We start from the raw sequence: 72089 nt of genomic DNA, 5'->3' as shown, positions 1-72089 counted from the left end.
TTAAACATGTGGTCACTACATGGCCAGAGGATTATTAACGACCGAGATAGATAGCATTGGATTTAAATATCCCCTACGCAGCAAGAATATGAACTTGCTTACGTCCTCCACGAGGCAAACTCTGGGCCTCAAGGTCAACGGGCAAAGCCCTGCCACCCCTTAAATACGGAGGTGGTTTCAGAGTGAGTGAGTGAGTTGGGTTTAACGCCGCATTTAACACTATTCCAGTTATATCGCGGCGTGTCAGCTTAATGTGGGAGGAAAGCCCGAAGTGATGCAGGTCTCAGACGTTTACCACTTCGGTGAAACCCACGAGCACGGGTATGGTGCTGACAAACCTAGAAGCATAATTGGGGCGAACCGGGATTCGAACCCACAGTCATAGGTTTCTGGCAAGCTCAAGGGACGCAACTCTGCACAGTGAATCGCGGCGCCTTAGACCACTGGGCCACCCGTGCCCCCTCCCTGTCCAAGAGCACGTGGTGTAAACATGTGGTCACTACATGGCCAGAGGATTATTAACGGCCGAGATAGATAGCATTGGATTTAAATATCCCCTACGCAGCAAGAATATGAACTTTGTAAACCTTTATTCCAGAACTATGAAACGTGTGATGTTACATCCCTCGCTTCATTGAACACACTGATAAGTTGGATTCCACGGCGAATCCTTGTGTTTCTGCAGATTACCTGAGTGTGTCAATCCTTTCTCACAAACAATGCACTCGTAAAGGTTTCATTCCATTGTGAATCATCACTTGTGTATGCAGAGTACCTGAGTGTCAAAATATTTTCCCACATCGAACACACTGCTAAGGCTTGCTTCCACTATGAATGGTCAGGTGTCGCTTCAGGCTATTTGAGTATGTAAACGCTTTACCACACACATCACACTGATACGGCTTGCTAGCACTGTGAATGGTCATGTGTTTCTGCAGGCTACTTGAGTGTGTGAACCACTTATCACACACAACACACTGATAAGGCTTGATTCCACTGTGAATCATCATGTGTGTCTTCAGGTTACCTGATTGTGCAAATGCTTTCCCGCATTCAACACACTGATGAGGTCTCATTCCAGTGTGAATCGCCATGTGATTCTTCAGAGTACCTGATACTGTAAATGTTTTCTGACATATATTACACTGATAAGGTCTGACTCCACTGTGAATCCTCATGTGTTTCTTCATGTTACTTGATACTGTAAATTCTTTTCCACATTCAACACACTGATAAGGTTTGATTCCAGTGTGAATCCTGATGTGATTCTTCAGAGTACTTAATCGTGTCAATGTTTTCTCACATATATTACACTGATTAGGCTTGACTCCACTGTGAATCCTCAAGTGTATCTGCAGGTAATTTGATCGTGTAAATTCCTTCCCACATTCAACACACTGATAAGGTTTGATTCCAGTGTGAATCCTCATGTGTGACTGCAGCTGACCCGATTGTGTAAATGTTTTCTCACACACAATGCACGGATAAGGCTTAATTCCACTGTGAATCCTCATGTGTGCCTGCAGATGTCCTGAACCTCTAAACCTTTTACCACATTCAACACATTGATAAGGGTTGCTTCTACTGTGTACGTTCATGTGTTTCTGCAGGCTGCCTGACTGTGTGAACCCTTTCCCACATTCTACACACTGATAAGGTTTGATTCCAGTGTGAATCAGCATATGTTTCTGCAGATGAAATGATAATGTAAATGTTTTCTCACACACGATGCACTGATGAGCCTTGATTCCACTATGAATCATCATGTGTTTCTGCAGGCTACCTGACTGTGTGAACCCTTTCCCACATTCTACACACTGATAAGGTTTGACTCCAGTGTGAATCAGCATATGTTTCTGCAGATGACCTGATAATGTTTTCTTACAAACAGTGTACTGGTGAGGCTTGATTCCACAGTGAATCGCCATGTGCCTTTTCATGTCTTCTGATTTAATAAATGTTTTCCCGCATGCACTACACGTTGACTGATCTTCTGGACCACCACAATCTTTGTGTTCCTTGAGATCACCTATTTCCTGAGTGTCAGTAATTTCCAGCAATTCTCTCTCACAATCACTGACTACACATGTTTCAGAAACAGAGCCAGAATTCTGTGGTTGGCTTTGTACTTCCATTGTTAACGTGTGGATGTTATGGTGTTCACTGAAAACAAAAGAGTTGTCTTTTATCATGATAATGCATTTTCAAAAGATGTTTCCACAAGAACACCAACAATAACGAGGGCTGAGACCCGTGAAGATCCGGGGTATAATAGGTCTTCAGCAACCCATGTTTGCCGTAAAAGGCGACTAACGGGTTCGGGTGGTCAGGTTCGCTGACTTGGTTGATGCATGTCATGGATCCCAATTGCGTGGATCGATCGATGCCCATGATATTAATCACTGGATTGTCTGGTCCATACTCGATTATTTACAGACCGCCGTCATATAGCTGGAATATTGCTGAGTGCGGCGTTAAACAACAAACAAACTATACACAAGTTGGTGATGTGTTATGGATCATGATGTAAGACCTGATTTTGTTCATGTTTTTCCCACATTTAACACACTGATAATAGCTGTTTGTGGTAATTTTGTGATAAGGTTTGATTCCAGTGTGAATCCTGATGTGATTCTTCAGAGTACTTAATCGTGTCAATGTTTTCTCACATATATTACACTGATTAGGCTTGACTCCACTGTGAATCCTCAAATATATCTGCAGGTAATTTGATCGTGTAAATTCCTTCCCACATTCAACACACTGATAAGGTTTGATTCCAGTGTGAATCCTCATGTGTGACTGCAGCTGACCCGATTGTGTAAATGTTTTCTCACACACAATGCACGGATAAGGCTTAATTCCACTGTGAATCCTCATGTGTGCCTGCAGATGTCCTGAACCTCTAAACCTTTTACCACATTCAACACATTGATAAGGGTTGCTTCTACTGTGTACGTTCATGTGTTTCTGCAGGCTGCCTGACTGTGTGAACCCTTTCCCACATTCTACACACTGATAAGGTTTGATTCCAGTGTGAATCAGCATATGTTTCTGCAGATGACATGATAATGTAAATGTTTTCTCACACACGAAGCACTGATGAGACTTGATTCCACTATGAATCATCATGTGTTTCTGCAGGCTACCTGACTGTGTGAACCCTTTCCCACATTCTACACACTGATAAGGTTTGACTCCAGTGTGAATCAGCATATGTTTCTGCAGATGACCTGATAATGTTTTCTTACAAACAGTGCACTGGTGAGGCTTGATTCCACAGTGAATCGCCATGTGCCTTTTCATGTCTTCTGATTTAATAAATGTTTTCCCGCATGCACTACACGTTGACTGATCTTCTGGACCACCACAATCTTTGTGTTCCTTGAGATCACCTATTTCCTGAGTGTCAGTAATTTCCAGCAATTCTCTCTCACAATCACTGACTACACATGTTTCAGAAACAGAGCCAGGATTCTGTGGTTGGCTTTGTACTTCCATTGTTAACGTGTGGATGTTATGGTGTTCACTGAAAACAAAAGAGTTGTCTTTTATCATGATAATGCATTTTCAAAAGATGTTTCCACAAGAACACCAACAATAACGAGGGCTGAGACCCGTGAAGATCCGGGGTATAATAGGTCTTCAGCAACCCATGTTTGCCGTAAAAGGCGACTAACGGGTTCGGGTGGTCAGGTTCGCTGACTTGGTTGATGCATGTCATGGATCCCAATTGCGTGGATCGATCGATGCCCATGATATTAATCACTGGATTGTCTGGTCCATACTCGATTATTTACAGACCGCCGTCATATAGCTGGAATATTGCTGAGTGCGGCGTTAAACAACAAACAAACTATACACAAGTTGGTGATGTGTTATGGATCATGATGTAAGACCTGATTTTGTTCATGTTTTTCCCACATTTAACACACTGATAATAGCTGTTTGTGGTAATTTCATACCCCAAACGAATTAGTACTGAGGGAAAACACCAGACATTTCGTACCAGTGGAATATTCGTACCCAGAAGAATGACAAATTTCGTACACTATTTAGTATTTCTAAGTACACCATTAAAAGGTTATATTAGCGCCCTCAAATGGCTATATTCAACGCGATTTTTCGCGAATTGTGTGACGTCACAGTCCAGTCCATTAATAAGCACTATGAATCATCATGTGTTTCTGCAGGCTACCTGACTGTGTGAACCCTTTCCTACATTCTACACACTGATAAGGGTTGCTTCTACTGTGTACATTCATGTCTTTCTGCAGGCTACCTGACTGTGTGAACCCTTTCCTACATTCTACACACTGATAAGGGTTGCTTCTACTGTGCACATTCATGTGTTTCTGCAGGCTCCCTGATTGTGTGAACCCTTTCCCACATTCTACACACTGATAAGGGTTGCTTCTACTGTGTACATTCATGTGTTTCTGCAGGCTACCTGACTGTGTGAACCCTTTCCCACATTCTACACACTGATAAGGGTTGCTTCTACTGTGTACATTCATGTGTTTCTGCAGGCTACCTGACTGTGTGAACCATTTCCTACATTCTACACACTGATAAGGGTTGCTTCTACTGTGTACATTCACGTGTTTCTGCAGGCTACCTGACTGTGTGAACCCTTTCCTACATTCTACACACTGATAAGGGTTGCTTCTACTGTGTACATTCATGTGTTTCTGCAGGCTACCTGACTGTGTGAACCCTTTCCTACATTCTACACACTGATAAGGGTTGCTTCTACTGTGTACATTCGTGTGTTTCTGCAGGCTACCTGACTGTGTGAACCCTTTCCTACATTCTACACACTGATAAGGGTTGCTTCTACTGTGCACATTCATGTGTTTCTGCAGGCTACCTGACTGTGTGAACCCTTTCCTACATTCTACACACTGATAAGGGTTGCTTCTACTGTGTACATTCATGTGTTTCTGCAGGCTACCTGACTGTGTGAACCCTTTCCTACATTCTACACACTGATAAGGGTTGCTTCTACTGTGTACATTCATGTGTTTCTGCAGGCTACCTGACTGTGTGAACCCTTTCCCACATTCTACACACTGATAAGGGTTGCTTCTACTGTGTACATTCATGTGTTTCTGCAGGCTGCGTGACTGTGTGAACCCTTTCCCACATTCTACACACTGATAAGGTTTGCCTCCTGTGTGAATCAGGATAAAAAAAAAGAAATTATGTTTCTGCAGATGACCTGATAATGTTTTCTTACAAACAGTGCACTTGTGAGGCTTGATTCCACAGTGAATCGCCATGTGCCTTTTCATGTCTTCTGATTTCTAAGTACACCATTATAAGGTTAGATTAGCGCCCTCAAACGACGTCACAGTCCAGTCCATTTATAAACAGTGAGTCAGTATGGTTTTACGCCGCTTTTTTTAATATTCCAGCAACATCACGGCGGGGGACACAAGAAATGGGCTTTACACATTGTACCCATGTCGGGAATCGAACCCAGGTCTTCGGCGTGACGAGCGAACGCTTTAACCATTAGGCTATTAGGCTAGGCCATTTTTCTTTGTCTCATGGAGGCCGCCGTTATGGAATTGCCTGTATCAGTGCGGCGCAAGCGCAGTTAAAGGCTGGTCCCCAGGAGAGAAAAGTAGGGATTGGGTCAGTGCAGTTAAATGGATAAATGGATCACTGTCAAACGAGACACCACTCCATAAGCAGCCGTTATGAAATGACTACCATGGATATCATTCGCGACGATATGATCATTTCAGAGACTAGATGATGGTCTATAACATCCCATACATATCAAGCTGTACAAAGAAACTTGTTCGATGTCACGGGTCTTTGTGACAATCTAATATTTTGATACATATCGATATATAGAGCCTTTTGGGGTATCTCAATTCGTGTTCGTTTCTCAAATGACCACGTAAGTTTGTTTCAGGTGTTTCACATAGGTGTCAAGTCTCATTGGTCAGCTGAGATAGCACACGTGACAACTATGTTCATGATGTCCATGGTTCTTTAAAAAATCCAAATGATCAATCAATCAACGTACTATCGGTTAATCCTTTGACCAAAGTATGTTGTTTTGACATAAGCACTTCACGCCCAGATATGGATGTATTTCGTCTGCTTTAGTAAACCTACGTACATGAACACTAACTTTTGACAAATCTACTCCGCAAGATAACATTGATTTATCAATCAAATTATCGGTTAATCCTTTGATCGATGTTTTTTTAGCAACTCAACTGATCATTCTTCTCTTACTGTGTTGCCATGGTTATTACTTAACATGTAGTCCATTCACCGCATCAGACTGGATTTATAACCCAGTCTTCTATTGAATAAATACCCCAGACACAAGAAATGCCAAAAGGGAACCGCTGATTGCTATATATCCTCTGGGGCGGTCGGGTAGCCTCGTGGTTAAAGCGTTCGCTCGTCACGCTGAAGACCCGGGTTCAATTCTCGACATGGGTACAATGTGTGAAGCCCATTCCTGGTGTCCCCCCGCCGTGATATTGCTGGAATATTGCTAAAACCGGCGTAAAACCATACTCACTCACTGTATATCCTCTACACCCCTAGAGGCAGGGATGAACGTTATTGAGTAATTTGGCAGTCTTTGTCAGACAATCTGAGTGGCTCTACCACTAATTCTATCTGATTATATTGATGACTTCATCTTCTTGTTCCTTCAACATCCGACAGTCGATAGTATACAAAACCCATGGAATTGGAAAATGGGCTTTTAATTACAGCTTCAAATAAATCAAATTGTTCTTTTTAATAGTATGGGTCTGTTGACATGATATTATAACGTGATATTATTAAAGATCAACCTATAAAATACAGCAATGGTATCCAAATCAATATGTCACCTTGCCCGTGAAGATCCGGGGTAGAATAGTTCTTCAGCAACCCGTGCTTGCTGTTAAATGCGACTAAGCTTGTCGTAAGAGCCGACTAACGGAATCGGGTGGTCAGCCTTGCTGACTTGGTTGATACATGTCATCGTATTCCAGTTGCGTGGATCGATGCTCATGATGTCAATCACTGGATTATCTGGCCCAGCCTCGATTATTTACAGACCGCCGTCATATAGCTGGAATTTTGCTGCGTGCGGCGGTAAACAAAAAAAACAAACAATCTGTCATCTTATAATCCACGCATTCAGAAATCCGAACATGTTTTCACTGCGGGGAGACATTTTTTTATCAAACTATAACCATCAGGGGAATTTCCAAATAACGGCATCCGATGAGGTTGTCGCGCTCTGTTGCGTTAGCCAGCTGATCGACTCACGACAGCTACTGCGTAAAAATATGAGTCATTGCTGGTGGTGTGAGGCAGTCGGATAGAAGCCAGAGTGTAGTTTCCCTTTATTTATAATATAAGTAAAAATGGACGTTATTCTCCTGACATACACGTTGCAACAGTATTCATGATGCCACGGACATTTTCTAAGCTCCCGTTCTAGCGTCTTTCCGTAGTAAATACATAAACAGCTGATAAAGCGTGCGCCACGTGTCCATATCGAATGGAAGCCGCCATTGTTGAGTCGTGGCTGTATCACTGAAGCGCACGCGCTGCCTACCTAGACAACCAGGTCTCCAGGAGAGAAACACAGGGGATAGTGAGTTAAAATGGATAAATAGCCACGATCACAAAGAAAGGAGACGCATTTCTCTAAGCAGACGCTGTCAAATGATCTAACTTCGAAGCCATGTAATATTGTAATCTTGTAATTACTTACATTCGGTTGTTGCCTGTGCACGACCTCCCGGCTGTGCTTGCTGCACATTATGACGAGCGCTGGTGGGGTTGTGTTACTATTTTAAGAATACATCCTGTCCTTCGCTTCAACCAGAGACAATATACATATGTACCTAATATGGGCCCTGCCACAACAGCAAGTGAGTGAGTATAGTTTTACGCCGCTTTTAGCACTATTCCTGCAATATCACGTCGGAGGACACCAGAAATGAACTTCACACATTGTATCCATGTGGGGAATAGAACCTTGGTATTGGGCGTGACGACCGAACCCCTTCACCACCAGGCTACCCCACCGACCACCTCGGTAGAGGCAGGGGACCGGTCTGTTTTTCTATAACTTGGTTCATCGAACACCTTTTTCTATGCGGATTTGTGTTTTTATGACAAATACTGAAAAAAAAAGTAGAAATGGTAATGGTATTGATATTCCTATTTTTTATTTTTTTTGTGGTAACATTCATTGTACTCGCATCTCTTGCTTTAATGAAGTTTGTAAAGAACTTATTTAGTTTTCATTAAGGTGCATTGATGTTTCAAATTGATAAACCCATCAATATATGATTCATATTTTCTTAGCTAGGCTACGCAGATAAACTCAGGGGTCGAACGATCGCATCAAAAAGTGGAAGAGATATGACAATCGGTATTAGACAACTGACGTTAGGAATGTGAGAATATGCGGGAAATACCAAACTTATCCCACCTGTTCGCAAAATGGACTTGTCCGACATTGCCGAGGTCGGATTCCATTCAGGGAGTCATCATTATGTTAATACGGGTAAATATATTTAAAGTTTGTACGGCTTAGTAACATCCTTAAAGAGGCTGAACATAATATTGATATCCCATGTAAGAAATAATCGACTGGCGGTTTATTTTCCCTGCAGTGTTTTATTGTAAAACTGCTAATCGTCGTTTATTTTTAGATTAACTTTATTTCATTTGCTTGAGTTTTAGTTGAGATACCTATTGCCACCAATATCATAAAGGGGCGGTAGGGTACCCTGGTGGTGAAAGGGTTCGCTCGTCAAGCCGAAGACCCAGGTTCGATTCCGCTCATGTGTACAATGTATAAAGCCCTTTTCTTGTGCCCCCCCCCCCCCCCCCCCCCGCGGTGATATTGCTGGGATATTGCTAAAAGCGGCGTAAAACCACACTCACGCTCTTCAACATCATAAATATCTTCTGTATGAATTTATTTATTTTCAGTTAGCTTTATTTGATGTGCTTTATGTTTGTTTTAGTTCCGATAACTCTTGCCTCTAAAAAATCATAAATGCTTCATATATCGTAGTGATAAATATTGTAATTGTTTTTTTTAAATATTAAGTTTCGTTTGTTTGTTTATTTGTTTGTTGTTTAACGCCGCACTCAATATTCCAGCTATATGACGGCGGTCTGTAAAAAATTGAGTCTTGACCAGACAATCCAGTGATTGATATCATGAGCATCGATCTACGCAATTGGGACACGATGACATGCATCTACCAAATCAGCGCGCCTTACCATCCGATCCCGTTTGTCTCCTCTTACGACAAGCATCGTATTGTATACAGAAGTGAGTGATAAGTATTATATATAAATTAATTACGTGTTTTATATTGAAATAACTGTTTTGTATAAATGCCATTGTATTGTGAAACGACGTAGGGGACGTAGAGTCAAGAACGTGTAGTGCATGTTGATAGACACAATATATTAATGTATGTATGTATGTAGGTCGCTGGAGTCCCTGGGTGACCTGTAGGTGACCGCCCGGTGACCGGATGAGGTTAGCGGTCGGGGATATCTATCTGCATCCGGCCACTAGACCACAGCATAAAGTGGCATCCCCGTGTTGTCGTACTTTGCAGCCGTACGATACACTTTTGAAGTGTAACATTAATCCATACAAAGAATTTATGGTTCCATGAAAACTTATTCACACTCTATGGAAAATGTCTCACTGAAAATTTGGTTATTTTTTGTTTATTTGTTTGTTGTTTAACGCCTCACTCAGCAATAGTCAAGCTATATGACGGCGGTCTGTAAATAATCGAGGCTGGAACAGACAATCCAGAGATTGACATCATGAGCATCGATCCACGCAATTGGGACACAATGACATGCGTCAACCAAATCCTGACCACCCGATCCCGTTTGTCGCCTCTTACGACAAGCATAGTCGCCTTTTACGGCAAGCACGGGTTGCTGGAGACCTATTCTACCCCGGATCTTCACGGGTTAATGTTACGTGAACTTGTCACAATGGTTCAGTAATAATTTAAGTGGGCACGGGTTGCAGGTCACAGCAAATATGTTAATTGCCTTGTTTTGACCAAGAGTCTTGTGGTGTATAAGAACAATCAGCACACTAATTAAACAGGCTAACTACCTTGTTTGTCAAAGCAGTGTTGTAGACGATGACAGTTAGTTTATTGTCTTGTTCTGGACAGGCTAATTACTGGTCAACTCTGCAACATACAGAGTTGCTGTATGACTACATGTAATGAAGATAAGATAGCCTTTGATTTATCCCTGTCCAAGAGCACGTGGTTTTAAACATGTGGTCACTACATGGCCAGAGGATTATTAACGACCGAGATAGATAGCATTGGATTTAAATATCCCCTACGCAGCAAGAATATGAACTTGCTTACGTCCTCCACGAGGAAAACTCTGGGCCTCAAGGTCAACGGGCAAAGCCCTGCCACCCCTTAAATACGGAGGTGGTTTCAGAGTGAGTGAGTGAGTTGGGTTTAACGCCGCATTTAACAATATTCCAGTTATATCGCGGCGTGTCAGCTTAATGTGGGAGGAAAGCCCGAAGTGATGCAGGTCTCAGACGTTTACCACTTCGGTGAAACCCACGAGCACGGGTATGGTGCTGACAAACCTAGAAACATAATTGGGGCGAACCGGGATTCGAACCCACAGTCATAGGTTTCTGGCAAGCTCAAGGGACGCAACTCTGCACAGTGAATCGCGGCGCCTTAGACCACTGGGCCACCCGTGCCCCCTCCCTGTCCAAGAGCACGTGGTGTAAACATGTGGTCACTACATGGCCAGAGGATTATTAACGGCCGAGATAGATAGCATTGGATTTAAATATCCCCTACGCAGCAAGAATATGAACTTTGTAAACCTTTATTCCAGAACTATGAAACGTGTGATGTTACATCCCTCGCTTCATTGAACACACTGATAAGTTGGATTCCACGGCGAATCCTTGTGTTTCTGCAGATTACCTGAGTGTGTCAATCCTTTCTCACAAACAATGCACTCGTAAAGGTTTCATTCCATTGTGAATCATCACTTGTGTATGCAGAGTACCTGAGTGTCAAAATATTTTCCCACATCGAACACACTGCTAAGGCTTGCTTCCACTATGAATGGTCAGGTGTCGCTTCAGGCTATTTGAGTATGTAAACGCTTTACCACACACATCACACTGATACGGCTTGCTAGCACTGTGAATGGTCATGTGTTTCTGCAGGCTACTTGAGTGTGTGAACCACTTATCACACACAACACACTGATAAGGCTTGACTCCACTGTGAATCATCATGTGTGTCTTCAGGTTACCTGATTGTGCAAATGCTTTCCCGCATTCAACACACTGATGAGGTCTCATTCCAGTGTGAATCGCCATGTGCCTCTCCAAGGTACCTGATCGTGTAAATGATTTCTGACATATATTACACGGATAAGGCTTGACTTCACTGTGAATTCTGATGTGTTTCTGCAGATTACTTGATTGTGCAAATGTTTTCCCGCATTCAACACACTGATGATGCTTGATTCCACTGTGAATCATCATGTGTGTCTTCAGGTGATATGAATGTCTAAATGCTTTCCCACATTCAACACACTGATACGGTCTGAGTCCACTGTGAATCGCCATGTGCCTCTCCAGAGTACCTGATCGTGTAAATGATTTCTGACATATATTACACGGATAGGGCTTGACTCCACTGTGAATCCTCATGTGTTTCTTCATGTTACTTGATACTGTAAATTCTTTTCCACATTCAACACACTGATAAGGTCTGATTCCAGTGTGAATCGCCATGTGATTCTTCAGAGTACCTGATCGTGTAAATGTTTTCTCACATACATTACACTGATAAGGTCTGAGTCCACTGTGAATCATCATGTGTTCCTGCAGAGTACGTGATCGTGCAAATGTTTTCTCACATACATTACACTGATAAGGCTTGTCTCCACTGTGAATCCTCATGTGTTTCTGCAGGGTATTTGATCGTGTAAATCCCTTCCCACATTCAACACACTGATAAGGTTTGATTCCAGTGTGAATCCTGATGTGATTCTTCAGAGTACTTAATCGTGTCAATGTTTTCTCACATATATTACACTGATTAGGCTTGACTCCACTGTGAATCCTCAAGTGTATCTGCAGGTAATTTGATCGTGTAAATTCCTTCCCACATTCAACACACTGATAAGGTTTGATTCCAGTGTGAATCCTCATGTGTGACTGCAGCTGACCCGATTGTGTAAATGTCTTCTCACACACAATGCACGGATAAGGCTTAATTCCACTGTGAATCCTCATGTGTGCCTGCAGATGTCCTGAACCTCTAAACCTTTTACCACATTCAACACACTGATAACGTGTGACTCCAGTGTGAATCAGCATATGTTTCTGCAGATGACCTGATAATGTTTTCTTACAAACAGTGCACTGGTGAGGCTTGATTCCACAGTGAATCGCCATGTGCCTTTTCATGTCTTCTGATTTAATAAATGTTTTCCCGCATGCACTACACGTTGATTGATCTTCTGGACCACCACAATCTTTGTGTTCCTTGAGATCACCTATTTCCTGAGTGTCAGTAATTTCCAGAAATTCTCTCTCACAGTCACTGACTACACATGTTTCAGAAACAGAGCCAGGATTCTGTGGTTGGCTTTGTACTTCCATTGTTAACTTGTGGATGTTATGGTGTTCACTGAAAACAAAAGAGTTGTCTTTTATCATGATAATGCATTTTCAAAAGATGTTTCCACAAGAACACCAACAATAACGAGGGCTGAGACCCGTGAAGATCCGGGGTATAATAGGTCTTCAGCAACCCATGTTTACCCTTAAAAGGCGACTAACGGGTTCGGGTGGTCAGGTTCGCTGACTTGGTTGATGCATGTCATGGATCCCAATTGCGTGGATCGATCGATGCCCATGATATTAATCACTGGATTGTCTGGTCCATACTCGATTATTTACAGACCGCCGTCATATAGCTGGAATATTGCTGAGTGCGGCGTTAAACAACAAACAAACTATACACAAGTTGGTGATGTGTTATGGATCATGATGTAAGACCTGATTTTGTTCATGTTTTTCCCACATTTAACACACTGATAATAGCTGTTTGTGGTAATTTCATACCCCAAACGAATTAGTACTGCGGGAAAACACCAGACATTGCGTACCAGTGGAATATTCGTACCCAGAAAAATGACACATTTCGTACACTATTTAGTATTTCTAAGTATACCATTATAAGGTTATATTAGCGCCCTCAAACGGCCATATTCAACGCGATTTTTCGCGAATTGTGTGACGTCACAGTCCAGTCAATTTATAAACACTATAAATCATCATGTGTTTCTGCAGGCCACCTGACTGTGTGAACTCTTTCCCACATTCTACACATTGATAAGGGTAGCTTCTGCTGTGTACATTCATGTCTTTCTGCAGGCTGCGTGACTGTGTGAACCCTTTCCCACATTCTACACACTGATAAGGTTTGACTCCAGTGTGAATCAGCAGAAAAAAAAAAAAAATTATGTTTCTGCAGATGACCTGATAATGTTTTCTTACAAACAGTGCACTAGTGAGGCTTGATTCCACAGTGAATCGCCATGTGCCTTTTCATGTCTTCTGATTTCTAAGTACACCATTATAAGGTTATATTAGCGCCCTCAAATGACGTCACATTCCAGTCCATTTATAAACAGTGAGTCAGTATGGTTTTACGCCGCTTTTTGGAATATTCCAGCAACATCACGGCGGGGGACACAAGAAATGGGCTTCACACATTGTACCCATGTCGGGAATCGAACCCAGGTCTTCGGCGTGACGAGCGAACGCTTTAACCATTAGGCTATTAGGCTAGGCCATTTTTCTTTGTCTCATGGAGGCCGCCGTTATGGAATTGCCTGTATCAGTGCTTCGCAAGCGCAGCCAAAGGCTGGTCTCCAGGAGAGAAAACTAGGGATTGGGTCAGTGCGGTTAAATGGATAAATGGATCACTGTCAAACGAGACACCATAAGTAGCCGTTATGAAATGATCTACCATGGATATCATTCGCGACGTCATTTTGTAATCTTTGCCGTACTGTCACTTAAATTTGAGTGTTGCCTTTGTGTATGACTTCCCGGCTTTGCGCGCTACATACAGGTTCAAACATACCAAATCACAAGCAGTTTTCGCAGCTTTCAGTGCAGAATGAATCACATGGCAGCTGTAATTTTGTATGTTTTGTTTTAAATGTACATCAACCCATTAATTAAAACTGACCATGTATTTTTATATATTTAGAGCTGTCTTTTTTACATGATAACTTACAATGTTAGCTGAATTCGACCGCGGATAGGGGGCACGGGTGGCCGAGTCGTCTAAGGCGCCGCGATTCGCTGTGCAGAGTTGCGTCCCTTGGGCACGCCAGGAACCTATGATTGTTGGTTCGAATCCCGGTTCGCCCTGATTATGTTTCTGGGTTTGTCTGCACCATACCCGTGCTCGTGGGTTTCACCAAAGTGGTAAACGTCTGAGACCTGCATCACTTCTGGCTTTCCTCCCACATTAAGCTGACACGCCGTGATATGACTGGAATAATGTTAAAAGTGGCGTTGAACCCAACTCACTCACTCTAAGCATTTGGAATAAAAACGTTGAATGGGTTAAAATGAAGGCGCATTGGTAGCTCCTGAATTGGAATCGAATGCATTAATTATGCGAATGAAAAAGAACACTATCGGATTTGACAGCGGTCATTAGCGAAATATGTGCACAGCTTCTATGGGAAACTAGGTCAAATGCAGCGGAATAACTTCGGCTGTATCCGTCAGAAGCCGATCTCACTTACATAAGAACACTTTCTTCCGGAAACAGACAGCGTGAGGGACATTGCGGAGATACACCAATAAGCGATAAGCTAAGTAGTTTCTTTTGGTTTGTCTGACTCGAATTCTTGACTTTAACATTTTTAAGCATAAAATTCATGGCATTGAGCATCAAAATTTGTTATCTAAAAGTAGAAGACGTGTTTTCTTAAATCAGTTATAGCAAATATATGGGTAGACTAACATCTAGTCAAACAGTTGTTAAGTTCTGTTCATAGAAAATATAATAAAAAGGAGCAAAGATACTCTCGTCATTTCCTGAAACTGCAGTAATCTAGACTTGCCTACTAATATAGACTTCCTTGGGCTTTTTGGATATATTTGTTTCAGGGTCAGTATCACAGACTATTAAATGGGCAGTAGTCAGGCATGGTCTCCGACCACGCTGAAGATGCCTGACACCTCGCCCATCCCCAAACAGATCCCAGCAACTTGGCAACTGTTTTGGTAGCCAAAACAAACGCATCGGGATCTCGTAATGGTATGTTAATAAAATACATATAAATTAATATTATTGCTTAAGTGCCAATCAGCCACAGAAGAATTCCTTACTGTTGGCGTCGACTGACATAATTTTGTTATAAGCTGTATAGTATCACCAATTATTGGGCAAATACAACATATTGAGTTCTTAGACGTTAACAATGAATGAAATTATGGGCGAAGTAATTTATCTAGCTCTATGACTGATACGTTTTCCAATCGACTCCCATCAAAATACATCGATAATGCATACAAAATACATTACTGAACTATATTATTGCTGATCATGGATAATCTGTATCGAAAGGGCATTATTCATTCATATTCATAGGAGGGCCTGATATACGACTTCTAAGAGAAACATCATCTTATGCACAGTGAAAAAACTACATCAAGTCCCTTCAGCGAATTCAGCGTAAACAGGTGATAAAAATTTTTTGGTCAAGGAAACTTGAGATAAATTACTTCCAGACTTGACGATTTACCATTTAAATTGTCTTTTCTCTTCTGCTGGACATTTTTTTATTCGCAGAAATTAGGTTTGCCGTGTGTTTTTCCCATTAACTAAACCGGAAATAACACCCAGCTGTACATTTTCTACCAATCTACCCGTGATTCGGTTAATAATACCCCCCAAAACGTATAACTTGAAAGGATTTTGATGCAATGATCGGAATACTTGTACTCTGAAATTTTTATTTTATCAGAAATGATATTTTCCAAAATAGCGTATTTTTAGTTGCAAGTTTTTCTTATTAAGATAATAATAACCATAATCACTTTTGTACAGCTGGACGTTATTGGCGGGTAAGTTTTACGCATGAAAAAAAAAAAAAACAGTCACCGTTGAGGCCTCCTCGGTTTCTGCTGCAGTTAATGGATAAAAACAAAATGCAAAAATCGTAATTACAACCGACAAAAGTTATATGTATAATATCAGGCAGTTATACATATCCTATATCCACAAAGTTGGTTGGTTTGTTGTTTAACGCCGCACTCGGCAATATTCCAGCTACATGACGGCGGCCTATAAATAATCGAGTCTGGACCAGACAATCCAGTGATTAATATCATGAGCATCGATCCACGCAATTGGGATCCATGACATGCATCAACTAAATCAGCGGTTGCTGAAGACCTTTTCTACCCCGGAATCTTCACGGGTCTATATCCAGAGAGAGGAATAATATCCCTAGTCTGTCTTTCAGACGCTGTTACAAATATATATCAAACATAGCCCATGCAAGTCTATAATGTTTGGCAAGTCTAGATTACTGCAGTATCAAATGAAGAGAGTCTCTGGGCTCCCTTTTATTATCTTTTTATTAAGATAATTGAACAACTATTTTTTTCCCTGTACGATATGATCATTTTAGAGACTAGATGATGGTCTATAACATCCCATACATATCAAGCCGTACAAAGAAACTTGTTCGATGTCACGTGTCTTTGTGACAATCTAATATTTTTATATATAGAGGTTATCACGCGAGTGTGTTTGGGGATGGTTAATATCCTGCATTAGGAATAAACATTGTATTTAGTGAGCCTTGGCGAGCTAAATACATAGTGTTTATACCTAATACAGGATATTTACCATCCCCAAACACACTCGCGTAATAACCTCTTTATTCTTCCCCGCCCTGAAGGCGGTGAAGTATACGGGAAACGTTAATTTTGTAGCATGTTTGTCGACATATTGGTTTATTTGAAATTTCAAGCCACGCATTTACGGAAACAAAACATACAAATCATGTGCGTGGAATGTTGATGCTAGTCTATGAGACGTCACGGCCACGGTCATACGTTGTTGACAGTTGGTCTGTCCCGTCATAACGTTAAGAAGTGTAGTCAGATGTACACACAGCGACAAAACGAAACAAGGTAACAATTCAAACATATTTCGCCCAAATCTCACACAATTTTAATTTGTGGAGAAGGTTTCAAGGCGCAGAGGTCTAGAAGCACAGATATGGCTACTTATCCCGCTTGGCTAGGCCTCGTGCCCTCGCAAAATTGTTTCGAAATTTATATCTCCAAAGTTGTTTAAACTTATAAAATGCCTTAGCTACGTCACAGTTAGACACTGGTTTTCAGTATATTAGACTATTCTTTTCATAGTGATAGCAATTATCCCAGTAGTTTCTCCAGATTCCCGACAGTTAATTCTGACTCGATCGCCGAATGACGAGGGCGACGCCATGTTTGTCTATTAACAGTGAAAGTAGTCCCTACTTGACCTTTGGTATTTGCATCTTTATCCGCGTATGACCCCAACGGATATCGTCTTTATCCGTTGGCTTTATTCTGCCGAGAAACCTACCAATTATATGATAAATATCGATATATAGAGCCTTTTGGGGTATCTCAATTCGTGTTCGTTTCTCAAATGACCACATAAGTTTGTTTCAGGTGTTTCACATCGGTGTCAAGTCTCATTGGTCAGCTGAGATAGCACACGTGACAACTATGTTTTTGATGTCCATGGTTCTTTAAAAAATCCAAATGATCAATTAATTAACGTACTATCGGCTAATCCTTTGACCAAAGTATGTTGTTTTGACATAAGCACTTCACGCCCAGCTATGGGTGTATTTCGTCTGCTTTAGTAAACCTACATACATGAACACTAACTTTTGACAAATCTACTCTGCAAGATAACATTGATTTATCAATCAAATTATCGGTTAATCCTTTGATCGATGTTTTTTTAGCAACTCAACAGATCATTCTTCTCTTGCTGTGTTGCCATGGTTATTACTTAACATGTAGTCCATTCACCGCATCAGACTGGATTTATAACCCAGTCTTCTATTGAATAATTACCCCAGACACAAGAAATGCCAAAAGGGAACCGCTGAATGCTACATATCCTCTGGGGCGTATTGGTATCCTAGTGGTTAAAGCGTTCGCTCGTCACGCTGAAGAGCAGGGTTCGATTCTCGACATAGGTACAATGTGTGAAGCCCATTTCTGGTGTCCCCCGCCGTGATATTGCGGGAATATTGCTAAAAGCGGCGTAAAACCATACTCACTCACTCACTGTATATCCTCTACACCCCTAGAGGCAGGGATGAACATTATTGAGTAATTTGGCAGTCTTTGTCAGACAATCTGAGTGGTTCTACCACTAATTCTATCTGATTATATTGATGACTTTATCTTCTTGTTCCTTCAACATCCGACAGTCGATAGTATACAAAACCAATGGAATGGGAAAACGGGGTTTTAATTACGGCTTCAAATAAATCAAATTGTTCTTTTTAATAGTATAGGTCTGTTGACATGATATTATAACGTGATATTATTAAAGATCAACCTATAAAATACAGCAATGGTATCCAAATCAATATGTCACCTTGCCCGTGAAGATCCGGGGTAGAATAGTTCTTTAGCAACCAACTAAGCTTGTCGTAAGAGGCGACTAACGGGATCGGGTGGTCAGCGTTGCTGACTTGGTTGATGCATGTCATCGTATTCCAATTGCTTGGATCGATGCTTATGATGTCAATCACTGGATTGTCTGGTCAAGCCTCGATTATTTACAGACCGCCGTCATATAGCTGGAATTTTGCTGCGTGCGGCGTTAAACAAACAAACAACCAAATAATCTGTCATCTTATAATCCACGCATTCAGAAATCCGAACATGTTTTCACTGCGGGGAGACATATTTTTTATCAAACTATAACCATCAGGGGAATTTCCTAATAACGGCATCCGATGAGGTTGTCGCGCTCTGTTGCGTTAGCCAGCTGATCGACTCACGACAGCTACTGCGTAAAAATATGAGTCATTGCTGGTGGTGTGAGGCAGTCGGATAGAAGCCAGAGTCTAGTTTCCCTTTATTTATAATATAAGTAAAAATGGACGTTATTCTCCTGACATACACGTTGCAACAGTATTCATGATGCCACGGACATTTTCTAAGCTCCCGTTCTAGCGTCTTTCCGTAGTAAATACATAAACAGCTGATAAAGCGTGCGCCACGTGTCCATATCGAATGGAAGCCGCCATTGTTGAGTCGTGGCTGTATCACTGAAGCGCACGCGCTGCCTACCTAGACAACCAGGTCTCCAGGAGAGAAACACAGGGGATAGTGAGTTAAAATGGATAAATAGCCACGATCACAAAGAAAGGAGACGCATTTCTCTAAGCAGACGCTGTCAAATGATCTAACTTCGAAGCCATGTAATATTGTAATCTTGTAATTACTTACATTCGATTGCTGCCTGTGTACGACCTCCCGTGCTTGCTTCCTGCACGTTATGACGAGCGCTGGTGGGATTGTGTTGCTATTTTAAGAATACATCCTGTCCTTCGCTTCAACCAGAGACGATATACATATGTGCCTAATATGGGCTCTGCCTCAACAGCGAGTGAGTGTGTATAGTTTTACGCCGCTTTTAGCACTATTCCTGCAATATCACGTCGGAGGACACCAGAAATGAACTTCACACATTGTATCCATGTGGGGAATAGAACCTTGGTATTGGGCGTGACGACCGAACCCCTTCACCACCAGGCTACCCCACCGACCACCTCGGTAGAGGCAGGGGACCGGTCTGTTTTTCTATAACTTAGTTCATCGAACACCTATTTCTATGCGGATTTGTGTTTTTATGACAAATACTGGGAAAAAAAGTAGAAATGGTAATGGTATTAATATTCCTATTTTTTTTATTTTTTTTTGTGGTAACATTCATTGTACTCGCATCTCTTGCTTTAATGAAGTTTATAAAGAACTTATTTAGTTTTCATTAAGGTGCATTGATGTTTCAAATTGATAACCCATCAATATATGATTCATATTTTCTTAGCTAGGCTACGCAGATAAACTCAGGGGTCGAACGATCGCATCAAAAAGTGGAAGAGATATGACAATCGGTATTAGACAACTGACGTTAGGAATGTGAGAATATGCGGGAAATACCAAACTTATCCCACCTGTTCGCAAAATGGACTTGTCCGACATTGCCGAGGTCGGATTCCATTCAGGGAGTCATCATTATGTAAATACGGGTAAATATATTTCAAGTTTGTACGGTTTAGTAACATCCTTAAAGAGGCTGAACATAATATTGATATCTCATGTAAGAAATAATCGACTGGCGGTTTATTCTCCCTGCAGTGTTTTATTGTAAAACTGCTAATCGTCGTTTTTTTTTAGATTAACTTTATTTCATTTGCTTCAGTTTTAGTTGAGATACCTATTGCCACCAATATCAAAAAGGGGCGGTAGGGTAGCCTGGTGGTGAAAGGGTTCGCTCGTCAAGCCGAAGACCCGGGTTCGATTCCGTTCATGTGTACAATGTATAAAGTCAGCGCGCCTTACCATCCGATCCCGTTTGTCTCCTCTTACGACAAGCATCGTATTGTATACAGAAGTGAGTGATAAGTATTATATATAAATTAATAACGTGTTTTATATTGAAATAACTGTTTTGTATAAATGCCATTGTATTGTGTAACGACGTAGGGGACGTAGAGTCAAGAACGTGTAGTGCATGTTGATAGACACAATATATTAATGTATGTATGTATGTAGGTCGCTGGGGTCCCTGGGTGACCTGTAGGCGACCGCCCGGTGACCGGATGAGGTCAGCGGTCAGGGATATCTATCTGCATCCGGCCACTAGACCACAGCATAAAGTGGCATCCCCGTGTTGTCGTACTTTGCAGCCGTACGATACACTTTTGAAGTGTAACATTAATCCATACAAAGAATTTATGGTTCCATGAAAACTTATTCACACTCTATGGAAAATGTCTCACTGAAAATTTGGTTATTTTTGGTTTATTTGTTTGTTGTTTAACGCCTCACTCAGCAATAGACAAGCTATATGACGGCTCTAAATAATCGAGGCTGGAACAGACAATCCAGAGATTGACATCATGAGCATCGATCCACGCAATTGGGACACGATGACATGCGTCAACCAAATCCTGACCACCCGATCCCGTTTGTCGCCTCTTACGACAAGCATAGTCGCCTTTTACGGCAAACACGGGTTGCTGGAGACCTATTCTACCCCGGATCTTCACGGGTTAATGTTACGTGAACTTGTCACAATGGTTCAGTAATAATTTAAGTTGGCACGGGTTGCAGGTCACAGCAAATATGTTAATTGCCTTGTTTTGACCAAGAGTCTAGTGGTGTATAAGAACAATCAGCACACTAATTAAACAGGCTAACTACCTTGTTTGTCAAAGCAGGGTTGTAGACGATGACAGTTAGTTTATTGTCTTGTTCTGGACAGGCTAATTACTGGTCAACTCTGAAACATACAGAGTTGCTGTATGACTACATGTAAGGAAGATAAGATAGCCTTTGATGTATCCCTGTCCAAGAGCACGTGGTGTAAACATGTGGTCACTACATGGCCAGAGGATTATTAACGACCGAGATAGATAGCATTGGATTTAAATATCCCCTACGCAGCAAGAATATGAACTTGCTTACGTCCTCCACGAGGCAAACTCTGGGCCTCAAGGTCAACGGGCAAAGCCCTGCCACCCCTTCAATACGGAGGTGGTTTCAGAGTGAGTGAGTGAGTTGGGTTTAACGCCGCATTTAACAATATTCCAGTTATATCGCGGCGTGTCAGCTTAATGTGGGAGGAAAGCCCGAAGTGATGCAGGTCTCAGACGTTTACCACTTCGGGGAAACCCACGAGCACGGGTATGGTGCTGACAAACCTAGAAACATAATTGGGGCGAACCGGGATTCGAACCCACAGTCATAGGTTTCTGGCAAGCTCAAGGGACGCAACTCTGCACAGTGAATCGCGGCGCCTTAGACCACTGGGCCACCCGTGCCCCCTCCCTGTCCAAGAGCACGTGGTGTAAACATGTGGTCACTACATGGCCAGAGGATTATTAACGGCCGAGATAGTTAGCATTGGATTTAAATATCCCCTACGCAGCAAGAATATGAACTTTGTAAACCTTTATTCCTGAACTATGAAACGTGTGATGTTACATCCCTCGCTTCATTGAACACACTGATAAGTTGGATTCCACGGCGAATCCTTGTGTTTCTGCAGATTACCTGAGTGTGTCAATCCTTTCTCACAAACAATGCACTCGTAAAGGTTTGATTCCATTGTGAATCATCACTTGTGTATGCAGAGTACCTGAGTGTCAAAATATTTTCCCACATCGAACACACTGCTAAGGCTTGCTTCCACTATGAATGGTCAGGTGTCGCTTCAGGCTATTTGAGTATGTAAACGCTTTACAACACACATCACACTGATACGGCTTGCTAGCACTATGAATGGTCATGTGTTTCTGCAGGCTACTTGAGTGTGTGAACCACTTATCACACACAACACACTGATAAGGCTTGACTCCACTGTGAATCATCATGTGTGTCTTCAGGTTACCTGATTGTGCAAATGCTTTCCCGCATTCAACACACTGATGAGGTCTCATTCCAGTGTGAATCGCCATGTGCCTCTCCAAGGTACCTGATCGTGTAAATGATTTCTGACATATATTACACGGATAAGGCTTGACTTCACTGTGAATTCTGATGTGTTTCTGCAGATTACTTGATTGTGCAAATGTTTTCCCGCATTCAACACACTGATGAGGCTTGATTCCACTGTGAATCATCATGTGTGTCTTCAGGTGATATGAATGTCTAAATGCTTTCCCACATTCAACACACTGATACGGTCTGAGTCCACTGTGAATCGCCATGTGCCTCTCCAGAGTACCTGATCGTGTAAATGATTTCTGACATATATTACATGGATAGGGCTTGACTCCACTGTGAATCCTCATGTGTTTCTTCATGTTACTTGATACTGTAAATTCTTTTCCACATTCAACACACTGATAAGGTCTGATTCCAGTGTGAATCGCCATGTGATTCTTCAGAGTACCTGATCGTGTAAATGTTTTCTCACATACATTACACTGATAAGGTCTGAGTCCACTGTGAATCATCATGTGTTCCTGCAGAGTACGTGATCGTGCAAATGTTTTCTCACATACATTACACTGATAAGGCTTGTCTCCACTGTGAATCCTCATGTGTTTCTGCAGGGTATTTGATCGTGTAAATCCCTTCCCACATTCAACACACTGATAAGGTTTGATTCCAGTGTGAATCCTGATGTGATTCTTCAGAGTACTTAATCGTGTCAATGTTTTCTCACATATATTACACTGATTAGGCTTGACTCCACTGTGAATCCTCAAGTGTATCTGCAGGTAATTTGATCGTGTAAATTCCTTCCCACATTCAACACACTGATAAGGTTTGATTCCAGTGTGAATCCTCATGTGTGACTGCAGCTGACCCGATTGTGTAAATGTCTTCTCACACACAATGCACGGATAAGGCTTAATTCCACTGTGAATCCTCATGTGTGCCTGCAGATGTCCTGAACCTCTAAACCTTTTACCACATTCAACACACTGATAACGTGTGACTCCAGTGTGAATCAGCATATGTTTCTGCAGATGACCTGATAATGTTTTCTTACAAACAGTGCACTGGTGAGGCTTGATTCCACAGTGAATCGCCATGTGCCTTTTCATGTCTTCTGATTTAATAAATGTTTTCCCGCATGCACTAGACGTTGATTGATCTTCTGGACCACCACAATCTTTGTGTTCCTTGAGATCACCTATTTCCTGAGTGTCAGTAATTTCCAGCAATTCTCTCTCACAGTCACTGACTACACATGTTTCAGAAACAGAGCCAGGATTCTGTGGTTGGCTTTGTACTTCCATTGTTAACTTGTGGATGTTATGGTGTTCACTGAAAACAAAAGAGTTGTCTTTTATCATGATAATGCATTTTCAAAAGATGTTTCCACAAGAACACCAACAATAACGAGGGCTGAGACCCGTGAAGATCCGGGGTATAATAGGTCTTCAGCAACCCATGTTTGCCGTAAAAGGCGACTAACGGGTTCGGGTGGTCAGGTTCGCTGACTTGGTTGATGCATGTCATGGATCCCAATTGCGTGGATCGATCGATGCCCATGATATTAATCACTGGATTGTCTGGTCCATACTCGATTATTTACAGACCGCCGTCATATAGCTTGAATATTTCTGAGTGCGGCGTTAAACAACAAACAAACTATACACAAGTTGGTGATGTGTTATGGATCATGATGTAAGACCTGATTTTGTTAATGTTTTTCCCACATTTAACACACTGATAATAGCTGTTTGTGGTAATTTCATACCCCAAACGAATTAGTACTGCGGGAAAACACCAGACATTTCGTACCAGTGGAATATTCGTACCCAGAAAAATGACACATTTCGTACACTATTTAGTATTTCTAAGTATACCATTATAAGGTTATATTAGCGCCCTCAAACGGCCATATTCAACGCGATTTTTCGCGAATTGTGTGACGTCACAGTCCAGTCAATTTATAAACACTGTTACAGTGCATATATTTCATTACACTTTTTATATTTTTAACAAATTAAACTTAAACTAGGAAATTCTAAAATTCGAAAGTCGCTAGACCAGTATTTCTCGTTTTTATCGCCACTGGTCGACCATGACGGCTGCTCCTTGGCAAGCTCATTCACGCGAACAGTAAATTACGTAATCATAGATAAAGTCGGCGCGTACGTCCGCCCCGGCCCTTGTTCTCTTGATAAATGTTTTGTTACCAGCTGGCGCAGGTTTTGACCACCATCTTAAACTGTAATTAAAATAAACTCTTCTTAGGTAATACTGATACCATTCTATTTACCACCTGCTTTTGTGTAGTCAACTTTGACAGCCCAGGGCAGATAACAGAGACCGAAATTACAACTTCAAAGTAATTGTTAATGTGATAAGAGTAGAGCTGTGGGGGTATATAACTCCTTGGGTGTTGGTCCTCAGCACACTTGCTTGAATAAACCCTAAGGACCTCACAGCTCTCTTCTCTCTTGTTTCAAGGTAAGAAACATTTAAATATTCCTATTTTATGACTAAACTTCTTATTTCATTGTTATTATTGTCTAGAAAATGTTATAGTTAAGTTGAATCAGTACTGCCATATTGTAACTCTCAATCTACTGTGTACAAGTTCTAAATGACTGCTCATTATAAATATTATTTACTGTTTAATACACAGTAACTTCCCAGTGTTATTTGAAGTGTAATGCGTCGTGGGCTCCTCCAGTTTATGTGTCATTAATATGCGGCACCAATAGTTCTCTCCTATATTTCGACATCCATAATTATATTCCCCTTCTATGTCTAACATCATCTGTTCAAAATGCCAGATGCATATACAGTTTATATTTCCGTGCAGTAGCGTAGCGTACATGTAGCTTAGTCACAAAACGGTTCCTAGAGTTAACACAACTGTTTCAAGCAAGATTTATTACTAGGTTGGTTATTCCATACTTTCCGACAGTCCACCAATCAAAGGTTATATGTGCAGCTTTACCTTCCGTGTGCGTTTACAGCATAGGCTATAACAACGCATTCCATATTTCTTAGGTTTTATCTTCATCAAGTAAGTATTTGAATATATTGTAAAGAGTCCCGTCCCTCATATAGTTGCATACGCTGCAACACAGCCTATACCACAATTTCATTACCGTAGTCATTTAAATACTGTAAAAGTCATCTTTTATACTTCATAATAACGTACATTCAAACGCGCACCGTTCAAGTATACAATTACCGTATTCACTCCATTAGCTGTTATGGTATAGCTCCGTATATATGTAGGAAATGCGCGTAGTCAATAGCAACATAGCCGCCGTGATTCATTACCGTAGTCACCAAAGTAATCACTACTAAAACTAATAATGACACTAACTAAAACCGAGCTATATCTTCTACCGCGTACATTCGTATCTTTATTTGGATCAATTATTTACCTTCCGTATTAGCCGAAATTATTATGTTGTGATAATTATTACTGAAACCACAAATATTAATGTTTACCGTCTTTTCATAAGTAAATGTCATGTTCCTCATCTTAGTAGTTTGCGCAGTCTACCGTACATGCTCCATTAAAATATTACGACTACTCAATTTAGCTGTTAAGGAATGTTATTTAGCATTACCGTTATTATTCTAGTAAATACTGCATCTGTTGTATAATGTTACCGTACATACTCCAATTTAAATACATTGCCTTTATTATTATGCCTTTATTAGATGGACAATGTGTTAGCATATTATTATCATTATTATGATTGTACGTCACTATTATATATTAATTGATGTAACTTGAATAATATGACACTTGCTTGAATAAACCCTAAGGACCTCACAGCTCTCTTCTCTCTTGTTTCAAGGCTCGCTCCCAATAGCTAATTCCCCAAACCGAGGCCTGACAGTCGTTGGAATCCCAACAAGGCTGTCTTAATTGGTGGAGACGTTCGATCCTCGGTGCCTGGAGCCAGCCTTGTGAACTACAAGTTGAGACTGTGACGTTACCTGTACCTGACTCCACACTACCACCACCACCTCCACAGCTTGACACCACACTATGCCTGCTGACACCATCGTCCCCTACAGAAGCAACAACACAGTCAGTCTTATCTTACCCAGCAACAACCCCCAGTAATGGCACAGATACATCTCCCCAAATACACAGGTCAGCAGGATGCTGAAAGTTGGTGGGCAGATTTCTACAACTTCAACTTCCTCCATGGTCACACAGACACCCAATCCTGTAGAATTCTACCCTTCTACCTGGACGGAGCTGCTAAAGTATGGTTCAGGGACCTGCCTGCGCACACACAGCTTGACATCCACTTGCTGAAAGCGGCCTTTCAGCAACGATTTCGCAGTTCATCAGCCTTCAATTTGAGTCTTCTTGATATGACACAGAAGGAACAGGAGGACGTTGGAGACTTCATCACCAGGGTCCAAGCATCCGCGTTACACTCCTGCTTACCACAATCTGTGATAGTAGCCATTGCAATCAATGGGCTACTCCCACAGATTAAGCAGTGGGTGTATATGAAGGAGCCATTGACCCTGGATGAGGTTCGTCACCATGCCCAACTGGCTGTACAATCGCAGGCCCCAAGCAAGGAAGAGGTCAGCTTGGTCCAACAAGTTGAGCAATTAACGAACTTGGTGACCATGCTGATCACTACAAACAAGGTCTGTGCTGTACAATCAGCAACTCCCTCATCCCACCATCAGCAGCACGAGCCCCAGGTCCAGCAACAGCCACCCTCCCCATCACCAAGATACCACCAGCAACCACAACAGGAACCATACCAACCACAAGAGGATCCATACCAGTCGCCACAGCAGTACCAACCACAGCAGGATCCATACCAGTCACCACAGGAACAATACCAACCACCACAGGAACCATACCAGTCACCACAGGAACCATACTAACCACCACAGGAACCATACCAGTCACCACAGGAACCATACCAGTCACCACAAGAACCATACCAGCCACCACAGGAACCATACCAGCCACCAAGGGAACCATACCAACCAACACCACAGCAGTACCAACCACTACAACATCAATACCAGATACGGCAGGAACAATATCAACCACTACAGGAACAATACCAACCAACACCACAGCACTATCAGCCACCACAGAAGGAGTATCCAGTCCCACCACCTCAGCCCCACCACACAGCACAGCAACAACAACAGACGCCATCCTTCTACCCGTACAGCTCCAGCTACAGTCAACGTCTGCCAATTCCACAGCACCTTCGAGGCAGATGTCGCGGATGTGGTGAGTTTTTTCGGTTCCCTCACAATTGCCCTCATAGAAATACAGTCTGTAATTATTGCTCACGCATAGGTCACCATTCAAAAGTATGCATGCGCGCATACTATACACAATATCGACAGCCACAGGGACTCATACCTGATACTCATCGTTCTAGGGTCAGGCAAGAGTCAGCCTTTGTATCACTTGTGGCTCCCTTGACAAAGAACACTGTTCATGTCAAGGTGAAACAAGTGAGAACTACAGCTCTTGTTGACACAGGTGCATCAGTTAGCTGTGTCAGCATGGGCTACTTAAATAAAGTTGGCATCAAACCCTCTCATTTACGCCCATCTCACCTAACTGAAATCATAGGTGTAGGTGGTGAAAAACATTCTGTGCTAGGCTCTGTCTCTCTTGACATTAACATAGGGCATATCTACCTCCCCCAAATCTTTCATGTCTTTCACAACTTACATCACTCTCTCATCTTAGGCATTGACTTCCTTGAATTAAACAAAGTCACTATAGACCTGCCCTCAAAATGCCTTCACATACATGAAGGTCTTGTTTCAGTCTCCCTGGCATCAATCAATGGAGGCTACGCAAGACCATGCAAGTCTGTAATTATTCCTCCACACTCTCAAGCTGACATTCCCATCAAAATTTCTCATTGTCAACAAGGTCAAGTTTTTCTTCTTGAACCAGTTCCGGCATTAAATGACATGCAGCTCCATGGTGCTAAGTGCCTTATAACCAACAATCCAAAATCAGCTTGCATGAGATTGCTTAATGCTAGTGACAGCCATGTCACTTTATATTCAAAAACAGTGGTTGCTGTAGCCTCAGAGATTGACCCCACATCTGTCCTTGACCTCCCTGACACTTCTGATTCTGATCCTCCTACTACTACAAGTGCTAACACAACACATTCACAGGACATTGACTTTGATCTTAGTGATGCAGACCTCACACATGAACAACAAACACATTTACGTGCATTTCTCCAATCACAAAGGTCAGTTTTTGCCTCAGATTGGTCAGAATTAGGACACACCCACTTACATCAACACAGAATAGAAACAGGTGATGCCAGACCGATTAGACTCCCTTTTTACAGGCAAAACGCAGCCATTAGAAAAGAATGTTCAAGACAGGTAAAAGAAATGTTAGATGCCAATATCATTCAACCTAGTTCTTCTGAGTGGCACTCACCTGTTGTCATGGTTAAGAAACGTGACAGCTCTTACCGCTTTGCCGTAGATTATAGACGCCTCGATGCAGTTACTAAGCCTATATTTTTTCCTCTGCCACGTTTTGAAGATGTCGTTGATGCCGTAGGTGACAGCCATGCCAAAATCTTTAGTGTCCTTGATTGTGCTAGTGGCTTTTGGCAAATACCACTCCACCCAGATACAAAACACAAGTCCGCCTTCATTACGCCTGATGGTGTTTTTGAATGGAATCGCCTTCCTTTCGGCCTCAAAAATGCTCCTATGGCATTTCAGCAAACCATTTCAGAGGCACTAAAAGAGATGAATTGGCGTTACATATTGATATATGTCGACGACATAATAATATTTTCTAAAACCTTTTCTGAACATCTGAATCACCTCAAGGCAGTATTCCAAAAGATCAGTGAAGCAGGCCTCACTCTTAAACCCAGCAAATGTAAATTCGCGACAAAACAAGTTACCTACTTAGGGCATATCTTCAGCAAAGATGGCATCCATGTTGATCCTTCCAAAATAGATTCAGTCACACAGATTCCACCTCCTAAAAATGTCCATGACGTGCGCCATTTCCTAGGTTTGGCATCATATTATCGGAAATTTGTAGCAAACTTTTCGGGCATTGCCTCCCCTCTTTACAATCTTCTTAAAAAAGATGCATCTTTCGAATGGTCATACAATTGTCAACAGGCATTTGAAAAGCTAAAACATGCCCTTACATCTGCTCCTATCCTCGCATACCCTGACCAAAACCAACCCTTCATCCTCACAACTGATGCATCACAAACTGCAATAGGGTACATCTTAGGCCAACTTGATTCTCAAGGTAGAGAACATGTAATATGTTATGGTGGTCGCTCTCTCCATACTGCTGAAAAGAATTGGGGTATCACACATCTAGAATGCCTGGCCGTCCTAGAAGGTATTAAAAACTTCAGGGTGTACCTTGCAAATGGATCATTTTCTGTTTACACAGACCACAAAGCTCTGACTTGGCTTAAGAAAACCAAACATGACTCTGGTCGCCTTAGTAGATGGTCCCTCATGCTGCAAGAGTATGATTTTGAGATCATACACAGGCCAGGCAAAGCCAACACAAATGCAGATGCCTTATCTCGCATTCCTCATGCAGAGCAAGTACATCAACCTAACACTGATGATATACCCTCCCCACCCATTTCAACAGAACCCATCTCATCAACCCGCACATATGAACAAGTAGCTGCCACTGCTTCATCTCCACTCTTACCCACTGCAACTTCACATTCGATGTCACCATCAAGCAGCCCCAAAGTGTCATTCCCTCATCACCAAGGCAACACGAGGCCTACTCCCTCGACTGCCACTTCTCTCCATTATGCCAATCCCAATACAGGCAACATGAGGTTTACACCCTCGACTGCCACTTCTCGCCATTATGCAAATCCCAATGCAGGCAACATGAGGTCTACACCCTCGACTGCCACTTCTCTCCATTATGCCAATCCCAATACAGGCAACAAGAGGTCTACACCCTCGACTGCCACTTCTCACCATTATGCCAATGCCAATACAGGCAACAAGAGGTCTACACCTTCGACTTCCTTCACTCGCCAATATGCTTATTCAAAAGCAGGCAATATGAGGTCTACACCCTCAACAGCCTTATCTCACAAACCAGCCAGCCATGCTCATCCAAGTCCCATGCCACCTACTGACAAGAAGACAAACAAGTCGGTCACCACTGCTACAAAATCCTCCAACAACAGTGTCCACACCAAACTACCATTCATGTCTCGTCCCTCCAGCCAGCTGAGGTCTTCTTCCTCTTCAACCAAATCATGCTCATCTCCACAAAACAACTTTCCAAAGCATACAAACATTGACAATGACACTCTTGACTCACCCAGTGTCTCATCAGAAGATATCAGTAGAGATGACATAACATCCTCTATATCTGTAGACTTTGTCTACAAGTCGGGTCCTCACGATCCTCCTTCAGGCCCTATGGTCTTTGCTATAGGAACTGATCTTGATGATAAAGACTTGGCAGAAAAGCAACGTAAATCCCCTGACCTTTGTCCAATCATGGACTACATTGAAAAAGGTGAAATTCCTTCCACCTATACAGATGTTCAAGTCAAGGGTCTAACTGGCCTTGCTCAAGAGTATGACATACGTGATGGTATTCTGTACCACTTCTATCATGCAAAGCATCGAGGTCAGAAAAACAATCGCCCTCCTATGGTAACACAGCTAGCTGTCCCTGTCTGCTGTCGCAAAGAGCTTCTTTTTGCCTACCATGATTCCAAAGCTGGTGGTTGCCACCTTGGACGAGATGCCACTCGTCAGACAATACTCACAAAGTATTACTGGCCAGGCTTATACCAGGATATTGAGAATTATGTCAAGTCCTGTGATGACTGCCAACGCTCCAAAAGAAGGACAAATGCTAAGCCAGCACCAATGGTGCCCATGCCTATTGAGGACACATTCTCTCGTCTCCATGTTGACATCCTCGGGCCATTGCCTGAGACTAAGGAAGGTTATAAGTATGTTCTCCTTGCAGTTGATTCCTTCTCACGCTGGACAGAAGGTTTCCCTATGCGCACTCAAGAAGCCTCCGAGGTTGCATCAATCCTGTTCACTGAGGTTTTCTCACGGTTTGGTGCTCCCCGTACTCTTCTTACTGACAGAGGTAGGCAGTTCACTTCCAAGCTAGTAAATGCTCTCTGTGAACTCCTCGATATCAAGCACTACTACACTTCGTCCTACCACCCCCAGACTAATGGGATGTGTGAAAGGAGGAACAGTGTCATAGAGCAGGCTCTCCGAACATATGCTGACCCTGATCAGACCAATTGGGCCAAACTCATTCCATGTGTTATGATGGCCATGCGCAATGTACCTTGTCAATCTACAGGGTATTCACCACACTACCTTCTGTTTGGAAAGGAAATGAATCTTCCTTTTGACACAACCTTGCTGCCTAAATCTACCCTCGGCAAAGATGCACAGGGTCATCTTCAAGATCTCTTGAAAAATCTGAATGTTGCAAAATCCCTTGCAAAGGACAACATGTCTGCTGCTCAGGATAAAAGCAAGAATCTTCAGGATGTCAGAGCCAAGGAACCTTCATTTGCAGTTGGTGATCAGGTTCTCATGACTGATCCAACTGTCAAAACTGGCCTTTCCCCCAAACTGTCAAAGAAATGGATAGGACCTTACAGAATCATTCGCATCGGTCTTAACCATACTTTCAAACTACTGAACACTAACACAAACAAAGAACATAAATCCTTCATTCATGCCAACAGACTTAAAACTTATACACCTCCAACCCCTCGAAGACAACCTGCACAACCAGCTCAGCATCTAGCAACACCCACTCAGTCGACGGCCTCCCAGCCTGACAATCCTCGTAGAGAAGCCTCACAAACAGCCCAGCATCAATCAACTCCAACTCAGTCAACATCCTCCCATCCTGACAACCCTACCACAACACAGCACACTTCCGTAGAGGATCCCATTATGCTACCTCACTCGTCTGATAACTCTGACACTATTCCACAGAGTCCCACATCATCTGCCCAACCAGATGATCAACTTTATGCTGTAAAACGCATACACAAAGCTAAAAAGAAGTCAGGAGTAACTCATTACCTAATTGAATGGGAAGGTTACCCTCAACGCACCTGGGAACCTGCCTCCAACCTTAGTGCGGAAATGATAAGTGATTACCATACATTTAGAACAGGATCTGGTCACAGACGGAAACGGAAACACAGATATTTTGCAAAATCATAGGTCTTGACCTTCCATGCTATTCCTCCTGGCAACAAGTCATCATTTGTCAAGGTAGATGAGCTCTGACCACCCCCTACAGGTAATCAAATTGCCTTGTGTTCTATAAGTGCTACGCAGTGAAATGTTGTGGCCACAACTTTCCTGCAACAATGGTCATCCCATCTGACTTGTACTTTGGTTTCTTTTTGTCTTTGGTCCATCATGGAGAGCCACTATCCTTGAGTTCGGCTGATATTCGTGCCTCCTGTCCTGAGTGACCTCGCTTTGCCTCCAATACCTAACTAAGATACGTACACGTCAACTACCGTTAATCTCTCGTTGTCATCACCACCTTAACAGACTACAATGTTTCCATTCTGTTAGGAATCTTGGCTGTTCCTTGGGCAGCATTTCTCATCCTTGTCTCAAAATCTCAACTGTCTTCTCCAAGACTTGAGTATGCCACAATTCCAATTCTTCCACTCACTCTGTGCCTTCCTATTGGCATATCCAAACGCCTTCTGGTGCCTCACTTCCCACACATTCACAAACTCTTTAAGCACCCCTTTGCCACCTATATCCTAATATTTCACAACGGATACTTTCAAATCGTAGACCTAGCGTGATGTGAAATGTTTGACAGTGTCAGGGCAAATTGTTGGGGAACGCTAAAAACTCCCTCATCACACAACAACCTTTCCTCATATTATGTATGTTCTTGTTAACCGGTTTCCTTTTCACAGAAATGCTTGTTCATTACTTCAAATTGTCATTTTTCTTGTAGTTTAATATGTAGGTATGTTTCAGAATCTTTGTAATGGAAATCGTGTGCCTTATGTTTTCAACTGATCAAACTATCTTCATGCACACATTTGTTCATGTCCAACGTAATCTATTGTATCATTGTATTCTGATTATCTATGTATATTCGCTTCATTTTAATCCTTTTCTTTTGGCTTTTGAGGACAAAAGCTCCACGACGCACAGGGGTATTGTTACAGTGCATATATTTCATTACACTTTTTATATTTTTAACAAATTAAACTTAAACTAGGAAATTCTAAAATTCGAAAGTCGCTAGACCAGTATTTCTCGTTTTTATCGCCACTGGTCGACCATGACGGCTGCTCCTTGGCAAGCTCATTCACGCGAACAGTAAATTACGTAATCATAGATAAAGTCGGCGCGTACGTCCGCCCCGGCCCTTGTTCTCTTGATAAATGTTTTGTTACCAGCTGGCGCAGGTTTTGACCACCATCTTAAACTGTAATTAAAATAAACTCTTCTTAGGTAATACTGATACCATTCTATTTACCACCTGCTTTTGTTTAGTCAACTTTGACAGCCCAGGGCAGATAACAGAGACCGAAATTACAACTTCAAAGTAATTGTTAATGTGATAAGAGTAGAGCTGTGGGGGTATATAACTCCTTGGGTGTTGGTCCTCAGCACACTTGCTTGAATAAACCCTAAGGACCTCACAGCTCTCTTCTCTCTTGTTTCAAGGTAAGAAACATTTAAATATTCCTATTTTATGACTAAACTTCTTATTTCATTGTTATTATTGTCTAGAAAATGTTATAGTTAAGTTGAATCAGTACTGCCATATTGTAACTCTCAATCTACTGTGTACAAGTTCTAAATGACTGCTCATTATAAATATTATTTACTGTTTAATACACAGTAACTTCCCAGTGTTATTTGAAGTGTAATGCGTCGTGGGCTCCTCCAGTTTATGTGTCATTAATATGCGGCACCAATAGTTCTCTCCTATATTTCGACATCCATAATTATATTCCCCTTCTATGTCTAACATCATCTGTTCAAAATGCCAGATGCATATACAGTTTATATTTCCGTGCAGTAGCGTAGCGTACATGTAGCTTAGTCACAAAACGGTTCCTAGAGTTAACACAACTGTTTCAAGCAAGATTTATTACTAGGTTGGTTATTCCATACTTTCCGACAGTCCACCAATCAAAGGTTATATGTGCAGCTTTACCTTCCGTGTGCGTTTACAGCATAGGCTATAACAACGCATTCCATATTTCTTAGGTTTTATCTTCATCAAGTAAGTATTTGAATATATTGTAAAGAGTCCCGTCCCTCATATAGTTGCATACGCTGCAACACAGCCTATACCACAATTTCATTACCGTAGTCATTTAAATACTGTAAAAGTCATCTTTTATACTTCATAATAACGTACATTCAAACGCGCACCGTTCAAGTATACAATTACCGTATTCACTCCATTAGCTGTTATGGTATAGCTCCGTATATATGTAGGAAATGCGCGTAGTCAATAGCAACATAGCCGCCGTGATTCATTACCGTAGTCACCAAAGTAATCACTACTAAAACTAATAATGACACTAACTAAAACCGAGCTATATCTTCTACCGCGTACATTCGTATCTTTATTTGGATCAAGTATTTACCTTCCGTATTAGCCGAAATTATTATGTTGTGATAATTATTACTGAAACCACAAATATTAATGTTTACCGTCTTTTCATAAGTAAATGTCATGTTCCTCATCTTAGTAGTTTGCGCAGTCTACCGTACATGCTCCATTAAAATATTACGACTACTCAATTTAGCTGTTAAGGAATGTTATTTAGCATTACCGTTATTATTCTAGTAAATACTGCATCTGTTGTATAATGTTACCGTACATACTCCAATTTAAATACATTGCCTTTATTATTATGCCTTTATTAGATGGACAATGTGTTAGCATATTATTATCATTATTATGATTGTACGTCACTATTATATATTAATTGATGTAACTTGAATAATATGACACTTGCTTGAATAAACCCTAAGGACCTCACAGCTCTCTTCTCTCTTGTTTCAAGGCTCGCTCCCAATAGCTAATTCCCCAAACCGAGGCCTGACAGTCGTTGGAATCCCAACAAGGCTGTCTTAACACTATGAATCATCATGTGTTTCTGCAGGCCACCTGAATGTGTGAACTCTTTCCCACATTCTACACATTGATAAGGGTTGCTTCTGCTGTGTACATGCATGTGTTTCTGCAGGCTGCCTGACTGTGTGAACCCTTTCCCACATTCTACACACTGATAAGGTTTGACTCCTGTGTGAATCAGCAGAAAAAAAATAAATTATGTTTCTGCAGATGACCTGATAATGTTTTCTTACAAACAGTGCACTAGTGAGGCTTGATTCCACAGTGAATCGCCATGTGCCTTTTCATGTCTTCTGATTTCTAAGTACACCATTATAAGGTTATATTAGCGCCCTCAAACGACGTCACAGTCCAGTCCATTTATAAACAGTGAGTCAGTATGGTTTTACGCCGCTTTTTGGAATATTCCAGCAACATCACGGCGGGGGACACAAGAAATGGGCTTCACACATTGTACCCATGTCGGGAATCGAACCCAGGTCTTCGGCGTGACGAGCGAACGCTTTAACCATTAGGCTAATAGGCTAGGCCATTTTTCTTTGTCTCATGGAGGCCGCCGTTATGGAATTGCCTGTATCAGTGCTTCGCAAGCGCAGCCAAAGGCTGGTCTCCAGGAGAGAAAACTAGGGATTGGGTCAGTGCGGTTAAATGGATAAATGGATCACTGTCAAACGAGACACCATAAGTAGCCGTTATGAAATGATCTACCATGGATATCATTCGCGACGTCATTTTGTAATCTTTGCCGTACTGTCACTTAAACTTGAGTGTTGCCTTTGTGTATGACTTCCCGGCTTTGCGCGCTACATACAGGTTCAAACATACCAAATCACAAGCAGTTTTCGCAGCCTTCAGTGCAGAATGAATCCCATGGCAGCTGTAATTTTGTATGTTTTGTTTTAAATGTACATTAACCCATTAATTAAAACTGACCATGTATTTTTATATATTTAGAGCTGTCTTTTTTACATGATAACTTACAATGTTAGCTGAATTCGACCGCGGATAGGGGGCACGGGTGGCCGAGTCGTCTAAGGCGCCGCGATTCGCTGTGCAGAGTTGCGTCCCTTGGGCACGCCAGAAACCTATGATTGTGGGTTCGAATCCCGGTTCGCCCCAATTATGTTTCTGGGTTTGTCAGCACCATACCCGTGCTCGTGTGTTTCACCAAAGTGGTAAACGTCTGAGACCTGCATCACTTCTGGCTTTCCTCCCACATTAAGCTGACACGCCGTGATATGACTGGAATAATGTTAAAAGCGGCGTTGAACCCAACTCACTCACTCTAAGCATTTGGAATAAAAACGTTGAATGGGTTAAAATGAAGGCGCATTGGTAGCTCCTGAATTGGAACCGAATGCATTAATTATGCGAATGAAAAAGAACACTATCGGATTTGACAGCGGTCATTAGCGAAATATGTGCACAGCTTCTATGGGAAACTAGGTCAAATGCAGCGGAATAACTTCGGCTGTATCCGTCAGAAGCCGATCTCACTTACATAAGAACACTTTCTTCCGGAAACAGACAGCGTGAGGGACATTGCGGAGATACACCAATGAGCGATAAGCTAAGAAGTTTCTTTTGGTTTGTCTGACTCGAATTCTTGACTTTAACATTTTTAAGCATAAAATTCATGGCATTGAGCATCAGAATTTGTTATCTAAAAGTAGAAGACGTGTTTTCTTAAATCAGTTATAGCAAATATATGGGTAGACTAACATCTAGTCAAACAGTTGTTAAGTTCTGTTCATAGAAAATATAATAAAAAGGAGCAAAGATACTCTCGTCATTTCCTGAAACTGCAGTAATCTAGACTTGCCTACTAATATAGACTTGCTTGGGCTTTTTTTGGATATATTTGTTTCAGGGTCAGTATCACAGACTATTAAATGGGCAGTAGTCAGGCATGGTCTCCGACCACGCTGAAGATGCCTGACATCTCGCCCACCCCCAAACAGATCCCAGCAACTTGGCAACTGTTTGGTAGCCAAAACAAACGCATCGGGATCTCGTAATGGTATGTTGATAAAATACATATGAATTAATATTATTGCTTAAGTGCCAATCAGCCACAGAAGAATTCCTTACTGTTTGCGTCGACTGACATAATTTTGTTATAAGCCGTATAGTATCACCAATTACTGGGCAAATACAACATATTGAGTTCTAAGACGTTAACAATGAATGAAATTATGGGCGAAGTAATTTATCTAGCTCTATGACTGATACGTTTTCCAATCGACTCCCATCAAAATACATCGATAATGCATACAAAATACATTACTGAACTATATTATTGCTGATCATGGATAATCTGTATGGAAAGGGCATTATTCATTCATATTCATAGGAGGGCCTGATATACGACTTCTAAGAGAAACATCATCTTATGCACAGTGAAAAAACTACATCAAGTCCCTTCAGCGAATTCAGCGTAAACAGGTGATAAAAATTTTTTGGTCAAGGAAACTTGAGATAAATTACTTCCAGACTTGACGATTTACCATTTAAATTGTCTTTTCTCTTCTGCTGGACATTTTTTTATTTGCAGAAATTAGGTTTGCTGTGTGTTTTTCCCATTAACTAAACCGGAAATAACACCCAGCTGTACATTTTCTACCAATCTACCCGTGATTCGGTTAATAATACCCCCCAAAACGTATAACTTGAAAGGATTTTGATGCAATGATCGGAATACTTGTACTCTGAAATTTTTATTTTATCAGAAATGATATTTTCCAAAATACCGTATTTTTAGTTGCAAGTTTTACTAATTAAGATAATAATAACCATAATCACTTTTGTACAGCTGGACGTTATTGGCGGGTAAGTTTTACGCATGAAAAAAAACAAAAACAGTCACCGTTGAGGCCTCCTCGGTTTCTGCTACAGTTAATGGATAAAAACAAAATGCAAAAATCGTAATTACAACCGACAAAAGTTATATGTATAATATCAGGCAGTTATACATATCCTATATCCACAAAGTTGGTTGGTTTGTTGTTTAACGCCGCACTCGGCAATATTCCAGCTACATGACGGCGGCCTATAAATAATCGAGTCTGGACCAGACAATCCAGTGATTAATATCATGCGCATCGATCCACGCAATTGGGATCCATGACATGCATCAACTAAGTCAGCGGTTGCTGAAGACCTATTCTACCCCGGAATCTTCACGGGTCTATATCCAGAGAGAGGAATAATATCCCTAGTCTGTCTTTCAGACGCTGTTACAAATATATATCAAATATAGCCCATGCAAGTCTATAATGTTTGGCAAGTCTAGATTACTGCAGTATCAAATGAAGAGAGTCTCTGGGCTCCCTTTTATTATCTTTTTGTTAAGATAATTGAACAACTATTTTTTTCCCTGTACGATATGATCATTTTAGAGACTAGATGATGGTCTATAACATCCCATACATATCAAGCTGTACAAAGAAACTTGTTCGATGTCACGTGTCTTTGTGACAATCTAATATTTTTATATATAGAGGTTATCACGCGAGTGTGTTTGGGGATGGTTAATATCCTGCATTAGGAATAAACATTGTATTTAGTGAGCCTTGGCGAGCTAAATACATAGTGTTTATACCTAATACAGGATATTTACCATCCCCAAACACACTCGCGTAATAACCTCTTTATTCTTCCCCGCCCTGAAGGCGGTGAAGTATACGGGAAACGTTAATTTTGTAGCATGTTTGTCGACATGTTGGTTTATTTGAAATTTCAAGCCACGCATTTACGGAAACAAAACATACAAATCATGTGCGTGGAATGTTGATGCTAGTCTATGAGACGTCACGGCCACGGTCATACGTTGTTGACAGTCGGTCTGTCCCGTCATAACGTTAAGAAGTGTAGTCAGATGTACACACAGCGACAAAACGAAACAAGGTAACAAATCAAACATATTTCACCCAAATCTCACACAATTTTAATTTGTGGAGAAGGTTTCAAGGCGCAGAGGTCTAGAAGCACAGATATGGCTACTTATCCCGCTTGGCTAGGCCTCGTGCCCTCGCAAAATTGTTTCGAAATTTATATCTCCAAAGTTGCTAAAACTTATAAAATGCCTTAGCTACGTCACAGTTAGACACTGGTTTTCAGTATATTAGACTATTCTTTTCATAGTGATAGCAATTATCCCAGTAGTTTCTCCAGATTCCCGACAGTTAATTCTGACTCGATCGCCGAATGACGAGGGCGACGCCATGTTTGTCTATTAACAGTGAAAGTAGTCCCTACTTGACCTTTGATATTTGCATCTTTATCAGCGTATGACCCCAACGGATATCGTCTTTATCCGTTGGCTTTATTCTGCCGAGAAACCTACCAATTATATGATAAATATCGATATATAGAGCCTTTTGGGGTATCTCAATTCGTGTTCGTTTCTCAACTGACCACATAAGTTTGTTTCAGGTGTTTCACATCGGTGTCAAGTCTCATTGGTCAGCTGAGATAGCACACGTGACAACTATGTTTTTGATGTCCATGGTTCTTTAAAAAATCCAAATGATCAATTAATTAACGTACTATCGGCTAATCCTTTGACCAAAGTATGTTGTTTTGACATAAGCACTTCACGCCCAGCTATGGGTGTATTTCGTCTGCTTTAGTAAACCTGCATACATGAACACTAACTTTTGACAAATCTTCTCTGCAAGATAACATTGATTTATCAATCAAATTATCGGTTAATCCTTTGATCGATGTTTTTTTAGCAACTCAACTGATCATTCTTCTCTTGCTGTGTTGCCATGGTTATTACTTAACATGTAGTCCATTCACCGCATCAGACTGGATTTATAACCCAGTCTTCTATTGAAAAATTACCCCAGACACAAGAAATGCCAAAAGGGAACCGCTGAATGCTACATATCCTCTGGGGCGTTCGGGTATCCTAGTGGTTAAAGCGTTCGCTCGTCACGCTGAAGAGCAGGGTTCGATTCTCGACATAGGTACAATGTGTGAAGCCCATTTCTGGTGTCCCCCGCCGTGATATTGCTGGAATATTGCTAAAAGCGGCGTAAAACCATACTCACTCACTCACTGTATATCCTCTACACCCCTAGAGGCAGGGATGAACGTTATTGAGTAATTTGGCAGTCTTTGTCAGACAATCTGAGTGGTTCTACCACTAATTCTATCTGATTATATTGATGACTTTATCTTCTTGTTCCTTCAACATCCGACAGTCGATAGTATACAAAACCAATGGAATGGGAAAATGGGGTTATAATTACGGCTTCAAATAAATCAAATTGTTCTTTTTAATAGTATAGGTCTGTTGACATGATATTATAACGTGATATTATTAAAGATCAACCTATAAAATACAGCAATGGTATCCAAATCAATATGTCACCTTGCCCGTGAAGATCCGGGGTAGAATAGTTCTTTAGCAACCAACTAAGCTTGTCGTAAGAGGCGACTAACGGGATCGGGTGGTCATGCTTGCTGACTTGGTTGATGCATGTCATCGTATTCCAATTGCTTGGATCGATGCTTATGATGTCAATCACTGGATTGTCTGGTCAAGCCTCGATTATTTACAGACCGCCGTCATATAGCTGGAATTTTGCTGCGTGCGGCGTTAAACAAACAAACAACCAAATAATCTGTCATCTTATAATCCACGCATTCAGAAATCCGAACATGTTTTCACTGCGGGGAGACATATTTTTTATCAAACTATAACCATCAGGGGAATTCCTAATAACGGCATCCGATGAGGTTGTCGCGCTCTGTTGCGTTAGCCAGCTGATCGACTCACGGCAGCTACTGAATAAAAATATGAGCCTTAGCTGGTGGTGTGAGGCAGTCGGATAGAAGCCAGAGTGTAGTTTCCCTTTATTTATAATATAAGTAAAAATGGACGTTATTCTCCTGACATACACGTTGCAACAGTATTCATGATGCCACGGACATTTTCTAAGCTCCCGTTCTAGCGTCTTTCCGTAGTAAATACATAAACAGCTGATAAAGCGTGCGCCACGTTTCCATATCGAATGGAAGCCGCCATTGTTGAGTCGTGGCTGTATCACTGAAGCGCACGCGCTGCCTACCTAGACAACCAGGTCTCCAGGAGAGAAACACAGGGGATAGTGAGTTAAAATGGATAAAAAGCCACGATCACAAAGAAAAGAGACGCATTTCTCTAAGCAGACGCTGTCAAATGATCTAACTTCGAAGCCATGTAATATTGTAATCTTGTAATTACTTACATTTGATTGCTGCCTGTGTGCGACCTCCCGGCTTTGCTTCCTGCACGTTATGACGAGCGCTGGTGGGATTGTGTTGCTATTTTAAGAATACATCCTGTCCTTCGCTTCAACCAGAGACGATATACATATGTGCCTAATATGGGCTCTGCCTCAACAGCGAGTGAGTGAGTATAGTTTTACGCCGCTTTTAGCACTATTCCTGCAATATCACGTCGGAGGACACCAGAAATGAACTTCACACATTGTATCCATGTGGGGAATAGAACCTTGGTATTGGGCGTGACGACCGAACCCCTTCACCACCAGGCTACCCCACCGACCACCTCGGTAGAGGCAGGGGACCGGTCTGTTTTTCTATAACTTATTTCATCGATTACCTATTTCTATGCGGATTTGTGTTTTTATGACAAATACTGAAAAAAAAAGTAGAAATGGTAATGGTATTAATATTCCTATTTTTTTTATTTTTTTTGTGGTAACATTCATTGTACTCGCATCTCTTGCTTTAATGAAGTTTATAAAGAACTTATTCAGTTTTCATTAAGGTGCATTGATGTTTCAAATTGATAACCCATCAATATATGATTCATATTTTCTTAGCTAGGCTACGCAGATAAACTCAGGGGTCGAACGATCGCATCAAAAAGTGGAAGAGATATGACAATCGGTATTAGACAACTGACGTTAGGAATGTGAGAATATGCGGGAAATACCAAACTTATCCCACCTGTTCGCAAAATGGACTTGTCCGACATTGCCGAGGTCGGATTTCATTCAGGGAGTCATCATTATGTAAATACGGGTAAATATATTTCAAGTTTGTACGGTTTAGTAACATCCTTAAAGAGGCTGAACATAATATTGATATCTCATGTAAGAAATAATCGACTGGCGGTTTATTCTCCCTGCAGTGTTTTATTGTACAACTGCTAATCGTCGTTTTTTTTTAGATTAACTTTATTTCATTTGCTTCAGTTTTAGTTGAGATACCTATTGCCACCAATATCAAAAAGGGGCGGTAGGGTAGCCTGGTGGTGAAAGGGTTCGCTCGTCAAGCCGAAGACCCGGGTTCGATTCCGTTCATGTGTACAATGTATAAAGTCAGCGCGCCTTACCATCCGATCCCGTTTGTCTCCTCTTACGACAAGCATCGTATTGTATACAGAAGTGAGTGATAAGTATTATATATAAATTAATAACGTGTTTTATATTGAAATAACTGTTTTGTATAAATGCCATTGTATTGTGTAACGACGTAGGGGACGTAGAGTCAAGACCGTGTAGTGCTTGTTGATAGACACAATATATTAATGTATGTATGTATGTAGGTCGCTGGAGTCCCTGGGTGACCTGCAGGTGACCGCCCGGTGACCGGATGAAGTCAGCGGTCAGGGATATCTATCTGCATCCGGCCACTAGACCACAGCATAAAGTGGCATCCCCGTGTTGTCGTACTTTGCAGCCGTACGATACACTTTTGAAGTGTAACATTAATCCATACAAAGAATTTATGGTTCCATGAAAACTTATTCACACTCTATGGAAAATGTCTCACTGAAAATTTGGTTATTTTTTGTTTATTTGTTTGTTGTTTAACGCCGCACTCAGCAATAGACAAGCTATATGACGGCGGTCTGTAAATAATCGAGGCTGGAACAGACAATCCAGAGATTGACATCATGAGCATCGATCCACGCAATTGGGACACGATGACATGCGTCAACCAAATCCTGACCACCCGATCCCGTTTGTCGCCTCTTACGACAAGCATAGTCGCCTTTTACGGCAAACACGGGTTGCTGGAGACCTATTCTACCCCGGATCTTCACGGGTTAATGTAACGTGAACTTGTCACAATGGTTCAGTAATAATTTAAGTTGGCACGGGTTGCAGGTCACAGCAAATATGTTAATTGCCTTGTTTTGACCAAGAGTCTAGTGGTGTATAAGAACAATCAGCACACTAATTAAACAGGCTAACTACCTTGTTTGTCAAAGCAGGGTTGTAGACGATGACAGTTAGTTTATTGTCTTGTTCTGGACAGGCTAATTACTGGTCAACTCTGAAACATACAGAGTTGCTGTATGACTACATGTAAGGAAGATAAGATAGCCTTTGATGTATCCCTGTCCAAGAGCACGTGGTGTAAACATGTGGTCACTACATGGCCAGAGGATTATTAACGACCGAGATAGATAGCATTGGATTTAAATATCCCCTACGCAGCAAGAATATGAACTTGCTTACGTCCTCCACGAGGCAAACTCTGGGCCTCAAGGTCAACGGGCAAAGCCCTGCCACCCCTTCAATACGGAGGTGGTTTCAGAGTGAGTGAGTGAGTTGGGTTTAACGCCGCATTTAACAATATTCCAGTTATATCGCGGCGTGTCAGCTTAATGTGGGAGGAAAGCCCGAAGTGATGCAGGTCTCAGACGTTTACCACTTCGGGGAAACCCACGAGCACGGGTATGGTGCTGACAAACCTAGAAACATAATTGGGGCGAACCGGGATTCGAACCCACAGTCATAGGTTTCTGGCAAGCTCAAGGGACGCAACTCTGCACAGTGAATCGCGGCGCCTTAGACCAATGGGCCACCCGTGCCCCCTCCCTGTCCAAGAGCACGTGGTGTAAACATGTGGTCACTACATGGCCAGAGGATTATTAACGGCCGAGATAGTTAGCATTGGATTTAAATATCCCCTACGCAGCAAGAATATGAACTTTGTAAACCTTTATTCCTGAACTATGAAACGTGTGATGTTACATCCCTCGCTTCATTGAACACACTGATAAGTTGGATTCCACGGCGAATCCTTGTGTTTCTGCAGATTACCTGAGTGTGTCAATCCTTTCTCACAAACAATGCACTCGTAAAGGTTTGATTCCATTGTGAATCATCACTTGTGTATGCAGAGTACCTGAGTGTCAAAACATTTTCCCACATCGAACACACTGCTAAGGCTTGCTTCCACTATGAATGGTCAGGTGTCGCTTCAGGCTATTTGAGTATGTAAACGCTTTACCACACACATCACACTGATACGGCTTGCTAGCACTATGAATGGTCATGTGTTTCTGCAGGCTACTTGAGTGTGTGAACCACTTATCACACACAACACACTGATAAGGCTTGACTCCACTGTGAATCATCATGTGTGTCTTCAGGTTACCTGATTGTGCAAATGCTTTCCCGCATTCAACACACTGATGAGGTCTCATTCCAGTGTGAATCGCCATGTGCCTCTCCAAGGTACCTGATCGTGTAAATGATTTCTGACATATATTACACGGATAAGGCTTGACTTCACTGTGAATTCTGATGTGTTTCTGCAGATTACTTGATTGTGCAAATGTTTTCCCGCATTCAACACACTGATGAGGCTTGATTCCACTGTGAATCATCATGTGTGTCTTCAGGTGATATGAATGTCTAAATGCTTTCCCACATTCAACACACTGATACGGTCTGAGTCCACTGTGAATCGCCATGTGCCTCTCCAGAGTACCTGATCGTGTAAATGATTTCTGACATATATTACATGGATAGGGCTTGACTCCACTGTGAATCCTCATGTGTTTCTTCATGTTACTTGATACTGTAAATTCTTTTCCACATTCAACACACTGATAAGGTCTGATTCCAGTGTGAATCGCCATGTGATTCTTCAGAGTACCTGATCGTGTAAATGTTTTCTCACATACATTACACTGATAAGGTCTGAGTCCACTGTGAATCATCATGTGTTCCTGCAGAGTACGTGATCGTGCAAATGTTTTCTCACATACATTACACTGATAAGGCTTGTCTCCACTGTGAATCCTCATGTGTTTCTGCAGGGTATTTGATCGTGTAAATCCCTTCCCACATTCAACACACTGATAAAGTTTGATTCCAGTGTGAATCCTGATGTGATTCTTCAGAGTACTTAATCGTGTCAATGTTTTCTCACATATATTACACTGATTAGGCTTGACTCCACTGTGAATCCTCAAGTGTATCTGCAGGTAATTTGATCGTGTAAATTCCTTCCCACATTCTACACACTGATAAGGTTTGATTCCAGTGTGAATCCTCATGTGTGACTGCAGCTGACCCGATTGTGTAAATGTCTTCTCACACACAATGCACGGATAAGGCTTAATTCCACTGTGAATCCTCATGTGTGCCTGCAGATGTCCTGAACCTCTAAACCTTTTACCACATTCAACACACTGATAACGTGTGACTCCAGTGTGAATCAGCATATGTTTCTGCAGATGACCTGATAATGTTTTCTTACAAACAGTGCACTGGTGAGGCTTGATTCCACAGTGAATCGCCATGTGCCTTTTCATGTCTTCTGATTTAATAAATGTTTTCCCGCATGCACTAGACGTTGATTGATCTTCTGGACCACCACAATCTTTGTGTTCCTTGAGATCACCTATTTCCTGAGTGTCAGTAATTTCCAGCAATTCTCTCTCACAGTCACTGACTACACATGTTTCAGAAACAGAGCCAGGATTCTGTGGTTGGCTTTGTACTTCCATTGTTAACTTGTGGATGTTATGGTGTTCACTGAAAACAAAAGAGTTGTCTTTTATCATGATAATGCATTTTCAAAAGATGTTTCCACAAGAACACCAACAATAACGAGGGCTGAGACCCGTGAAGATCCGGGGTATAATAGGTCTTCAGCAACCCATGTTTGCCGTAAAAGGCGACTAACGGGTTCGGGTGGTCAGGTTCGCTGACTTGGTTGATGCATGTCATGGATCCCAATTGCGTGGATCGATCGATGCCCATGATATTAATCACTGGATTGTCTGGTCCATACTCGATTATTTACAGACCGCCGTCATATAGCTTGAATATTGCTGAGTGCGGCGTTAAACAACAAACAAACTATACACAAGTTGGTGATGTGTTATGGATCATGATGTAAGACCTGATTTTGTTCATGTTTTTCCCACATTTAACACACTGATAATAGCTGTTTGTGGTAATTTCATACCCCAAACGAATTAGTACTGCGGGAAAACACCAGACATTTCGTACCAGTGGAATATTCGTACCCAGAAAAATGACACATTTCGTACACTATTTAGTATTTCTAAGTATACCATTATAAGGTTATATTAGCGCCCTCAAACGGCCATATTCAACGCGATTTTTCGCGAATTGTGTGACGTCACAGTCCAGTCAATTTATAAACACTATGAATCATCATGTGTTTCTGCAGGCCACCTGACTGTGTGAACTCTTTCCCACATTCTACACATTGATAAGGGTTGCTTCTGCTGTGTACATTCATGTGTTTCTGCAGGCTGCCTGACTGTGTGAACCCTTTCCCACATTCTACACACTGATAAGGTTTGACTCCTGTGTGAATCAGCATAAAAAAAAAAAATTATGTTTCTGCAGATGACCTGATAATGTTTTCTTACAAACAGTGCACTGGTGAGGCTTGATTCCACAGTGAATCGCCATGTGCCTTTTCATGTCTTCTGATTTCTAAGTACACCATTATAAGGTTATATTAGCGCCCTCAAACGACGTCACAGTCCAGTCCATTTATAAACAGTGAGTCAGTATGGTTTTACGCCGCTTTTTGGAATATTCCAGCAACATCACGGCGGGGGACACAAGAAATGGGCTTCACACATTGTACCCATGTCGGGAATCGAACCCAGGTCTTCGGCGTGACGAGCGAACGCTTTAACCATTAGGCTATTAGGCTAGGCCATTTTTCTTTGTCTCATGGAGGCCGCCGTTATGGAATTGCCTGTATCAGTGCGGCGCAAGCGCAGCCAAAGGCTGGTCTCCAGGAGAGAAAACTAGGGATTGGGTCAGTGCGGTTAAATGGATAAATGGATCACTGTCAAACGAGACACCATAAGTAGCCGTTATGAAATGATCTACCATGGATATCATTCGCGACGTCATTTTGTAATCTTTGCCGTACTGTCACTTAAATTTGAGTGTTGCCTTTGTGTATGACTTCCCGGCTTTACGCGCTACATACAGGTTCAAACATACCAAATCACAAGCAGTTTTCGCAGCCTTCAGTGCAGAATGAATCCCATGGCAGCTGTAATTTTGTATGTTTTCGTTTAAATGTACATTAACCCATTAATTAAAACTGACCATGTATTTTTATATATTTAGAGCTGTCTTTTTTACATGATAACTTACAATGTTAGCTGAATTCGACCGCGGATAGGGGGCACGGGTGGCCGAGTCGTCTAAGGCGCCGCGATTCGCTGTGCAGAGTTGCGTCCCTTGGGCACGCCAGAAACCTATGATTGTGGGTTCGAATCCCGGTTCGCCCTGATTATGTTTCTGGGTTTGTCAGCACCATACCCGTGCTCGTGTGTTTCACCAAAGTGGTAAACGTCTGAGACCTGCATCACTTCGGGCTTTCCTCCCACATTAAGCTGACACGCCGTGATATGACTGGAATAATGTTAAAAGCGGCGTTGAACCCAACTCACTCACTCTAAGCATTTGGAATAAAAACGTTGAATGGGTTAAAATGAAGGCGCATTGGTAGCTCCTGAATTGGAACCGAATGCATTAATTATGCGAATGAAAAAGAACACTATCGGATTTGACAGCGGTCATTAGCGAAATATGTGCACAGCTTCTATGGGAAACTAGGTCAAATGCAGCGGAATAACTTCGGCTGTATCCGTCAGAAGCCGATCTCACTTACATAAGAACACTTTCTTCCGGAAACAGACAGCGTGAGGGACATTGCGGAGATACACCAATAAGCGATAAGCTAAGTAGTTTCTTTTGGTTTGTCTGACTCGAATTCTTGACTTTAACATTTTTAAGCATAAAATTCATGGCATTGAGCATCAGAATCTGTTATCTAAAAGTAGAAGACGTGTTTTCTTGAATCAGTTATAGCAAATATATGGGTAGACTAACATCTAGTCGAACAGTTGTTAAGTTCTGTTCATAGAAAATATAATAAAAAGGAGCAAAGATACTCTCGTCATTTCCTGATACTGCAGTAATCTAGACTTGCCTACTAATATAGACTTGCTTGGGCTTTTTTGGATATATTTGTTTCAGGGTCAGTATCACAGACTATTAAATGTGCAGTAGTCAGGCATGGTCTCCGACCACGCTGCAGATGCCTGACATCTCGCCCATCCCCAAACAGATCCCAGCAGTCTTGGCAACTGTGTGGTAGCCAAAACAAACGCATCGGGAACTCGTAATGGTATGTTAATAAAATACAGTAAAGTACGGTTATAACGAACTCAAAGGGACTACTAATTTTAGTTCGTTTTAACCGTAGTTCGTTATAAGCATATATACAGCATAACTACAGCAAATAGTCGGGACCAAAAAAGTAAGTTCGTTATATCCGTCAGTTCGTTATAAGCGTGTTCATTATAACCGTAGTTTACTGTACTTATAAATTAATATTATTGCTTAAGTGCCAATCAGCCACAGAAGAATTCCTTACGATTGGCGTTGACTGACATAATTTTGTTATAAGCCGTATAGTATCACCAATTATTGGGCAATTACAAGATATTGAGTTCTTAGACGTAAACAATGAATGAAATTATGGGCGAAGTAATTTATCTAGCTCTATGACTGATACGTTTTCCAATCGACTCCCATCAAAATACATCGATAATGCATACAAAATACATTACTGAACTATATTATTGCTGATCATGGATAATCTGTATGGAAGGGGCATTATTCATTCATATTCATAGGAGGGCCTGATATACGACTTCTAAGGGAAACATCATCTTATGCACAGTGAAAAACTACATCAAGTCCCTTCAGCGAATTCAGCGTAAACAGGTGATAATTTTTTTTTGATCAATGAAACTTGAGATAAATTACTTCCAGACTTGACGATTTACCATTTAAATTGTCTTTTCTCTTCTGCTTGGACATTTTTTTATTTGCAGAAATTAGGTTTGCCGTGTGTTTTTCCCATTAACTAAACCGGAAATAACACCTAGCTGTACATTTTCTACCAATCTACCCGTGATTCGGTTAATAATACCCCCCAAAACGTATAACTTGAAAGGATTTTGATGCAATGATCGGAATACTTGTACTCTGAAATTTTTATTTTATCAGAAATGATATTTTCCAAAATAGCGTATTTTTAGTTGCAAGTTTTACTAATTAAGATAATATTAACCATAATCACTTTTGTACAGCTGGACGTCATTGGCGGGTAAGTTTTACGTATGAAAAAAAAATATGACCAGTCACCGCTGAGGCCTCCTCGGTTTCTGCTGCAGTTAATGGATAAAAACAAAATGCAAAAATCGTAATTACAACCGACAAAAGTTATATGTATAATATCAGGCAGTTATACATATCCTATATCCACAAAGTAGGTTGGTTTGTTGTTTAACGCCGCATTCAGCAATATTCCAGCTACATGACGGCAGTCTGTAAATAATCGAGTCTGGACCAGACAATCCAGTGATTAATATCATGAGCATCGATCCACGCAATTGGGATCCATGACATGCATCAACTAAGTCAGCGGGCCAGACCACCCGATCCCGTTAGTCACCTTTTACGGCAAGCATGGGTTGCTGAAGACCTATTCTACCCCGGAATCTTCACGGGTCTATATCCAGAGAGAGGAATAATATCCCTAGTCTGTCTTACATATCAAATATAGCCCATGCAAGTCTATAATGTTTGGCAAGTCTAGATTACTGCAGTATCAAATGAAGAGAGTCTCTGGGCTCCCTTTTATTATCTTTTTGTTAAGATAATTGAACAACTATTTTTTTTCCCTGTACGATATGATCATTTCAGAGACTAGATGATGGTCTATAACATCCCATACATATCAAGCTGTACAAAGAAACTTGTTCGATGTCACGTGTCTTTGTGACAATCTAATATTTTGATACATATCGATATATAGAGCCTTTTGGGGTATCTCAATTCGTGTTCGTTTCTCAACTGACTACGTAAGTTTGTTTCAGGTCTTTCACATAGGAGCCAAGTCTCATTGGTCAGCTGAGATAGCACACGTGACAACTATGTTCATGATGTCCATGGTTCTTTAAAAATTCAAATGATCAATCAATCAACGTACTATCGGCTAATCCTTTGACCAAAGTATGTTGTTTTGACATAAGCACTTCACGCCCAGATATGGATGTATTTCGTCTGCTTTAGTAAACCTACGTACATGAACACTAACTTTTGACAAATCTACTCCGCAAGATAACATTGATTTATCAATCAAATTATCGGTTAATCCTTTGATCGATGTTTTTTCAGCAACTCAACAGATCATTCTTCTCTTACTGTGTTGCCATGGTTATTACTAAACATGTAGTCCATTCACCGCATCAGACTGGATTTATAACCCAGTCTTCTATTGAATAATTACCCCAGACACAAGAAATGCCAAAAGGGAACCGCTGAATGCTACATATCCTCTGGGGCGTTCGGGTATCCTAGTGGTTAAAGCGTTCGCTTGTCACGCTGAAGACCCGGGTTCGATTCCCAACATGGGTACAATGTGTGAAGCCCATTCCTGGTGACCCCCGCCGTGATACTGCTGGAATTTTGCTAAAAGCGGCGTAAAACCATACTCACTCACTCACTCACTCACTATATATCCTCTACACCCTTAGTGGTAGAGCGTCTGCTCGGAGAGCAGAAGGTCCGGGGTTCGATCCCCGACCGCGTCATACCAAAAGACGTTAAAAGATGGTACTTGTTGTTACCCTGTCTTGCGCTCGGCATTAAGGGGCTAAAACAAGGACTGGTCGGCTCGGAGTCAGTATACTGTGTCTGAGTGGGATATTCATGTTAAACTGCGGCATGGTATTTCAGTGAGCTAGCACTATAAATCGACAACCGGACTAGTACAAGCAGCCACAGACACACACACGTGCATGCATGTCGCTATATAAGTGCAATAATCTTGGACGCGACGTTAAACCCCATTTCACCTCACCTCACCTCACCTCACCTCACCTCACCTCACCTCTACACCCTTAGAGGAAGGAATGAACTTTATTCAGTAATTTGGCAGTCTTGTCAGACAATCTGAGTGGTTCTACCACTAATTATATCAGTTTATATTGATACCTGATTATATTGATGACTTTATCTTCTTGTTCCTTAGGCATCCGACAGTCGATAGTATGCAAAACCCATGGAATGGGAAAATGGGGTTTTAATTACGGCTTCAAATAAATCAAATTGTTCTTTTTAATAGTATAGGTCTGTTGACATGATATTATAACGTGATATTATTAAAGATCAACCTATAAAATACAGCAATGGTATCCAAATCAATATGTCACCTTGCTCGTGCAGATCCGGGTAAGAATAGTTCTTCAGCAACCCATGCTTGCTGTTAAATGCGACTAAGCTTGTCGTAAGAGCCGACTAACGGGATCGGGTGGTCAGGCTTGCTGACTTGGTTGATACATGTCATCGTATTCCAGTTGCGTGGATCGATGCTCATGATGTCATTCACTGGATTGTCTGGCCCATCCTCGATTATTTACAGACCGCCGTCATATAGCTGGAATTTTGCTGCATGCGGCGTAAATCAAACAAACAAACAAACAAACAATCTGTCATCTTATAATCCACGCATTCAGAAATCCGAACATGTTTTCACTGCGGGGAGACATATTTTTTATCAAACTATAACCATCAGGGGAATTTCCTAATAACGGCATCCGATGAGGTTGTCGCGCTCTGTTGCGTTAGCCAGCTGATCGACTCACGGCAGCTACTGAATAAAAATATGAGCCTCAGCTGGTGGTGTGAGGCAGTCGGATAGAAGCCAGAGTGTAGTTTCCCTTTATTTATAATATAAGTAAAAATGGACGTTATTCTCCTGACATACACGTTGCAACAGTATTCATTATGCCACGGACATTTTCTAAGCTCCCGTTCTAGCGTCTTTCCGTAGTAAATACATAAACAGCTGATAAAGCGTGCGCCACGTGTCCATATCGAATGGAAGCCGCCATTGTTGAGTCGTGGCTGTATCACTGAAGCGCACGCGCTGCCTACCTAGACAACCAGGTCTCCAGGAGAGAAACACAGGGGATAGTGAGTTAAAATGGATAAATAGCCACGATCACAAAGAAAGGAGACGCATTTCTCTAAGCAGACGCTGTCAAATGATCTCACTTCGAAGCCATGTAATATTGTAATCTTGTAATTACTTACATTCGATTGCTGCCTGTGTACGACCTCCCGGCTTTGCTTCCTGCACGTTATGACGAGCGCTGGTGGGGTTGTGTTGCTATTTTAAGAATACATCCTGTCCTTCGCTTCAACCAGAGACGATATACATATGTACCAAATATGGGCTCTGCCTCAACAGCGAGTGAGTGAGAATGGTTTTACGCCGCTTTTAGCACAATTCCTGCAATATCACGTCGGAGGACACCAGAAATGAACTTCACACATTGTACCCATGTGGGGAATAGAACCTTGGTATTGGGCGTGACGACCGAACCCCTTCACCACCAGGCTACCCCACCGACCACCTCGGTAGAGGCAGGGGACCGGTCTGTTTTTCTATAACTTATTTCATCGATTACCTATTTCTATGCGGATTTGTGTTTTTATGACAAATACTGAAAAAAAAAGTAGAAATGGTAATGGTATTAATATTCCTATTTTTTTTATTTTTTTTGTGGTAACATTCATTGTACTCGCATCTCTTGCTTTAATGAAGTTTATAAAGAACTTATTCAGTTTTCATTAAGGTGCATTGATGTTTCAAATTGATAACCCATCAATATATGATTCATATTTTCTTAGCTAGGCTACGCAGATAAACTCAGGGGTCGAACGATCGCATCAAAAAGTGGAAGAGATATGACAATCGGTATTAGACAACTGACGTTAGGAATGTGAGAATATGCGGGAAATACCAAACTTATCCCACCTGTTCGCAAAATGGACTTGTCCGACATTGCCGAGGTCGGATTCCATTCAGGGAGTCATCATTATGTAAATACGGGTAAATATATTTAAAGTTTGTACGGTTAAGTAACATCCTTAAAGAGGCTGAACATAATATTGATATCTCATGTAAGAAATAATCGACTGGCGGTTTATTCTCCCTGCAGTGTTTTATTGTAAAACTGCTAATCGTCGTTTATTTTTAGATTAACTTTATTTCATTTGCTTGAGTTTTAGTTGAGATACCTATTGCCACCAATATCATAAAGGGGCGGTAGGGTAGCCTGGTGGTGAAAGGGTTGGCTCGTCAAGCCGAAGACCCGGGTTCGATTCCGTTCATGTGTACAATGTATAAAGCGGCGTAAACCATACTCTTCAACATCATAAAGATCTTATGTATGAATTTATCTACCAGTTAGCTTTATTTGATGTGCTTTATGTTTGTTTTAGTTCCGATAACTCTTGCCTCCAAATTCATAAATGCTACATATATCGTATTGATAAATATTGTATTGTTTTTTTAAAATATTAAGTTTCGTTTGTTTGTTTGTTTGTTTGTTGTTTAACGTCGCACTCAATATTCCAGCTATATGACGGCGGTCTGTAAATAATCTAGTCTTTACCAGACAATCCAGTGATTGATATCATGAGCATCGATCCACGCAATTGGGACACGATGACATGCATCTACCAAATCAGCGCGCCTTACCATCCGATCCCGTTTGTCTCCTCTTACGACAAGCATCGTATTGTATACAGAAGTGAGTGATAAGTATTATATATAAATTAATTACGTGTTTTATATTGAAATAACTGTTTTGTATAAATGCCATTGTATTTTGTAACGACGTAGGGGACGCAGAGTCAAGAACGTGTAGTGCATGTTGATAGACACAATATATTAATGTATGTATGTATGTAGGTCGCTGGAGTCCCTGGGTGACCTGTAGGTGACCGCCCGGTGACCGGATGAGGTTAGCGGTCAGGGATATCTATCTGCATCCGGCCACTAGACCACAGCATAAAGTGGCATCCCCGTGTTGTCGTACTTTGCAGCCGTACGATACACTTTTGAAGTGTAACATTAATCCATACAAAGAATTTATGGTTCCATGAAAACTTATTCACACTCTATGGAAAATGTCTCACTGAAAATGTGGTTATTTTTTGTTTATTTGTTTGTTGTTTAACGCCGCACTCAGCAATAGTCAAGCTATATGACGGCGGTCTGTAAATAATCGAGGCTGGAACAGACAATCCAGAGATTGACATCATGAGCATCGATCCACGCAATTGGGACACGATGACATGCGTCAACCAAATCCTGACCACCCGATCCCGTTTGTCGCCTCTTACGACAAGCATAGTCGCCTTTTACGGCAAGCACGGGTTGCTGGAGACCTATTCTACCCCGGATCTTCACGGGTTAATGTTACGTGAACTTGTCACAATGGTTCAGTAATAATTTAAGTGGGCACGGGTTGCAGGTCACAGCAAATATGTTAATTGCCTTGTTTTGACCAAGAGTCTAGTGGTGTATAAGAACAATCAGCACACTAATTAAACAGGCTAACTACCTTGTTTGTCAAAGCAGGGTTGTAGACGATGACAGTTAGTTTATTGTCTTGTTCTGGACAGGCTAACTACTGGTCAACTCTGAAACATACAGAGTTGCTGTATGACTACATGTAATGAAGATAAGATAGCCTTTGATTTATCCCTGTCCAAGAGCACGTGGTGTAAACATGTGGTCACTACATGGCCAGAGGATTATTAACGACCGAGATAGATAGCATTGGATTTAAATATCCCCTACGCAGCAAGAATATGAACTTGCTTACATCCTCCACGAGGCAAACTCTGGGCCTCAAGGTCAACGGGCAAAGCCCTGCCACCCCTTCAATACGGAGGTGGTTTCAGAGTGAGTGAGTGAGTTGGGTTTAACGCCGCATTTAACAATATTCCAGTTATATCGCGGCGTGTCAGCTTAATGTGGGAGGAAAGCCCGAAGTGATGCAGGTCTCAGACGTTTACCACTTCGGGGAAACCCACGAGCACGGGTATGGTGCTGACAAACCTAGAAACATAATTGGGGCGAACCGGGATTCGAACCCACAGTCATAGGTTTCTGGCAAGCTCAAGGGACGCAACTCTGCACAGTGAATCGCGGCGCCTTAGACCACTGGGCCACCCGTGCCCCCTCCCTGTCCAAGAGCACGTGGTGTAAACATGTGGTCACTACATGGCCAGAGGATTATTAACGGCCGAGATAGATAGCATTGGATTTAAATATCCCCTACGCAGCAAGAATATGAACTTTGTAAACCTTTATTCCTGAACTATGAAACGTGTGATGTTACATCCCTCGCTTCATTGAACACACTGATAAGTTGGATTCCACGGCGAATCCTTGTGTTTCTGCAGATTACCTGAGTGTGTCAATCCTTTCTCACAAACAATGCACTCGTAAAGGTTTGATTCCATTGTGAATCATCACTTGTGTATGCAGAGTACCTGAGTGTCAAAACATTTTCCCACATCGAACACACTGCTAAGGCTTGCTTCCACTATGAATGGTCAGGTGTCGCTTCAGGCTATTTGAGTATGTAAACGCTTTACCACACACATCACACTGATACGGCTTGCTAGCACTATGAATGGTCATGTGTTTCTGCAGGCTACTTGAGTGTGTGAACCACTTATCACACACAACACACTGATAAGGCTTGATTCCACTGTGAATCATCATGTGTGTCTTCAGGTTACCTGATTGTGCAAATGCTTTCCCGCATTCAACACACTGATGAGGTCTCATTCCAGTGTGAATCGCCATGTGATTCTTCAGAGTACCTGATACTGTAAATGATTTCTCACATATATTACACTGATAAGGCTTGACTTCACTGTGAATTCTGATGTGTTTCTGCAGATTACTTGATTGTGCAAATGTTTTCCCGCATTCAACACACTGATGAGGCTTGATTCCACTGTGAATCATCATGTGTGTCTTCAGGTGATATGAATGTCTAAATGCTTTCCTACATTCAACACACTGATACGGTCTGAGTCCACTGTGAATCGCCATGTGCCTCTCCAAGGTACCTGATCGTGTAAATGATTTCTGACATATATTACACGGATAAGGCTTGACTTCACTGTGAATTCTGATGTGTTTCTGCAGATTACTTGATTGTGCAAATGTTTTCCCGCATTCAACACACTGATGAGGCTTGATTCCACTGTGAATCATCATGTGTGTCTTCAGGTGATATGAATGTCTAAATGCTTTCCCACATTCAACACACTGATACGGTCTGAGTCCACTGTGAATCGCCATGTGCCTCTCCAGAGTACCTGATCGTGTAAATGATTTCTGACATATATTACACGGATAGGGCTTGACTCCACTGTGAATCCTCATGTGTTTCTTCATGTTACTTGATACTGTAAATTCTTTTCCACATTCAACACACTGATAAGGTCTGATTCCAGTGTGAATCGCCATGTGATTCTTCAGAGTACTTAATCGTGTAAATGTTTTCTCACATACATTACACTGATAAGGTCTGACTCCACTGTGAATCCTCATGTGTTTCTTCATGTTACTTGATACTGTAAATTCTTTTCCACATTCAACACACTGATAAGGTCTGATTCCAGTGTGAATCGCCATGTGATTCTTCAGAGTACCTGATCGTGTAAATGTTTTCTCACATACATTACACTGATAAGGTCTGACTCCACTGTGAATCCTCATGTGTTTCTGCAGGGTATTTGATCGTGTAAATCCCTTCCCACATTCAACACACTGATAAGGTTTGATTCCAGTGTGAATCCTGATGTGATTCTTCAGAGTACTTAATCGTGTAAATGTTTTCTCACATATATTACACTGATTAGGCTTGACTCCACTGTGAATCCTCAAGTGTATCTGCAGGTAATTTGATCGTGTAAATTCCTTCCCACATTCAACACACTGATAAGGTTTGATTCCAGTGTGAATCCTCATGTGTGACTGCAGCTGACCCGATTGTGTAAATGTTTTCTCACACACAATGCACGGATAAGGCTTAATTCCACTGTGAATCCTCATGTGTGCCTGCAGATGTCCTGAACCTCTAAACCTTTTACCACATTCAACACATTGATAAGGGTTGCTTCTACTGTGTACGTTCATGTGTTTCTGCAGGCTGCCTGACTGTGTGAACCCTTTCCCACATTCTACACACCGATAAGGTTTGATTCCAGTGTGAATCAGCATATGTTTCTGCAGATGACATGATAATGTAAATGTTTTCTCACACACGATGCACTGATGAGACTTGATTCCACTATGAATCATCATGTGTTTCTGCAGGCTACCTGACTGTGTGAACCCTTTCCCACATTCTACACACTGATAAGGTTTGACTCCAGTGTGAATCAGCATATGTTTCTGCAGATGACCTGATAATGTTTTCTTACAAACAGTGCACTGGTGAGGCTTGATTCCACAGTGAATCGCCATGTGCCTTTTCATGTCTTCTGATTTAATAAATGTTTTCCCGCATCCACTACACGTTGACTGATCTTCTGGACCACCACAATCTTTGTGTTCCTTGAGATCACCTATTTCCTGAGTGTCAGTAATTTCCAGCAATTCTCTCTCACAGTCACTGACTACACATGTTTCAGAAACAGAACCAGAATTCTGTGGTTGGCTTTGTACTTCCATTGTTAACTTGTGGATGTTATGGTGTTCACTGAAAACAAAAGAGTTGTCTTTTATCATGATAATGCATTTTCAAAAGATGTTTCCACAAGAACACCAACAATAACGAGGGCTGAGACCCGTGAAGATCCGGGGTATAATATGTCTTCAGCAACCCATGTTTGCCGTAAAAGGCGACTAACGGGTTCGGGTGGTCAGGTTCGCTGACTTGGTTGATGCATGTCATGTATCCCAATAGCGTGGATCGATCGATGCCCATGATATTAATCACTGGATTGTCTGGTCCATACTCGATTATTTACAGACCGCCGTCATGTAGCTGGAATATTGCTGAGTGCGGCGTTAAACAACAAACAAAGTATACACAAGTTGGTGATGTGTTATGGATCATGATGTAAGACCTGATTTTGTTAATGTTTTTCCCACATTTAACACACTGATAATAGCTGTTTGTGGTAAATTCATACCCCAAACGAATTAGTACTGCGGGAAAACACCAGACATTTCGTACCAGTGGAATATTCGTACCCAGAAAAATGACACATTTCGTACACTATTTAGTATTTCTAAGTATACCATTATAAGGTTATATTAGCGCCCTCAAACGGCCATATTCAACGCGATTTTTCGCGAATTGTGTGACGTCACAGTCCAGTCAATTTATAAACACTATAAATCATCATGTGTTTCTGCAGGCTACCTGACTGTGTGAACCCTTTCCCACATTCTACACACTGATAAGGGTTGCTTCTACTGTGTACATTCATGTGTTTCTGCAGGCTGCCTGACTGTGTGAACCCTTTCCCACATTCTACACATTGATAAGGTTTGACTCCTGTGTGAATCAGCATAAAAAAAAAAAAAATTATGTTTCTGCAGAAGACCTGATAATGTTTTCTTACAAACAGTGCACTGGTGAGGCTTGATTCCACAGTGAATCGCCATGTGCCTTTTCATGTCTTCTGATTTCTAAGTACACCATTATAAGGTTATATTAGCGCCCTCAAACGACGTCACAGTCCAGTCCATTTATAAACAGTGAGTCAGTATGGTTTTACGCCGCTTTTTGGAATATTCCAGCAACATCACGGCGGGGGACACAAGAAATGGGCTTCACACATTGTACCCATGTCGGGAATTGAACCCAGGTCTTCGGCGTGACGAGCGAACGCTTTAACCATTAGGCTATTAGGCTAGGCCATTTTTCTTTGTCTCATGGAGGCCGCCGTTATGGAATTGCCTGTATCAGTGCGGCGCAAGAGGAGCCAAAGGCTGGTCTCCAGGAGAGAAAACTAGGGATTGGGTCAGTGCGGTTAAATGGATAAATGGATCACTGTCAAACGAGACACCACTCCATAAGCAGCCGTTATGAAATGATCTACCATGGATATCATTCGCGACGTCATTTTGTAATCTTTGCCGTACTGTCACTTAAATTTGAGTGTTGCCTTTGTGTATGACTTCCCGGCTTTGCGCGCTACATACAGGTTCAAACATACCAAATCACAAGCAGTTTTCGCAGCCTTCAGTGCAGAATGAATCACATGGCAGCTGTAATTTTGTATGTTTTCGTTTAAATGTACATCAATCCATTAATTAAAACTGACCATGTATTTTTATATATTTAGAGCTGTCTTTTTTACATGATAACTTACAATGTTAGCTGAATTCGACCGCGGATAGGGGGCACGGGTGGCCGAGTCGTCTAAGGCGCCGCGATTCAATGTGCAGAGTTGCGTCCCTTGGGCACACAAGAAACCTATGATTGTGGGTTCGAATCCCGGTTCGCCCCGATTATGTTTCTAGGTTTGTCAGCACCATACCCGTGCTTGTCGGTTTCACCAAAGTGGTAAACGTCTGAGACCTGCATGCATCACTTCGGGCTTTCCTTCCACATTTAAGCTGACACGCCGTGATATGGCTGGAATAATGTTATAAGCGGCGTTAAACCCAACTCACTCACTCACTCACTCTAAGCATTTGGAATAAAAACGTTGAATGGGTTAAAATGAAGGCGCATTGGTAGCTCCTGAATTGGAACCGAATGCATTAATTATGCGAATGAAAAAGAACACTATCGGATTTGACAGCGGTCATTAGCGAAATATGTGCACAGCTTCTATGGGAAACTAGGTCAAATGCAGCGGAATAACTTCGGCTGTATCCGTCAGAAGCCGATCTCACTTACATAAGAACACTTTCTTCCGGAAACAGACAGCGTGAGGGACATTGCGGAGATACACCAATAAGCGATAAGCTAAGAAGTTTCATTTGGTTTGTCTGACTCGAATTCTTGACTTTAACATTTTTAAGCATAAAATTCATGGCATTGAGCATCAGAATCTGTTATCTAAAAGTAGAAGACGTGTTTTCTTGAATCAGTTATAGCAAATATATGGGTAGACTAACATCTAGTCAAACAGTTGTTAAGTTCTGTTCATAGAAAATATAATAAAAAGGAGCAAAGATACTCTCGTCATTTCCTGATACTGCAGTAATCTAGACTTGCCTACTAATATAGACTTGCTTGGGCTTTTTTGGATATATTTGTTTCAGGGTCAGTATCACAGACTATTAAATGTGCAGTGGTCAGGCATGGTCTCCGACCACGCTGCAGATGCCTGACATCTCGCCCATCCCCAAACAGATCCCAGCAGTCTTGGCAACTGTGTGGTAGCCAAAACAAACGCATCGGGAACTCGTAATGGTATGTTAATAAAATACAGTAAAGTACGGTTATAACGAACTCAAAGGGACTTCTAATTTTAGTTCGTTATAACCGTAGTTCGTTATAAGCATATATACAGCATAACTACAGCAAATAGTCGGGACCAAAAAAGTAAGTTCGTTATATCCGTCAGTTCGTTATAAGCGTGTTCATTATAACCGTAGTTTACTGTACTTATAAATTAATATTATTGCTTAAGTGCCAATCAGCCACAGAAGAATTCCTTACTGTTGGCGTTGACTGACATAATTTTGTTATAAGCCGTATAGTATCACCAATTATTGGGCAATTACAAGATATTGAGTTCTTAGACGTTAACAATGAATGAAATTATGGGCGAAGTAATTTATCTAGCTCTATGACTGATACGTTTTCCAATCGACTCCCATCAAAAAACATCGATAATGCATACAAAATACATTACTGAACTATATTATTGCTGATCATGGATAATCTGTATGGAAGGGGCATTATTCATCCATATTCATAGGAGGGCCTGATATACGACTTCAAAGGGAAACATCATCTTATGCACAGTGAACAACTACATCAAGTCCCTTCAGCAAATTCAGCGTAAACAGGTGATTAAAAAATTTTGGTCAATGAAACTTGAGATAAATTACTTCCAGACTTGACGATTTACCATTTAAATTGTCTTTTCTCTTCTGCTGGACATTTTTTTTATTTCCAGAAATTAGGTTTCCCTGTGTTTTTCCCCGTTAACTAAACCGGAAATAGCAATCAGCTGTACGCACACTTTCTACCAATCTACCGGTGATTCGGTTAATAATACCCCCAAAAAAGTATAACTTGAAAGGATTTTGATGCAATGATCGGAATACTTGTACTCTGAAATTATTATTTCATGAGAAATGATATTTTCCAAAATACCGTATTTTTAGTTGCAAGTTTTACTAATTAAGATAATAATAACCATAATCACTTTTGTACAGCTGGACGTTATTGGCGGGTAAGTTTTACGTATGAAAAAAAAATGACCAGTCACCGCTGAGGCCTCCTCGGTTTCTGCTGCAGTTAATGGATAAAAACAAAATGCAAAAATCGTAATTACAACCGACAAAAGTTATATGTATAATATCAGGCAGTTATACATATCCTATATCCACAAAGTAGGTTGGTTTGTTGTTTAACGCCGCATTCAGCAATATTCCAGCTATATGACGGCAGTCTGTAAATAATCGAGTCTGGACCAGACAATCCAGTGATTAATATCATGCGTATCGATCCACGCAATTGGGATCCATGACATGCATCAACTAAGTCAGCGGGCCAGACCACCCGATCCCGTTAGTCACCTTTTACGGCAAGCATGGGTTGCTGAAGATCTATTCTACCCCGGAATCTTCACGGGTCTATATCCAGAGAGAGGAATAATATCCCCAGTCTGTCTTACATATCAAATATAGCCCATGCAAGTCTATAATGTTTGGCAAGTCTAGATTACTGCAGTATCAAATGAAGAGAGTCTCTGGGCTCCCTTTTATTATCTTTTTGTCAAGATAATTGAACAACTATTTTTTTTTCTGTACGATATGATCATTTCAGAGACTAGATGATGGTCTATAACATCCCATACATATCAAGCTGTACAAAGAAACTTGTTCGATGTCACGTGTCTTTGTGACAATCTAATATTTTGATACATATCGATATATAGAGCCTTTTGGGGTATCTCAATTCGTGTTCGTTTCTCAAGTTTGTTTCAGGTGTTTCACATAGGTGTCAAGTCTCATTGGTCAGCTGAGATAGCACACGTGACAACTATGTTCATGATATCCATGGTTCTTTAAAACAATTCCAAATGATATATCAATCAACGTACTATCGGTTAATCCTTTGACCAAAGTGTGTTGTTTTGACATAAGTACTTCACGCCCAGATCTTTCTGTAGTAAATACATAAACAGCTGATAAAGTGTGCGCCACGTGTCCATATCGAATGGAAGCCGCCATTGTTGAGTCGTGGCTGTATCACTGAAGCGCACGCGCTGCCTACCTAGACAACCAGGTCTCCAGGAGAGAAACACAGGGGATAGTGAGTTAAAATGGATAAATAGCCACGATCACAAAGAAAGGAGACGCATTTCTCTAAGCAGACGCTGTCAAATGATCTAACTTCGAAGCCATGTAATATTGTAATCTTGTAATTACTTACATTCGATTGCTGCCTGTGTGCGACCTCCCGGCTTTGCTTGCTGCACGTTATGACGAGCGCTGGTGGGGTTGTGTTGCTATTTTAAGAATACATCCTGTCCTTCGCTTCAACCAGAGACAATATACATATGTACCAAATATGGGCTCTGCCTCAACAGCGAGTGAGTGAGAATGGTTTTACGCCGCTTTTAGCACAATTCCTGCAATATCACGTCGGAGGACACCAGAAATGAACTTCACACATTGTACCCATGTGGGGAATAGAACCTTGGTATTGGGCGTGACGACCGAACCCCTTCACCACCAGGCTACCCCACCGACCACCTCGGTAGAGGCAGGGGACCGGTCTGTTTTTCTATAACTTAGTTCATCGATTACCTATTTCTATGCGGATTTGTGTTTTTATGACAAATACTGAAAAAAAAAGTAGAAATGGTAATGGTATTAATATTCCTATTTTTTTATATTTTTTTTGTGGTAACATTCATTGTACTCGCATCTCTTGCTTTAATGAAGTTTATAAAGAACTTATTCAGTTTTCATTAAGGTGCATTGATGTTTCAAATCGATAACCCATCAATATATGATTCATATTTTCTTAGCTAGGCTACGCAGATAAACTCAGGGGTCGAACGATCGCATCAAAAAGTGGAAGAGATATGACAATCGGTATTAGACAACTGACGTTAGGAATGTGAGAATATGCGGGAAATACCAAACTTATCCCACCCGTTCGCAAAATGGACTTGTCCAACATTGCCGAGGTCGCATTTCATTCAGGGAGTCATCATTATGTAAATACGGGTAAATATATTTCAAGTTTGTACGGTTTAGTAACATCCTTAAAGAGGCTGAACATAATATTGATATCTCATGTAAGAAATAATCGACTGGCGGTTTATTCTCCCTGCAGTGTTTTATTGTACAACTGCTAATCGTCGTTTATTTTTAAATTAACTTTATTTCATTTGCTTGAGTTTTAGTTGAGATACATATTGCCACCAATATCATAAAGGGGCGGTAGGGTAGCCTGGTGGTGAAAGGGTTCGCTCGTCAAGCCGAAGACCCGGGTTCGATTCCGTTCATGTGTACAATGTATAAAGTCCCCCCCCCCCCCCCCCCCCCCCCAGGGGTATTGCAAAAAGCGGCGTAAACCATACTCATGCTCTTCAACATCATAAATATCTTATGTATGAATTTATCTATCAGTTAGCTTTATTTGATGTGCTTTATGTTTGTTTTAGTTCCGATAACTCTTGCCTCCAAATTCATAAATGCTACATATATCGTATTGATAAATATTGTATTGTTTTTTTAAAAGTTTGGTTTGTTTGTTTGTTTGTTGTTTAACGCTGCACTCAATATTCCAGCTATATGACGGCGGTCTGTAAATAATCTAGTCTTTACCAGACAATCCAGTTATTGATATCATGAGCATCGATCCACGCAATTGGGACACGATGACATGCATCTACCAAATCAGCGCGCCTTACCATCCGATCCCGTTTGTCTCCTCTTACGACAAGCATCGTATTGTATACAGAAGTGAGTGATAAGTATTATATATAAATTAATTACGTAGGTCGCTGGAGTCCCTGGGTGACCTGTAGGTGACCGCCCGGTGACCGGAAGAGGTCAGCGGTCAGGGATATCTATCTGCATCCGGCCACTAGACCACAGCATAAAGTGGCATCCCCGTGTTGTCGTACTTTGCAGCCGTACAATACACTTTTGAAGTGTAACATTAATCCATACAAAGAATTTATGGTTCCATGAAAACTTATTCACACTCTATGGAAAATGTCTCACTGAAAATTTGGTTATTTTTGGTTTATTTGTTTGTTGTTTAACGCCGCACTCAGCAATAGTCAAGCTTTATGACGGCGGTCTGTAAATAATCGAGGCTGGAACAGACAATCCAGAGATTGACATCATGAGCATCGATCCACGCAATTGGGACACGATGACATGCGTCAACCAAATCCTGACCACCCGATCCCGTTTGTCGCCTCTTACGACAAGCATAGTCGCCTTTTACGGCAAGCACGGGTTGCTGGAGACCTATTCTACCCCGGATCTTCACGGGTTAATGTTACGTGAACTTGTCACAATGGTTCAGTAATAATTTAAGTGGGCACGGGTTGCAGGTCACAGCAAATATGTTAATTGCCTTGTTTTGACCAAGAGTCTAGTGGTGTATAAGAACAATCAGCACACTAATTAAACAGGCTAACTACCTTGTTTGTCAAAGCAGGGTTGTAGACGATGACAGTTAGTTTATTGTCTTGTTCTGGACAGGCTAATTACTGGTCAACTCTGCAACATACAGAGTTGCTGTATGACTACATGTAAGGAAGATAAGATAGCCTTTGATTTATCCCTGTCCAAGAGCACGTGGTGTAAATATGTGGTCACTACATGGTCAGAGGATTATTAACGACCGAGATAGATAGCATTGGATTTAAATATCCCCTACGCAGCAAGAATATGAACTTGCTTACGTCCTCCACGAGGCAAACTCTGGCCCTCAAAGCCCTGCCACCCCTTAAATACGGAGGTGGTTTCAGAGTGAGTGAGTGAGTTGGGTTTAACGCCGCATTTAACAATATTCCAGTTATATCGCGGCGTGTCAGCTTAATGTGGGAGGAAAGCCAGAAGTGATGCAGGTCTCAGACGTTTACCACTTCGGTGAAACCCACGAGCACGGGTATGGTGCTGACAAACCTAGAAACATAATTGGGGCGAACCGGGATTCGAACCCACAGTCATAGGTTTCTGGCAAGCTCAAGGGACGCAACTCTGCACAGTGAATCGCGGCGCCTTAGACCACTGGGCCACCCGTGCCCCCTCCCTGTCCAAGAGCACGTGGTGTAAACATGTGGTCACAACATGGCCAGAGGATTATTAACGGCCGAGATAGATAGCATTGGATTTAAATATCCCCTACGCAGCAAGAATATGAACTTTGTAAACCTTTATTCCTGAACTATGAAACGTGTGATGTTACATCCCTCGCTACATTCAACACACTGATAAGTTGGATTCCACGGCGAATCCTTGTGTTTCTGCAGATTACCTGAGTGTGTCAATCCTTTCTCACAAACAATGCACTCGTAAAGGTTTGATTCCATTGTGAATCATCACTTGTGTATGCAGAGTACCTGAGTGTCAAAATATTTTTCCACATCGAACACACTGCTAAGGCTTGCTTCCACTATGAATGGTCAGGTGTCGCTTCAGGCTATTTGAGTATGTAAACGCTTTACCACACACATCACACTGATACGGCTTGCTAGCACTATGAATGGTCATGTGTTTCTGCAGGCTACTTGAGTGTGTGAACCACTTATCACACACAACACACTGATAAGGCTTGACTCCACAGTGCATCCTCATGTGTTTCTGCAGGCCTCCTGATGCTGAAAATGTTTTCTCACACACAATGCATTGATGAGTCTTGATTCCACAGTGCATCCTTATGTGATTCTGCAGGCTACTTGACTCTGAAAACCGTTTACCACACACAACACACTGATAAGGCTTGATTCCAATGTGCATCCTCATGTGTTTCTGCAGGTCACCTAAGAGTGTAAATGTTTTCTCACACACAATGCATTGGTAAGGCTTGATTCCGCTGTGAATCCTCATGTGTTTCTTCAAGCTAAATGGTTGTGTAAACCATTTCCCACATTCAGGACACTGATTTGGCTTGATTCCAGTGTGAACCGACATGTGTCTCTGCAGGAGACCTGACCTTGAAAATTCTTTACCACATTCAAAACACTGATAAGGCTTGATTCCACTGTGAATCATCATGTGTGTCTTCAGGTTACCTGATTGTGCAAATGCTTTCCCGCATTCAACACACTGATGAGGTCTCATTCCAGTGTGAATCGGCATGTGATTCTTCAGAGTACTTAATCGTGTAAATGTTTTCTCACATATATTACACTGATTAGGCTTGACTCCACTGTGAATCCTCATGTGTATCTGCAGGTAATTTGATCGTGTAAATTCCTTCCCACATTCAACACACTGATAAGTTTTGATTCCAGTGTGAATGCTCATGTGTGACTGCAGCTGACCCGATTGTGTAAATGTTTTCTCACACACAATGCACGGATAAGGCTTAATTCCACTGTGAATCCTCATGTGTGCCTGCAGATGTCCTGAACCTCTAAACCTTTTACCACATTCTACACACTGATAAGGTTTGATTCCAGTGTGAATCAGCATATGTTTCTGCAGATGACATGATAATGTAAATGTTTTCTCACACACGATGCACTGATGAGACTTGATTCCACTATGAATCATCATGTGTTTCTGCAGGCTACCTGACTGTGTGAACCCTTTCCCACATTCTACACACTGATAAGGTTTGACTCCAGTGTGAATCAGCATATGTTTCTGCAGATGACCTGATAATGTTTTCTTACAAACAGTGCACTGGTGAGGCTTGATTCCACAGTGAATCGCCATGTGCCTTTTCATGTCTTCTGATTTAATAAATGTTTTCCCGCATGCACTACACGTTGATTGATCTTCTGGACCACCACAATCTTTGTGTTCCTTGAGATCACCTGTTTCCTGAGTGTCAGTAATTTCCAGCAATTCTCTCTCACAGTCACTGACTACACATGTTTCAGAAACAGAGCCAGGATTCTGTGGTTGGCTTTGTACTTCCATTGTTAACTTGTGGATGTTATGGTGTTCACTGAAAACAAAAGAGTTGTCTTTTATCATGATAATGCATTTTCAAAAGATGTTTCCACAAGAACACCAACAATAACGAGGGCTGAGACACGTGAAGATCCGGGGTATAATAGGTCTTCAGCAACCCATGTTTGCCGTAAAAGGCGACTAACGGGTTCGGGTGGTCAGGTTCGCTGACTTGGTTGATGCATGTCATGGATCCCAATTGCGTGGATCGATCGATGCCCATGATATTAATCACTGGATTGTCTGGTCCATACTCGATTATTTACAGACCGCCGTCATATAGCTGGAATATTGCTGAGTGCGGCGTTAAACAACAAACAAACTATACACAAGTTGGTGATGTGTTATGGATCATGATGTAAGACCTGATTTTGTTCATGTTTTTCCCACATTTAACACACTGGTAATAGCTGTTTGTGGTAATTTCATACCCACAACGAATTAGTACTGCGGGAAAACACCAGACATTTCGTACCAGTGGAATATTCGTACCCAGAAGAATGACAAATTTCGTACACTATTTAGTATTTCTAAGTACACCATTATAAGGTTATATTAGCGATTTTTCGCGAATTGTGTGACGTCACAGTCCATTCCATTTATAAGCACTATGAATCATCATGTGTTTCTGCAGGCTACCTGACTGTGTGAACCCTTTCCTACATTCTACATACTGATAAGGGTTGCTTCTACTGTGTAACGTCATGTGTTTCTGCAGGCTACCTTACTGTGTGAACCCTTTCCCACATTCTACACACTGATAAGGGTTGCTTCTACTAAGGACATTCATGTGTTTCTGCAGGCTACCTGACTGTGTGAATCCTTTCACACATTCTACACACTGATAAGGGTTGCTTCTACTGTGTACATTCATGTGTTTCTGCAGGCTACCTGACTGTGTGAACCCTTTCCCACATTCTACACACTGATAAGGGTTGCTTCTACTGTGTACATTTATGTGTTTCTGCAGGCTACCTGACTGTGTGAACCCTTTCCCACATTCTACACACTGATAAGGGTTGCTTCTACTGCGTACATTCGTGTGTTTCTGCAGGCTGCCTGACTGTGTGAACCCTTTCCCACATTCTACACACTGATAAGGGTTGCTTCTACTGTGTACATTCATGTGTTTCTTAAGGCTACCTGACTGTGTGAACCCTTTCCCACATTCTACACACTGATAAGGGTTGCTTCTACTGTGTACATTCATGTGTTTCTGCAGGCTACCTGACTGTGTGAACCCTTTCCCACATTCTACACACTGATAAGGGTTGCTTCTACTGTGTACATTCATGTGTTTCTGCAGGCTACCTGACTGTGTGAACCCTTTCCCACATTCTACACACTGATTAGGGTTGCTTCTACTGTGTACATTCATATGTTTCTGCAGGCTACCTGACTGAGTGAACCCGTTCCTACATTCTACACACTGATAAGGGTTGCTTCTACTGTGTACATTCATGTGTTTCTGCAGGCTACCTGACTGTGTGAACCCTTTCCTACATTCTACACACTGATAAGGGTTGCTTCTACTGTGTACATTCATGTGTTTCTGCAGGCTACCTGACTGTGTGAACCCTTTCCCACATTCTACACACTGATAAGGGTTGCTTCTACTGTGTACATTCATGTGTTTCTGCAGGCTTCCTTACTGTGTGAACCCTTTCCCACATTCTACACACTGATAAGGGTTGCTTCTACTGTGTACATTCGTGTGTTTCTGCAGGCTACCTGGCTGTGTGAACCCTTTCCGACATTCTACACACTGATAAGGGTTGCTTCTACTGTGTACATTCATGTGTTTCTGCAGACTACCTGACTGTGTGAACCCTTTCCCACATTCTACACACTGATAAGGGTTGCTTCTACTGTGTACATTCATGTGTTTCTGCAGGCTACCTGACTGTGTGAACCCTTTCCTACATTCTACACACTGATAAGGGTTGCTTCTACTGTGTACATTCATATGTTTCTGCAGGCTACCTGACTGAGTGAACCCGTTCCTACATTCTACACACTGATAAGGGTTGCTTCTACTGTGTACATTCATGTGTTTCTGCAGACTACCTGACTGAGTGAACCCTTTCCCACATTCTACACACTGATAAGGGTTGCTTCTACTGTGTACATTTATGTGTTTCTGCAGGCTACCTGACTGTGTGAACCCTTTCCCACATTCTACACACTGATAAGGGTTGCTTCTACTGTGTACATTCATGTGTTTCTGCAGGCTACCTGACTGTGTGAACCCTTTCCTACATTCTACACACTGATAAGGGTTGCTTCTACTGTGTACATTCATGTGTTTCTGCAGGCTACCTGACTGTGTGAACCCTTTCCTTCATTCTACACACTGATTAGGGTTGCTTCTACTGTGTACATTCATGTGTTTCTTAAGGCTACCTGACTGTGTGAACCCTTTCCCACATTCTACACACTGATAAGGGTTGCTTCTACAGTGTACATTCATGTGTGTCTGCAGGCTACCTGACTGTGTGAACCCTTTCCCACATTCTACACACTGATAAGGGTTGCTTCTACTGTGTACATTCATGTGTTTCTGCAGGCTGCCTGACTGTGTGAACCCTTTCCCACATTCTACACACTGATAAGGTTTGACTCCTGTGTGAATCAGCATAAAAAAAAAAATTATGTTTCTGCAGATGACTGTCACTTAAATTTGAGTGTTGCCTTTGTGTATGACTTCCCGGCTTTCCGAGCTAGATATAGGTTCAAACATACCAAATCACAAGCACTTTTCGCAGCCTTCAGTGCAGAATGAATCACATGGCAGCTGTAATTTTGTATGTTTTGTTTTAAATGTACATCAATCCATTAATTAAAACTGACCATGTATTTTTTATATATTTAGAGCTGGTTTTTTTACATGATAACTTACAATGTTAGCTGAATTCGACCGCGGATAGGGGGCACGGGTGGCCCAGTCGTCTAAGGCGCCGCGATTCGCTGTGCAGAGTTGCGTCCCTTGGGCACGCCAGAAACCTATGATTGTGGGTTCGAATCCCGGTTCGCCCTGATTATGTTTCTAGGTTTGTCAGCACCATACCCGTGCTCGTGGGTTTCACCAAAGTGGTAAACGTCTGAGACCTGCATCACTTCGGGCTTTCCTCCCACATTAAGCTGACACGCCGTGATATGACTGGAATAATGTTATAAGCGGCGTTAAACCCAACTCACTCACTCACTCACTCACTCTAAGCATTTGGAATAAAAACGTTGAATGGGTTAAAATGAAGGCGCATTGGTAGCTCCTGAATTGGAACAGAATGCATTAATTATGCGAATGAAAAAGAAGACTATCGGATTTGACAGCGGTCATTAGAGAAATATGTGCACAGCTTCTATGGGAAAACTAGGTCAAATGCAGTGGAACAACTTCGGCTGTATCCGTCAGAAGCCGATCTCACTTACATAAGAACACTTTCTTCCGGAAACAGACAGCGTGAGGGACATTGCGGAGATACACCAATAAGCGATAAGCTAAGTAGTTTCTTTTGGTTTGTCTGACTCGAATTCTTGACTTTAACATTTTTAAGCATAAAATTCATGGCATTGAGC

At 41.6% G+C, this 72089-nt stretch overlaps 7 protein-coding genes across 8 annotated transcripts in view; all 7 read right to left on the bottom strand.

The window, feature by feature from the left end:
- Nucleotides 1-573: 573 nt before the first annotated feature.
- Nucleotides 574-1880, bottom strand: LOC125382914 (zinc finger protein 429-like). Its single transcript, XM_048401193.1, has one exon. The coding sequence runs from the start codon at nucleotides 1848-1850 to the stop codon at nucleotides 813-815; it is 1038 nt and encodes a 345-aa protein (XP_048257150.1). The 5' UTR covers nucleotides 1851-1880; the 3' UTR covers nucleotides 574-812.
- A 610-nt stretch (nucleotides 1881-2490) lies between these two features.
- LOC124111515 (gastrula zinc finger protein XlCGF8.2DB-like) lies at nucleotides 2491-7779 on the bottom strand. The gene is made up of 2 exons (XM_048401325.1): nucleotides 7745-7779; nucleotides 2491-3529 (listed from the first exon to the last, which is right to left on the bottom strand). The coding sequence occupies exon 2, from the start codon at nucleotides 3499-3501 to the stop codon at nucleotides 2491-2493; it is 1011 nt and encodes a 336-aa protein (XP_048257282.1). The 5' UTR covers nucleotides 3502-3529; nucleotides 7745-7779.
- A 3098-nt stretch (nucleotides 7780-10877) lies between these two features.
- Nucleotides 10878-19699, bottom strand: LOC125382913 (zinc finger protein 501-like). Its single transcript, XM_048401186.1, has 2 exons — nucleotides 19598-19699; nucleotides 10878-12719 (listed from the first exon to the last, which is right to left on the bottom strand). The coding sequence occupies exon 2, from the start codon at nucleotides 12689-12691 to the stop codon at nucleotides 11117-11119; it is 1575 nt and encodes a 524-aa protein (XP_048257143.1). The 5' UTR covers nucleotides 12692-12719; nucleotides 19598-19699; the 3' UTR covers nucleotides 10878-11116.
- A 2613-nt stretch (nucleotides 19700-22312) lies between these two features.
- Nucleotides 22313-42293, bottom strand: LOC124111514 (zinc finger protein 501-like). Its single transcript, XM_046471249.2, has 2 exons — nucleotides 42236-42293; nucleotides 22313-24154 (listed from the first exon to the last, which is right to left on the bottom strand). Exon 2 carries the CDS (start codon nucleotides 24124-24126, stop codon nucleotides 22552-22554), a length of 1575 nt encoding a protein of 524 aa, XP_046327205.2. The 5' UTR covers nucleotides 24127-24154; nucleotides 42236-42293; the 3' UTR covers nucleotides 22313-22551.
- Nucleotides 42294-44953: 2660 nt separating this feature from the next.
- On the bottom strand, nucleotides 44954-53496 carry LOC124111517 (zinc finger protein 665-like). Of its 2 annotated transcripts, none has more exons than XM_048401181.1 (2): nucleotides 53432-53496; nucleotides 44954-46795 (listed from the first exon to the last, which is right to left on the bottom strand). In XM_048401181.1, exon 2 carries the CDS (start codon nucleotides 46765-46767, stop codon nucleotides 45193-45195), a length of 1575 nt encoding a protein of 524 aa, XP_048257138.1. In that variant the 5' UTR covers nucleotides 46768-46795; nucleotides 53432-53496; the 3' UTR covers nucleotides 44954-45192. The 2 variants fall into 2 exon arrangements, with proteins under 2 accessions (XP_048257138.1, XP_048257139.1); XM_048401182.1 differs by lacking the exon at nucleotides 53432-53496 and adding an exon at nucleotides 47647-47807 and having other exon boundaries at nucleotides 44954-46499.
- Nucleotides 53497-56487: 2991 nt separating this feature from the next.
- Nucleotides 56488-63831, bottom strand: LOC124111516 (zinc finger protein 883-like). The gene is made up of 2 exons (XM_046471251.2): nucleotides 63790-63831; nucleotides 56488-58917 (listed from the first exon to the last, which is right to left on the bottom strand). The coding sequence occupies exon 2, from the start codon at nucleotides 58887-58889 to the stop codon at nucleotides 56727-56729; it is 2163 nt and encodes a 720-aa protein (XP_046327207.2). The 5' UTR covers nucleotides 58890-58917; nucleotides 63790-63831; the 3' UTR covers nucleotides 56488-56726.
- A 3155-nt stretch (nucleotides 63832-66986) lies between these two features.
- LOC125371662 (zinc finger protein 501-like) overlaps nucleotides 66987-72089 on the bottom strand; it is an 8923-nt gene continuing 3820 nt past the window's right edge. Inside the window, exon 2 of the mRNA XM_048401324.1 lies at nucleotides 66987-68505. Within this exon, the coding sequence (XP_048257281.1) occupies nucleotides 66987-68477 (1491 nt within the window). The 5' untranslated portion in view covers nucleotides 68478-68505. The remainder of the gene's footprint in view (nucleotides 68506-72089) is intronic.

The sequence above is a fragment of the Haliotis rufescens genome, unplaced genomic scaffold (assembly GCF_023055435.1).
Source record: "Haliotis rufescens isolate VD_foot unplaced genomic scaffold, xgHalRufe1.0.p SCAF_21, whole genome shotgun sequence".
Classification (NCBI taxonomy): domain Eukaryota; kingdom Metazoa; phylum Mollusca; class Gastropoda; order Lepetellida; family Haliotidae; genus Haliotis; species Haliotis rufescens.
This window is presented reverse-complemented; position numbering and strand designations above follow the sequence as displayed.

What these genes read in the sequence shown, in the direction of transcription:
- LOC125382914 (XM_048401193.1), bottom strand. Translation starts at nt 1,850, where the DNA reads ATGCTGATTCACACTGGAGTCAAACCTTATCAGTGTGTAGAATGTGGG.
- LOC124111515 (XM_048401325.1), bottom strand. Translation starts at nt 3,501, where the DNA reads ATGGAAGTACAAAGCCAACCACAGAATCCTGGCTCTGTTTCTGAAACA.
- LOC125382913 (XM_048401186.1), bottom strand. Translation starts at nt 12,691, where the DNA reads ATGGAAGTACAAAGCCAACCACAGAATCCTGGCTCTGTTTCTGAAACA.
- LOC124111514 (XM_046471249.2), bottom strand. Translation starts at nt 24,126, where the DNA reads ATGGAAGTACAAAGCCAACCACAGAATCCTGGCTCTGTTTCTGAAACA.
- LOC124111517 (XM_048401181.1), bottom strand. Translation starts at nt 46,767, where the DNA reads ATGGAAGTACAAAGCCAACCACAGAATCCTGGCTCTGTTTCTGAAACA.
- LOC124111516 (XM_046471251.2), bottom strand. Translation starts at nt 58,889, where the DNA reads ATGGAAGTACAAAGCCAACCACAGAATTCTGGTTCTGTTTCTGAAACA.